The sequence below is a fragment of the Ascaphus truei genome, chromosome 6 (assembly GCF_040206685.1).
Source record: "Ascaphus truei isolate aAscTru1 chromosome 6, aAscTru1.hap1, whole genome shotgun sequence".
NCBI lineage: Eukaryota > Metazoa > Chordata > Amphibia > Anura > Ascaphidae > Ascaphus > Ascaphus truei.
Window position 1 is genome coordinate 121,126,198 of NC_134488.1, and position 64,337 is coordinate 121,190,534.

Genomic DNA, 64,337 nt, shown 5'->3' on the forward strand with positions numbered 1-64,337 from the left:
GAGTAGGAAGGGTGCAGGGAGCGCGTGGCTCCTGCATCAGGTAAGGGTTCTCCCTAGATCCCCAGGCAGGCCCCAATTCCCGGGTAGAGGGCAGGGGGTAACTGAAGAGGGACGCCTTAGACTGAGGAGGGACGCCTTAGCTAGGGAGGTGACCCTTGAGTGTGGGAAGTGCTGGTTTGGTAGTGCCACAGCGGAGAGTGCTGTGGGCACTGTCAAAGAGGCACGGTGTGCTAGCAGTGGGATTGCTGCGGGATCCGGGTGGCTGTGTGTGATTGCAGCTGTCTGGGTGTGTGTCGCTGCATGTGCTGTGCGCAGTGCGTGCAGTGTGTGTGCACGGTGTGAATCCCTGCAGGCTGACAGTGTAAGCTGAATGTTGGCTGCAGGTGGGTTAGGCTGCTAGGATTAGCAGATACAGTTTAGACTGGGTAGCTAGGGGAAGGGGGGGCGGTTATTGTCCACAGGCCCTAGGAGTTTTCCCCAAGCCATCCCAGGTTGCGGTTCCTCAGGGACAGGCCCTAGGTTAGTGATAGGGATGGCGGCGGTTGCTGTTCCCACGCGGTTGGTGTTGCCGTGGTCCAGTTGCAGTTCCCGTTGAGCGGTGGGACCCTCGTTGGGGTCCACCGGCAGAGTACCTGGAATAGGATCAGACGGACGTCTGACCCTTTTAGAAGAAAGTGTGTTGCGGTCCCGAGCATCGGAGTGCTCGGAAGGTATCTTCCATATTCTAAGTGCACCAACTGGGCCCTAGCTTAAATAGTGACTGCGCAGTCACCCACGACCTCCGTAGGAGTTACGAGACATTGGGTGTGGGGTGATCACAGGACACTGGGTGGGGTACACCAGACATTGGGTTGATGTGATGCGGGTAGAGCATCTGGTTATGGTTATGCTATGTAATGTGTTATATGTGTGTTAAGTAAAGAGTTAGTATTGTTTATCTATAAGTGTTATTGTATTTCTTACTCAGGGCTATCTTTCCTAACGGGGGATCCTGGGTAAGTGGAGGCGCTGCACCAGGTAACGTTAAGGGTTTCCCCAGGCTCCCAGCTAGCGGAGGCTCAGATCTCCTGGAGCCACACAGGTTATGCAGTACCAGTAGTCCCTTAGAGCAGGTGTGTTGCAGGGAAAGGGACCGGTTAGACCACGAGGGGCCAATGTGATATTGGGTGGGTCAGCCGGTTCACAAAAACTGTTACATTTGGAGGCGCTGCTGAGATATCAGACCTGGGGTGCCCTGTACATGTTTTTCTAAATTTGTGTCCTATTTTTGTTCCGCCATGGGGAAGCCCTCAAGGAGGAGGAAGCCACGTGCTAAGTTCCCGGCCGCGCGGGAAAATGTTGCCAACAGTTATCCAGGACTGGCGGGAAAACCCGAGCCCCGCCCCCACACTGTGAGTGACTCAGAACAGAGTTTGCAACATTCCCCAAAAGACTGTGCTGCCCCTCCTCTAGAGTCCACCAGGGGGAGGGAGTGTCGTGAGCAGAAATCAGCCAATTCTGTTCCCCCTAAGGAAAGCAAGGGATGCCGAGAAAAGCACCCTTGGCTGTATAGAGTCGTACGGGCCCCCCATTTAGACTTGTCAATGGTGGTGTGCCCGTGTGCATTAAGAGACTGGAAAGCGACTGGTGGCTGGGCGGACGGGTCCCCTGAGTTAGCCGTCGCCCTCACGATGACCGTGGTAGACGGGGAAGAATGCCTGCACGGCCGTCTGAATGATTGTGAGTGTGCCGTTGGTGAGCTGACCCAAGGGCCTAAGTGTCCTGACTGTGCGGCGCAGTTCCTGCAACCCAAACCGCCAGCGGCAGAGGACTTTGTTGCAGAAATGGAGTGTTCCATCCCCGAGGATGAGAGAGACTGCCAGGGGTTACACCCGGATGTGTATGAGCCCTGGAATTTGCCAGGAATGGAGGTCACCATGCTAATGTGCCCCTGCCTGAGTGGAGCCCTTAAAGATGGACTTGAACCATCTCAGTTACAGTTAGGTTTCAGGTCAACTGAGGTGGATGGAGAGACATTTACCCAGTGTTGGAGCCTCAAATGTGGCTGTAATCGGAGGGAGGCACTGGCATGGGAGCCCCAATGTGAGTGTTGCGGGGCCTGGTTCCTAAAGCCTGTCCGGCCCAAGGCGGCGGAACCAGCCGATGAAGAAGAGGAGGAGCCGGACCTCTCTCCTGAAGTAAGTGATGCGTGTCCCCAGTTTGTTCCACTTCCAGAGGCCGCCGAGGACCCGTGTGTCCAGACCACTGTTGCAGACCCTCTCAAAGAGGACGTGCCAATGGAAGAGCCAGAACCTCTGATGGCGGAACCTGCGGAGAAAGCGGCGCCTGATGGTGCTACCGAGGTGGGCGAAGCCGCTACTGGTTTGTCCACTTCAGTGATGGAGGTGGTGGAGGGGCCGTGTGCCCCAATGGACTTTCTAGATGCTGAGCCGGAGCCGCTGAAGGCGGAGCTCCAGATGTCGGAACCCCAGATGTCGGTTCCAGACCCGGTTCCCGAGCAGGAACCACCGAGACCAGAACCACAGATTCCGGAAGGCCAGGGTAAGGTGTTTATACCCCTGCCCTTGTGTGATGAGTCCAGCGACCAACCGAGCGTGGTGATGCGCCTGTCGGCGGACCACTCCAGTGAGGTCACCGAGGCGACCACCTCAACTGATACAGACCAGGATGTGGGCCCGTGTGCCCTGCAACGGCCAGTCCGGCCTACCATCGAGGTACCAGCGGTCCCAGGCTTGGGATCAGTACCTGCCGACAACGACGGGGGTAAGTTGACTGCCCCAGGGGTGTCGGGCGTGGGCTCCCCGGTGATCGTGGAGCCTGGTGACTCCAGAGGTAGGGTCACCCGGGCGATGGGCTCACCCCGTCATCGCGTCCTGGTGGAAGTGTCTCCCCCAGAAGATCTCTGCGGATCGTGGAACGAATCCGACCTCATGAAGGTATCCGGTGTAGCGGACCGGAGCGACACATACTCCTGCGCGAGGAGTCTCCAAACTTGGCCTTCTCAAGACCCGGGCCTACCCGAAGAAGTGGTGCCGTCCGCGGAAGAAGTCACCGTTAAAGGGATTGTTGGAGCGGACAAAGACTCTGTTGAGACCGCTCTGGTAGTTGTGGCCTCTCCCAGGTGCGCAATGGAGCGCTATGTTCGCCATGTGGTGGATCGAGGAAAGAGACTGAGCCTCCCTGTCTCCCGTGAGACGAGACCGGAGGAACCGGAAAGGGTCAATACCCAGGACCCCGTACATTTTTTTCTGCGAGGGGGAGAAGGTGGGTTGGTGCAAGGGACCAGTTTTGAACTCCAAAAGACTCGCAGGAGTCAAGGTGGGATACCCTCACCCAGTCTGTTAGGGGCACTCCACTCTGAAACTCAGCTGGCCTCGGGTATCCATGCGGGGATGATGTTGGGTACAAATGGGAAATTGCTTGTGTATAATGTACTGTTTACAATGCATTTTCCATTATATAACAACATGTATGGCTGCTACCCAAGCGAGGGCGTTGGGATTCTGCGAAGGGGAGAATGTAGCCCCGAGGTAAAATTTGGCTCCCTGACCTCCCTCCGCGCTTACCGGGTGGTCGTGGGTGCCGCCGGAGGCAGTGGTGGACCCGCCGGGAGAACGCGAGGGTGGGGGCCATTGCAGGGAGCGGTGCAGGCTGGTTGCCGGGGACGCGATCGGGCCGTCGCTAGGGCCGCGATCGCGTTGCCACCGGCTCGGCGGCTAGGAGAGAGTGCGCCGCCATTGCGCGTAGGTTCGCGCATGCGCAGGAGGCGGCCAGCGCGCGATAGGACTCCAGGGCTAGGGAGAGGTCGCGCGAGAGTAGGGAAGAGGATAGGAAGGTTGAGGCGGCCATTAGGGGTTCGCGCATGCGCGAGGGAAGCGCGCACGCGGCCCCAATGCATTAGGCAGCCCCTGGGAACTACAATTCCCAGGAGGCTTAGGGAGGCAGAGGTCAGGTGCTCCCTAGTGGCCAATAGGGCTGAAGGAAGCTCAGCCCGGGAAAAGAGATACATTTCCCGGGCTTTGCAACAGTCAGTCAGGCAGAGGAGAAGGAAGGAGTAGGAAGGGTGCAGGGAGCGCGTGGCTCCTGCATCAGGTAAGGGTTCTCCCTAGATCCCCAGGCAGGCCCCAATTCCCGGGTAGAGGGCAGGGGGTAACTGAAGAGGGACGCCTTAGACTGAGGAGGGACGCCTTAGCTAGGGAGGTGACCCTTGAGTGTGGGAAGTGCTGGTTTGGTAGTGCCACAGCGGAGAGTGCTGTGGGCACTGTCAAAGAGGCACGGTGTGCTAGCAGTGGGATTGCTGCGGGATCCGGGTGGCTGTGTGTGATTGCAGCTGTCTGGGTGTGTGTCGCTGCATGTGCTGTGCGCAGTGCGTGCAGTGTGTGTGCACGGTGTGAATCCCTGCAGGCTGACAGTGTAAGCTGAATGTTGGCTGCAGGTGGGTTAGGCTGCTAGGATTAGCAGATACAGTTTAGACTGGGTAGCTAGGGGAAGGGGGGGCGGTTATTGTCCACAGGCCCTAGGAGTTTTCCCCAAGCCATCCCAGGTTGCGGTTCCTCAGGGACAGGCCCTAGGTTAGTGATAGGGATGGCGGCGGTTGCTGTTCCCACGCGGTTGGTGTTGCCGTGGTCCAGTTGCAGTTCCCGTTGAGCGGTGGGACCCTCGTTGGGGTCCACCGGCAGAGTACCTGGAATAGGATCAGACGGACGTCTGACCCTTTTAGAAGAAAGTGTGTTGCGGTCCCGAGCATCGGAGTGCTCGGAAGGTATCTTCCATATTCTAAGTGCACCAACTGGGCCCTAGCTTAAATAGTGACTGCGCAGTCACCCACGACCTCCGTAGGAGTTACGAGACATTGGGTGTGGGGTGATCACAGGACACTGGGTGGGGTACACCAGACATTGGGTTGATGTGATGCGGGTAGAGCATCTGGTTATGGTTATGCTATGTAATGTGTTATATGTGTGTTAAGTAAAGAGTTAGTATTGTTTATCTATAAGTGTTATTGTATTTCTTACTCAGGGCTATCTTTCCTAACGGGGGATCCTGGGTAAGTGGAGGCGCTGCACCAGGTAACGTTAAGGGTTTCCCCAGGCTCCCAGCTAGCGGAGGCTCAGATCTCCTGGAGCCACACAGGTTATGCAGTACCAGTAGTCCCTTAGAGCAGGTGTGTTGCAGGGAAAGGGACCGGTTAGACCACGAGGGGCCAATGTGATATTGGGTGGGTCAGCCGGTTCACAAAAAGGGCTACAATATATGTGTGTAAACATTTTTCTTTCAGTTACTTCTGAAATTAGAAGGTCGCCTTATATTCAGGGGCACCCTATAATCGGGCACACATGATATGTGTAGATGTGGGAGTGTACATGTGTTAATCTGGAAGGATTACACCTGAGGTACCTGGTTGGGAGATATTGTAACAGCTATGCACAGTGTACTTAAATGAGTCATCTCTCACACTTCCTAAAAGAATTTCCATACCAGCTATATAACATTGATAAGCCTACGGCACCTAGTGACTGGACTGGTGTACTGGTGTCAAACCCAACAGAACTAGAACCCACAACCACTGCATTTGTGGGCCACAGCTCAGCAGCGTGAGCTTACCCAGCTGATGGCTGGCAGTGCAGGTGCTCTTCTAACAGCAAACCTCCAAGGGATATCTATCTTGTTGATTGTAACCTTGAAAGGACCCCGAGCACAAAGTAATAATAATATGTACTGAGGGCTGTGAGTTACTGAGGCGAGGTGAGATTCCGACACACGTGTACAAAACAAGGTGACGCGCAGCAGATAAAGCAGAGGCAGAGAGAAAGTGAGCTGGTGTTCAGACATAGGGCACCTTCGCTGCTGGAAGACATTACAGCCTATTCAAATAAATGGACTGTAATGTGTCTTCCCGCGTCAGGAGGTGAGACACGCTTCTCTATGCCAGAGGAGGGTAAAGTGCTTCGTACAGGTGTGAACAATCAGCCGGTACAAGCGTCCCGGACTCTCCCCATTGGCAGGCCTCTTCCTCTCTCTCTGTCCCACATGGGCCTCTCTGACATCGGCGCGCCGGAAGTAAGCCTGGTCTAGCTTCCGGCACGCGACCCCATGAGTGGGAGGCCCGGCACGCGCTGTAGTCAGAGGGTCCGGCGTGGGACAGAGAGAGGGGAAGAGGCCTGCCGGTGGGGAGAGCCGTGGCCTGGCAGCAACTGCTCTGTCTGGCCGCCAGGCCCCCCGGCAGTCACCCCCACTCATGGCAGCCCCCTCCTCGGCAGTCACTCTTGGCAGTCACCCTCCCAGGCCATCACCCTTCCTGGCAGTCACCCTCCCTCCCCCGGCATCCGTCCTTGGCAGTCGCCCTCTTTCCTCCCTGGCAGTCACCCTCCCTGGCAGTCACCTTCCCTGGCAGTCAACCCCCCCCCCCCCAGCAGTCACCCCCCTGTATTGCCCCCCCTCCCCTGACCCCGTATTTTTTAAAATATGTATTGTTTGTTTTTTAATACCGTATTTCCTTGATTGTAAGACGCCATCGATTTGACCCTTACAATCGAGGAAAATTACTTTTTTACTTACCATGTTGCAAGGAGAGGTCCAATGTCAGCGGAGGGTGAAGCGGGCGGTGGCAGGAGAGGTCCTACGTCTGCAGATGGTTGAAGATGGACAGGGGGCAGGATTGCGACGGCAGGACCGGTGTCTGACTTCCGGTTACAGTGTGCACCTCCCCAGCCGTTCCCCCATGCCGCTCTGCTCCTGCTCAGCTCTCCTGCTATTATGATCTCCTGCCGCCGCACCCCACCGCCCTTCCGCTGTCTTCTTATCTTCATACACCTGCAGACTTGGGACCTGTCCTGCCGCTGCCGCCGCACTCCCGCCGCCTGTTCATATTCGACCAACTGCAGACGTGGGACCTGTCCTGCAGCCACCGCCCGCTTCGTGCTCCGCTGACATGGGACCTCTCCTGCAGCCACCGCCCGCTTCGTGCTCCCCTGACATGGGACCTCTCCAGAGACGTGGTAAGTGAAAAGAGCGGGTTAGTACTGTAGACACTATTTGTTTTTATTAATTTTTTTAATACATCGATTCTAAGACGCACCCCAATTTCAGACATGTGAAAATTGGAAAAAGGTGCGTCTTAGAATCGAGGAAATAGGGTATGTACTTTTTTTTTAATATCTCCTGGGCTTTGTTTTTAGATGCATTTGTTTTTTTTTTTTGGAGGGGGGGGTAATGAGTATTGGGGGCCTTTTTTTTTTATATGTATCTGTTTTTTATATATGAATGGGGGGTTATATGTATTGGAGAGGTATTTTTTTGTATATATTTGGGGGGTGGGGATTTTTTTTTTAAATGTGTTTGGAGGTGGGAAGTTTTTTGCATTGGGGGCAGGTTTTTTTTGGTATATTTTGTGGTGGGAATTGTGTGAGGGAGGGGGGAGAGAATGAGTCTGAGGAGGGGGATCGAGTGGGGTAATTGATGGAGGGGGGAGAGTGAGAGAGGGGCGAGTGAGGAAAAGAGGGAGTAAGAGTGAGACGCAGGCGTGAGAAATACATGTGAGCCGGGAGGGGGGGATTGAGTGAGTGGGGTAATTAATGGGGAGAGTTAGAGGTGAGACGGAGGAGAGAGACATTCATGGGAAGAGGGGGGGAAATAGAGGGGGCTGGCGAGGTGTGAAATGGGGCTCGGGGGGGGGGACCCAGTCCGAACTGTAGTCCTGGGCACTGGGAAATCTGTCTGCGGTCCTGGATGTCATCAGTGATGTCATTTGTGAAACAAATATATATAGTGATGTCATTTGTGAATTGTATCCAGCTGTAGACAAAACCCTGCTCCTTGATCTCAGGAACCATCATGCATATCTTAAGAGGTATCCAAATACATATCGAGCAGACAAACAACTTTCCAACGTATATAAGTAGATCATAACTAGATCATTGGTTGCATCCCATACGACTGCAATATGGTATCTTTTTTTTAATATACATATAAAGAATGCTTCAGCCTGGAAGGGAGTGGACCATAGAATAACAATCTAACAGTCTTAATAACTAGCAGTGTAAGGGTCAGTGCTACATTTGAACATGTTCCCATTGCTAAGGCTTCACTTTAGATGAAGCCAAGCTCTGTTTTGATATAATTATCCAGTGCTGTGGGGGAGAGGTTGAGAGTAACTCCCTCTACTCTGCCAAATCTGCGTGTGTATCCATGTGTGTACCATGGTGTCTGTGTGTATCAGTGTAGAGTTGTGTGTTAGCGTGCGAATGAGAATGTGTATGTAGGGGTTTTGTGTAACTATCACAATTACTGACATGGACAAGCAACTAAAGGAAGAATTAAGAGGAAAGCCCAGCCTAAGGTTTCATCATGAAGTGGGGTCTAAGAACTATTATAGGGGGGAAAAGTAGAATTGTACTTGTTTCAGATAAATGAGACGAAGCCTCACCAGTATGGTGACAATTATGAATAATGGGGGATGTGCAGTGAGTTTGGGGGGGTCTGTGTCTTGTGATGAAACTAATACATCAAGCTCACACTTCAGGCTCCTTAATCCTCAGCTCTCTGCTGTTCTTGAGTTGACCCTGTGTGTATATGGTAATATTGTTCTGTGTATGCTGCATACATAGTGCGCATAAAGTAGGTGAAGGCTGGCTGAGTCTGACTCATATAGATTACCAATACTGTGCATTCATCCCCAGCAGGAATACAATATCACAGCCCTCAATGTCTCCTCGAAGTTAGAGCTGTTTATTAATCACTTATTATGCTGACAAAGACTCAAAAGCAGCTCCTGACAGCCTCTATGGTTGGGACGGGAGGGGGGGAGCAACTATTTATTTCGAGTAATTTTATTTCAGAGTATATATATATATATACAGGCATACCCCGCATTATCGTACGCAATGGGACCGGAGCATGTATGTAAAGCGAAAATGTACTTAAAGTGAAGCACTACCTTTTCCCACTTATCGATGCATGTACTGTACTGCAATTGTTATATACGTGCATAACTGATGTAAATAACGCATTTGTAACAGGCTCTATAGTCTCCCCGCTTGCGCACAGCTTCGGTACAAGTAGGGAGCCGGTATTGCTGTTCAGGACGCGATGACAGGCGCATGCGTGAGCTGCCATATGCCTATTGGGCGATATGTACTTACTCGCGAGTGTACTTAAAGTGAGTGTCCTTAAAGCGGGGTATGCCTGTATATATATATATATATATATTTATTTTAGAAAAATGCTTAGCATCCATGTTTAAAATTGTATGTTTTTTTAAACACGTTTATGAGTGAATCAAAATTTCAAATATAACATTTTGGTCAATGACCTTCACATGTCTCTGAATTGTATCATTGTACCTTGACAGCTCATATGAGCAGTGTGTGCGGTTACAGGCCTCTCTGGCAGTGAAGGGGTTACATGGAGCACTCCTTGTATATGGTGCAGAATATTGCTCCTTGAGTTGTGTGTGTGTGTGTGCATATGGAGAAAAAGGTTGTGCTGGGGTGTGTGTGTGTGTGTGTGTGTGTGTGTGTGTGTGTGTGTGTGTGTGTGTGTGTGTGTGTGTGTGTGTGTGTGTGTGTGTGTGTGTGTGTGTGTGTGTTGGAGTGGCATGTACGGAATGGATTGCATGTATATAGGGGGAGCCTGTCACAGGATATTGGTATGAAGATGATGGGTCATTTTAACTAAATGCTGAAGACTGACTCCCCCAGCACAAGGGAAAGGGAGGACGAGGGGCAGTTTAGAAGAGACAGCTCAAAGTGAAAGTGTGAGAGAGAGGAGAGAGGGCAGAGAGAGGAGAGAGGAGAGAGATATAACTAGTGAGAAAGCACGAGAAGGAAGAAAAGGCAGATTGAGAGAGACAGCCAGTGAGTATTAAATCCCCAAAGAGTTGGGTAGACATATAGGGAATAGGGTGTAGGAATAGAGAGAGAGACAGAGAAGGGAAAGAGAGAGAGAGAGTAGGAATAGAGAGAGAGTAGAAATAGAGAGAGAGTAGGAATAGAGAGAGAGTAGGAATGGAGAGCGAGAGTAGGAATGGAGAGCGAGAGTAGGAATAGAGAGCGAGAGTAGGAATAGAGAGCGAGAGTAGGAATAGAGAGCGAGAGTAGGAATAGAGAGCAAGAGTAGGAATAGAGAGCGAGAGTAGGAATAGAGAGAGAGAAAGTAGGAATAGAGAGAGTAGGAATAGAGAGAGAGAAAGTAGGAATAGAGAGAGTAGGAATAGAGAAAGAGAGTAGGAATAGAGAAAGAGAGTAGGAATAGAGAGAGAGAGAGGCAGAGTAGGAATAGAGAGAGAGAAAAGTGCAATTAACAAACAAGAAACAAATTAAATGAAGAGAGTGGCTACAATAAAGATGAAGAGAAACTTTTAGACAGAGCGAGAGAACCATTGGAAGTGACAAAGATATCTATTGGAGTGTAGGAGACCAGGAAGAAAGGAGAAGTTTTCCCCGCACTTCTCTCCTCGCTGGACTCAGGTAAGCAAACCCTATCTCTGCCTGATACCCCATCTCCTCTCTGTCTGTTTAATGATGTGCCCCGTTGTAATGTACAGTTACCACCTTCTGCAAACTGCAGGGATCCTGGGTGGGACAATGTCCAGGTCTGCTGGGTGACAGGGTCACCACGGGGACACGCTGCAGAGAAGGCAAGGGGTTCATTTGTCCAGCAATGAAAGGGTCCCAAACACAGTGTAGAGCAATGCAAAGGCCATAAAGCAGGAGTGGGGCAACTCCAGTCCTCAAGGGCATCCACCAGGTCAGGTTTTCAGAATATCCCTGCTTCAGCACAGGTGGCTCAATCAGTGGCTCAGATTGAGCCACCTGTGCTGAAGCAGGAATATCCTGACCTGTTGGTGGCCCTTGAGGACTGGACTTGCCCGACCCTTGCCCTAAAGGCATCTGTGATGCATTCCCTGCCAGAAGACATGGCATGCGTTGCTGGCCCCTCTGGCAGGGAAGGGGTAGCTTCAAAGGGACCAGGGCAGTTAGTAATGTGTCACTGTGACCCAGCGTCAGAATATCAGCATGATATGATGTCCTCATCCCTCCCGGCCTCCGTGCCTAGGAAAGAAATAAAGGCAGCTCTCCAGCAGGTGAGCGGTTAATTGCGTGGTGGGAGCTACTCTCTAAATATCTTCCTCCCAAGAAATAGGTTCCTAGATTGATAGTCTGCAGGCTGTGGTGTGATGCTCTGCACATAGCTTCACCAGAGGGGTAGTCGGCAAACCCAACACCCTGATCTTGCAAGAAGGTCACAGGTCTGCCGGTAACACAACTCCAGCAGTGAGTGTGTGTGTGTGTGCTAATCCATTGTTTTTCAGGTGCGTCCTACCGTCCTGTTACTGATCGGCGTCTCGCTGCGGGAGATGGAGTTTGTGACAGTCTTGCTTTGCTGCTCTTTCTGGGTCTCCGGGAAGGGTACGTGATGGGGTTAAGGAATATGGGGTCATGTATTTGGTATATACAGGTTGGTATATATCTAGCTGAAGGTATCCGGCGTCGCTCGGGAATTCTAACAAACCAAACATACTGAGATTTATGCATGGATAATTACATGTTTCAGTTTCTTAATAAATAACAATGTATGCATTTTTATTGTAGTGCCACAGGGTAAACTATATTTTGGGTTTTCCATCAGGAACATCCAACATAAAGTTGGGCAATGTGCAAAACATGGGTTTCCTAAATTCGGGCCAGCTACTTACAACCCTGCCGCATTTGGTTCAAATGAGGGCAGTCTTGAAAGGTTCAGTCCGCCATCTTGATTAAAAATGGCGTCCAATTGTATCCAAACACAGACAAGAAACCTGCTCCTTGATCTCAGGAACCATCATGCAAAATGTGCTTACGATATCTTAAGAGGTGTCCAAATGCAGAGCAAACAGACTAACAACATATATAAGTAGATACATGATGGGTTGTGTGTTGGCCGCAGACTGGTGGGGCAAAGACGGGGTGTGTTACACAGAGCACATACAGCATATTATTTGACTCTGTGTTGCTGTCAATGTTGGCAAAACACAAAACAAAATCAAGAAACAATAACATGCTAATGCAAAATAGTGTTGTATATAAGTGTACAATATCTTCTCACATGAGGAGTCCTGGATAGAATGTACGCTGATAAAATCCAACCCAGGACAGAAATAGAACAGAAATAATTAGTTAATGATAACGAGGATCCTCTCGTCGTGCATTTGCTTTCAGTATTTGCCAGTGAAAGCCAGAACCAAACGCAGTGCATCTGCTTAACTGTTTAATTACTTAATAGTGTCTGACATCTGGATTGTATATATCAACTGTCCCAGCTAATTGGAAATTGATTTTGTGCCTCTTTTCCCATCTTTGGGCCGTTGGGCTCATTCTCAGTTCTTTAAAAAAAAAATAATAATACTCATCTACCATTCTTTCTTTTGTGTCTATGAGTTTTATTTAATAATGTAATTGACTGTTCATTCTACGGTTATTTGTATTGCAGCATACAGTAACATGCTCACGTCTATGCATTTGTAAGCCAGATTCAAATGAAATTGGGGGAAATTAAGACCCAAATGATATTAAAAAGGGACATCAGTAAATGAGATTACTGTAATGGGTAAATCTATCACGTCGCAAACACTGGGACAGAGACACGCTATCTTACAATGAGTCTGCCAGGGAAGTATGTCCAGTCTATGTATAATGTTCCTGTGTGTGTATGTATCGTATGCATGTATGCATGTGTGTGTGTGTATGTGTATGTATGTACAATGTTAATAAATAATTTATTAACGTATTTATTTATTTAAAAAGTATTTCTAACACATACACATACACACACATGCACACACATGCACACACATGCACACACATGCACACACGCATATACACACACATGCACACACATACACACACACATATACACACATGCAGTATACACACACACACTACCTTTCCAGCCTGTCACACGGATTCTATATGCACAAAAAGTGTGCGTCACGTGCACACGCGTTCGCACAGGTGCACACACTATAGAACGGCCCTTATACCACCTGGAGTAGGCTGCAGAGGAACTAGTGGCTACAGGGTAATTTAACTCCTCTCTTACAGTTGTAACGGTTTTTCTGGACCCACCCAATCTCACATTGGCCCCTGTGGTCTAACTGGTCCCCATTACATGTCTGTATGTTGTGGTGCACCTGCTGGCGTACAGGACTCCTGAGTCTCCCGCTTGGTTGGTATGGGGATATCAGCATGACAGGCATCTGAGGTAGTATGCTTAGAGTCCTACCTATATCCAGTGCAGCGCCTCCACCTCATCAGGATCTCTGCGTCTGCAGGAAGATGTAACTGATGAGGACCTCCTCTGTGGTGCCTCCTCCTGTGCAAGAACTTCACTCCCACACAGCAAGGGTTTGGTGAACTTGGGCATCTTTATTGTCATCATAGCAGACTGCCCCTCGCAGCGGTCGTACTCAGCCGCTCATTGTAGTACAATGCATCCCTTTAGAAAGTTCTTCCCTCCCAATGGAGTTGGGTCACCTCGCCCCGCAGGGAGATCACCACCAGTGTCAGGTCCCTGATCACAGTGCAGATCCTATAGACTATGTCTGACAGCCTTGCTTGCTGCAGACCTCCAGAACTGAATCATAACTCTTGAACTTGAACCATACAGATTAACACACTATAGAATCTCTGGATTAACACACTAACTTTGGGCAGTGCTGTGTTTTATATAATTTAGGGAATAGCCACACCTCTTGTGTCACTAACAGTGGACACAGAGTATGTTACCACTCCCCTGGTGTACATATGACACCTCACCAGGGTGTGAGGGCAAACCTCCATGATTGATGCTGGCAATCCTGCATACCTACCAGGTTTACTGCCAGCATGAGAGAGAACTGTATACCATTTTTATACATGGCTACACAGTGAAAGTGTTAAACAGCAGCATTGTCTTCAAAATCCTATAGGTGTTAAAAAATAATAATCATATAAGTAGTTTTAGATAATACATACTGCATTTTTTGTATTTATTTTTTCCACTTTTGATGCCCTGTTAAATTACTTTTAGTGGATTACTCTTCCTTGGGGTTGTATAGCAACGATGCAGGAAGCCAGAGCACTTCCTGTTTTGAAATAGGCGGCCATATTGGGTGCCCTGGGAAGCAGGGTGGGTCAAGGGAGAAGGGGCCAACCGGCTGCTTAGATAATGACATTGCCTTGAAGTTAAGCAGCTGCTGCAACCTGTTAAAACAAAACAAAAAATGGCGAGAGCCAGTGCCCCTGGGAAGAGCCCTCCTTTTATACAGCGCTGAATCGTGCTCCTCTCCCTCGTGCACTGAGCAGGTGAATGTCCTAAGGCAGGAGTAGCCAACTCTAGTCCTCAAGAGCCACCAACAGGTCAGTCTTCAGGATATCCCTGCTTCAGCTGTGCTGAAGCAAGGATATCCTGAAAACCGTGACCTGTTGGTGGCCCTTGTGGACTGGAGTTGGCCACCCCTGTATTACAATCTACAATGAATCTGCCTCTTCCATACGGCTACTGGGACTTTGAGCTATTATTCTTACATGCCACTGAGACATACGGCCTGTTACAAATTCTGTGCAGTCAATAAAAGTACCACGTGTGGGCACATTCACACGTCTCAGACAGGTCCACAACCAGCCTTCCCCCATTATCTCCCAGCATACAGTGCTTCCACTGCAGCCAGGGTTTCTGGGTAATGTGAATCAGCAGTCAGCGTGTCACTTTTTGCTTCTAATCCATTTATACACGAAGCCCTATAAGCCATATTATGCAGCGTTTAAAGCACGGCCTGGGTTAGTGCAGAAGTGCGTGGTCAGCCCTACGAAAGTCAATGGAAGATGATCTCCTTGATTTTCCTGCCAAATCCCCCCACTAGGAGCTGTCACACGTTAGTTTGATTTACTATTCTGTTTCCTAGCGTTAGCGTGTTTTTTATATAGAAGATATTGCGTTGCAAGACCCTGGCGATGTTTTATTTCATTCAGTGCTATGTCAGACTTCTAGAATGATAACAATGAAAATAATTAATAAATAATAATAATAATTAATAATAATAATAATATTATAATGGCAGTTTCCTGTTGCACATGCCTAGCGTGTGGACTTCTGTCCTGTATGTTGTAGGTAGCAGTGCTATCATTTTCCCTGCCCTGCCTTTCCCCGGTGTGTTATTGTCATGTTCTGCTCCCCTCAGGTGTCGGAGGTACGCAGCAGGCGTTCCGGGTGCAGCCGGACAATGTCACCACAGTGCAGGGGTCCACATCTGTGCTGCTCTGCGAGGTGGAGCGCGCATCGGGTATGGTGCAGTGGGTAAAGGATGGACTCTTGCTGGGACCCGACAGAAACATACCGGGGTTCCCTCGTTACACTATGACTGGGGACCAGCAGAAAGGTGAGGGCTAGCACTGGAAGAGCTGGATCCCACGTGAAATAAATGAGATTTCCTTCTTTGATACATTTGGTGTTATTGCACCAGTTTGCCAGCTCAGACTTGGATAAATACCTCCTTAAGCTCCATTGACATGCAGTGTCCTGCTGTCTTTGTGCACCCTCTAGTGGGGAGATGGGTGGAACCGCAGCTCATATATTGCTCCCTTTACCCATAAATATCACTGATGCCAAAGTTTTAATAATCAACTCAGCAAATAAAAATGCCACTTGTGAGCACATTCCCATGTCTCAGACAGGTCTGCAACCCTGCTTTCCCCCCATGTTCTCTTAGCATACAGTGCTTCCACTGCAGCCAGGGATTCTGGGAAATGACATGCAAATGAGCACACACTGCCACCTTTTGTTTCTAACCCATTTTAATACGGGCCCTGTAATCGTATCCCTGCCGTATTACACAGCTTTTCAGCAACGCCTGGGTTACAGATGTGCATGGCCAGTAAAACCTACCCACAGACAGCTGCATCGACCTCTTGGGTCTCTCCAGTGGCTATACTGGCTTTACATACATTCTTCTCCTACGCACAGAATGGAGTGATGTTAGGACGCCGGTTTTCAGAAGGAATGGAGGCAGATAGCACCAGTCGCTGGCAACCCTAAAATGACACTCTATATCTTGCACATATGGTTCTCCAAACATATCAACATAATAATGATAATAATAAATAAAACATTGTGGTTCTCCGCACCAATGAGTAATATGAGGTCTGATCTCACAAGGGATGTCAGACAGCGAACGTTGCAGCATTTTTGACCAAGCTGTTGCCTGTCGTTGTGAAGGTTATACAATGTTGTGCTCTGCTGTCCCTGCGCTTCAGCTGGCTGTGTGTGCGCTGCAGGCCCTCGCAGGATGTATACTGATGTATAATTGCTCTACCGGGTTACTGACCCGCAGGAGAGCACAACTTTCGCATTGAGCGCAGTGAGCTGATGGACGACGCAGCGTATCATTGCCAGGTGGGGAGGTCAGAGAACAGCCAGGGGATCGTGTCCCGGACAGCCCTGCTGACCATCCTGAGTGAGTAACTTGCAGACACCTCTCTTTGGACCCGACACAATGTGCTTTTAAGGAATGCTCACCTTGTTAGTAAACCTCTCAGTCCCATTTCAACAACTTGGGGTTAACATTTCGCTAAGATGGCAGTAACAGTTTTAAAGAAGCAATCCAAGCGCTTTTTGTGCGTAACCTTATTTGTTTACACAGCATTGAAGCAGGGGGTCTCCAGAGCTGTATCTCATTAATTTCAGCTCTGGGGACCCCATGCTTCCAGAGATACTTATCTCTGTAGGGGGTGCTGGCAGCCGCTCCACTCGGCTATCACAGATCACATTATGGCGGCATTTCAAAGCTTCTGCACCCTGCAGGCCAATAGGAAGCCGTGACGTCACCGGGTTTGGCTTCCTATTGGCCCACGTGATGCGGGGGCTTTAAACTTTAAATCCCAGCTAGCTCAGCTGAAGCAGCTACCGGCACCCCCTACAGAGGTAAGAATCTCTGGATGCAGGGGATCCCCCGAGCTGAAATTAATGGGGTTCAGCTCCGGACACCCCCTGCTTCAATCCTGTGTAAAATAAAAAAGGTTAATAAGAAATGCGCTTGGGTTGCTCCTTTAAAGCCCAATGAATAGGGCCCTATGTGTCTGAATGACTCTATGCTTTGAATGTCGGCGTGTATCCCTTTACATCTGTATGATTTTATGCACCTGTTTATGTGTGTGTTTATTCTCAGTGTACCCCGCTCTTAAAGGGTTACTAGCCGATTAGTGTATGTTGGGCCCCACCCTGTGTTACCCTAGGGATTCTGACATCACAGGAGAGTATTGAGGATAGGGAGACGGTTCTAGGGAGTAGGTTCCTGGAGGATATGAGGAGAGGATTGTCTCTAACCGCAGAACCGCAGTAATATCCATCTCAGTGTGCCTGGAAGTGGCAGTTCCAGAACAGGCTAAAGGTACCGTTGTCAATTGCAAGGGACAGCCAGGATTCCTGTAATGGGCCTAGTGTAAACCCCGGGGTAATACAGATGATTATTCCAAAGCAGCAATGGGGGGGTCGGTTCCAACAACAGTAGAACAAGTCAATACATCTCCATTTGAGTGTTAAGAGCAGGTACTTATGGAAGCACAGTATTCATGTATAACTACTAGAAAAATGGCATAACGTTGTCACATGGCTGTGGAATGTCCCCTGTGCCTGGGGACATGAATAAAAGACTGATGTTATACTATAAAAGTTTCATTATTTCCATCCTTGTTGCCTCATCGCCCAGCCGTCTGAATCCAGCACCCTGAGTCCAGGTAACCCATGCAGAGTAGCCAAACACTGCACAACGATGTGATCTCCCTACAAGCCGGGCAGCGAGGATTACATCAGTATATATCTTTATCTGCGTATACACCACTGTGTCCACATCCATCCCTTTAGCACTCTACATGTTCCCATGTGCCCATTGCATGTCTGTTCTGTGTCCATGCGTCTGCTCGTCTGTCTATTCTCTATGTGTTTCTGATGCCGGTTTGAGTCCTGCTGTATTTCTGTGCCTATATGCCCGTGCCTCGCTTCTTCCATCTGTATAACCAAGTGTCCTTGTCTTTGGTGATCACATGTGTAGTCTGTTAGTTGTGTATATCCTGTGTTTATTCCTCTCTCACTTTCTCCAAGGTTTCACCCCACCCGCCCCTCTCTCCCCCTCCTCCTCTAGTTCCCCCCCAGGCTCCCACTTTCCAGGAGCACGCTGCAGGCATGGCAGTGACTTGGGTTTTTGAACTGGAATATACAGTGACCTGCAGCGCCAATGATGCCAAGCCAGCCGCTGCCATGACCATTACCAAGAGTAAGTATGGGGCACTGAGAAACAGCCGGGCTAATAGCTCACTGGATGAGGGGGATTTATTTCCTGGAAGTTAGGAAGTAGAATCAGTGGTGTAGTTATAGCCCGGGGGTCCGCACTCTAGGGTGGCCCACTCTCTAAGGTAACCATATTTGTCGGCGAAACGGCGATCGCGCATGCATGGTCGGCAAGTGCAGATTGCGCATGCGCACGAGCAGCCAGTAAGTGCCGATCACGCATGCGCTGCCGGCATGTGCCTATCACGCATGCGCATGAGCAGCCAGCAGAATTTTGCCCGGGGGCCCGCGCATGTCCAGCTATGCCACTGAGTAGAAGGATTGTGACAGGAAGTGTCGGGTTGGGAGTTCTCCCTCATGGTGGGGGTGATAGAAACGTTGCCTTATTGCATGTGATCCAGATGTTATTGTTTCCTGCCCAGGTGGGGTGGAGGTTCCTGGAGGTTCAACAACCAGCAGTGGATCCAGAGACAAGCTGCAGAACACTGAGACCACTGTAAGGTGAGAAAGAGCGTGGCCAGGAGGAGGAAACACTTGTGTTTGAAACCACCACTGTTTCCACTTTCTGAGTGTCATCTCTTCTCATAGGGTCATCCCTCAGAGCTCTGATAATGGCAACCTCCTGACATGTTCTGTCCTAAATCCGGCTCTTCTGACTCCACTTGCCGTGAGCTTCACCATGAATGTGCTGTGTGAGAAACCAGAATACACTACCCATAAGTACACTCGCAATGCACTGTACCTACAATCACAGTATCTGTATATACAATCACAGTGCACTATCTGTATGTATATATATATATATATATATATACATTAGAGGCATACCCCGCATTAACGTACGCAATGGGACCGGAGCATGTATGTAAAGCGAAAATGTACTTAAACTGAAGCACTACCTTTTCCCCACTTATCGATGCATGTACTGTACTGCAATCATCATATACGTGCATAACTGATGTAAATAACACATGTGTAACAGGCTCTATAGTCTCCCCGCTTGCGCACAGCTTCGGTACAGGTAAGGAGCCGGTATTGCAGTTCAGGACGTGCTGACAGGCGCATGCGTGAGCTGCTGTTTGCCTGTTGGGCGACATGTACTTACTCGCGAGTGTACTTAAAGTGAGTGTCCTTAAAGCGGGGTATGTCTGTATATACAATCACAGTGCACTATTTATATATATATATATATATATATATATATATATATATATATATATATACAGTCACAATGCACTATCTGTATATGCAATCACAGTACATTATTTGCACATAGTGCACTGGGAGCCTTTACTAATTCTCCTGGCTGTAAAACGCGGGGGAAATAACAGCACTGCGTTGATGAAAGAACAATGCACACAGCGCTCAATGTTCTGCACAGCTCTCCATCCCTCAACACTACGCAGGACTACCTCTATGTGCCACACAGTCACACTCTATACAGGGTGCACTTCCCAATACGCAATCTTCCTGAGCAGTTTCACAGCATATTGCATAGGGGGCTATAATTATTCCTTATCCCTGCAATTACTTTCACATCCCAGCATGTATAAACGCTGTACTCTGGGATTTATAACTGAGATTTATTGCTGCTGGTTAAATTAAATGCAAGTGAGCTATGTTTTGTGCCTGACACGCCCTGTACATACGATGCTACATTCATATATACTTCTGTATGTCTCACTTTATAAACTCATACCTCTTTATACACTCGCTCTTTTATAAGAGTATACATCTGCTATTCACCTGCGAGATGCTAATTAAAAAGCCAATAATTAAAGTCCTTTTGTGAAACTCTAACTCTGGGTCACTTTGTGTTCTCTCCTTATTCCTATTTCCTCCCCGTCTCTCTCTCTCTTGTCCCATCTGCCCCTTAGTTCCTCCCAACCCCCCTATTATAGGGGGTTATATTGGTCCTACGGTGAAAGCCGGGGAAGTCTTGAAGCTGACCTGCACGTCCCTGAGTGGGAACCCCCTGGCCACCTTGCAGTGGCTGAAGGTGAGTTGCTGGGTGCTACAACTCATATTCTTTTAATGGAACCCACCGCTGCCACCTAGTGGCAACGATTGAGAGTAGACCGAAACTGGGGTGATCCATCAGCACTATTAACCATAAGCCGCCATAGTATCACTTTTTGCTTTTCAGAAGTCAGATCACATTATGCAATGCTCTCGTGCCATCTGCAAGGTGTAGGCAGACAGGCTGAAAGTGTCCAAATACTAGAACTGCAACCAGGTTGTAAAGCAAACCAGTACATTGCTTCACCGCTCAAAGAAAATCACCATACAATAGGATGTGCCTAAAAAGTCCCAATAGGTTTATGTGATTAAAAAATACAAAGTGACAGCAACACAGAAAAAAATACCAGGGTCCCGCAGAGCAAGAAATAGCTGGTGGGGTCCCTTTACCAAGGGCTGGAAAACGGATGCAAATCTGGTAGACTTTGAGTTGATTGGGAATGTGGGCAAGTTACATCCTTCCCTGTGCTCAGGGGATAAAGAGGGGACGGAGCTCTGTGAGTATGAATTCAGTCTGTCTATAACATTCCTCTTAGCAGCTGAGTATTTGGTTTGTGCCCATCCAGATGAACGGGAAGCCGGGACAATTATTCATTGGATTTCCATGCACCCAAGCTGAAAACTGCACTAGTTGGAAAAATGTGGGTCTGTTTTTCCATGTTGTCCCGTAGAATGATGAAGTAGTGTCCACGCGGTGGGAGACAGATGCTGTGATCCGTTCGTCTCGGAGTCACCTGGCTCTGATTATCAAGCCGGCCGATAACATGGCTGTTGTGAGCTGCGAGGCTGTGAATCATGTGACTCCCCAAGCCCTGAAAACCAGCATCACTCTAAGTGTGCTTTGTGAGTATCCCACATTAAGTCCCACTCATAGCCCCCAATTCTGATATTGTACCTCTCCCTCTTCTGCAGTAACTGGTGATCTTACATTGCTCCCTTATATATTTTTTTCAACTTCTCCCACTCATTTATCTCTCTCTCTACCATGTTCCACCGCTTCCTATATTGCTCTGTGCCTCCTGTTTTATGTCATGTTTCCCACTCTTTTCATTCCTCTATCTCACCTCTCCTCTGCTCTAGTTCCTCCCACACAAGTAACGATCCTCGGATCATCCAGTGCTCCGGAGAAATCGTCTCTGTCTTTCTCCTGCTTCACTGCTCCTAGTAACCCTCCTGTGCAGATCCGCTGGTGGTTGGGCTGGAAGGAGCTGTTAGGTGCAGAAGTCACCATAACCGATGTAAGTGTCACTGCCTATAAAGATGGATCAGAATGGACTGGCCATACAATAATACTAGGAAAACTCTGTTTTATAATGCATTGAGGGATGAGCAATTAAATGTAATAGGTAGGACAAAGATTCATAACACAGAATGAAACACCAGCAACACAGCATTTTAAATGCCATTATATTGTGGATGTTGTCATCAAATTGCCCTAGTATTGACAAACTTCAGTTAAAAACGGTAGTCTGGCCAATTAAATTCTCATACTATTGTGAGGTATTCTATGAGACAATAAATAAGCCGCGTTTCCACTGACAGTCGAGTCATCGACAACAAACTTGCCCAGAAAGGTGGCTACTGTCTGCCACAGCGATCACGCGCTGCCTGTTGCAGCGATCACGCGCTGCATGTAGCCGCGATCACGCGCTGCCTGTCGCCGCGATCACGCGCTGCCTGTCACCGCGATCACGCGCTGCCTGTCGCCGCGATCACGCGCTGTCTTGAAGAAAAATATAAATACTGAATATCACTCCAGCTCTCACATTACTGCGACTTGAACATAAATACATTTAATATAATATCACAAACTGCAAAACACTTTCATGTAACAATCTCATTCGCAACAAACTGTCCGAAAGTTGAAAAAACAAAAAAACAAGTAATTATTCTTAAGAAGCCTGTGAGGTATGAACATAGTTACATAGATGATGTTGAATAAATACATTTATCTATTGAGTTCAATCCATGTTAAATTTAGACCACAGATACTTATCCTATATTTGAATTAACAGAATATACAATATATTGAGCCAGAGGAAGGCAAACACAAAACCCCAGTGAAACTTTATCCAATGTTCATAACCAGAAAAAAATTAATTCCTTCCTGACTCCAATAATGACCTTAAGATTTCTCCCTGGATCAATGTCCTTCCCATGTTTACTCGTTTGGTATATCCATGTATACCTTTCCTTTCTAAAAAAATATGTTCCACCTTGGGTTGTGGAGAGAGTATACATGAACTTCAAAAAAATACAAAATAAATTCCAAGGTGGGGGCTGCACCTATTTGGTTGAAACTTCTGGCAGATCTAAATTAGGATAGCAGAAAGTTACCCTAAAAATGTAATCAGAATCGCTCAAGGTGTTTGGCCTGTGGAGAGAGAGAATGGACAAAGAAACAGACAAACACACCCTAGTGGCCACAAAGTCTAGTTGAAGTCTTCACTTCACTCGCTCATCCAAATTTGTTTCTACATACAAACTTTTGAAGCACAAATTCATGGCGATATATTGAATTTCCCATGTTCAGAAGCAGCAGAGACTGGTATTTGAATGTGATTAACTTGCTTTGTGATGATTTGCTTGTAGTAGGTAAGCATACGCCCTTTCTTGTTGTTGAGATATATTGATGATGTTTTTACCCTATTAACTGTATATTAGTGTGTCATTTTATTCATCTGCCAGTTTAGGGAGTTTTCTGTGGTCTGTATTACAATGTTGATTCTCTTCACAGGCAGCTCATGGCGGAAAGGTGACAATGTCCAACATAACTATGGTGGTTCAGAGAGAAGATAATGGAGTATCCTTGAACTGCGAGGCATTCAATGAGGCTATTCTCTTCACGAAAATCTCCAGTGTCACCCTGAACGTGCAGTGTGAGGAGGGGGCGGGGGTATAGATCTTATAAGACATAACATAATAACAATAATAATTATGAATCTGGATTTCTCAGTATGTAAAAAAACAGAAAAATAAGTGCTTCCAGTGACAATGTTATAGTAGTGACAAACCGTGATTCAAAATCATAAGCGAAATTAAATGGAGTACTATCACATAAACACGTGTTGCAGCTCCAACCTTAGCATAGACTATGTGTTCAGTATTTTTAAATGAATGGTAGTCTCTTTGGATTGGTGGAGCGCAGGGAAGTTTACCTAGAAATGAATCTATCGTGAAGTACAGTTATAGCATATGACACATATGGAGAAGACACACTCCGTGCACTCACATGGGGTCAGAAGTAAACCCGCCTTTGTGAATATTTCGGAGTTTGAGGTTGTGTGTTTTCTTTCTATCTTATGGTCCTCCCTTGCGTGGCTGTCTGACAGCTCACTCAAATAAAAGGAAAGCAGGACATAGTGTCGTAGTACGTAAAAAACCCACTATATTAAAAATGGGAGAATGTTGCAACGCCGCTCACATTTCATACGTGCGTAACGAGCATGTAGTGCAAGAGCCCGGCAGGAATCTCAGTGTTAGATCTACCACTTCCTGCGCCCTCCCGACCAAAGAGACTACCTGGAATCTTCAGTGTCTGGTTCTTTCGAGACCTCTGGATGACACAGAGACGCCAGGTTGAGATAAATCTCATGTTCTCTTAGAAATGATAAATGTAAATGTTATCTGACCATGACCGTGTCACCACTTGTTCTTCAGACCCTCCCTCGAAAATCTGGATAGAGGCCCCTCCAGCCGAGAAACGTTTTCGTGCGGGAACCGTGGTGAAACTAGCCTGTTTCTCCAGTGGTGGGAACCCACCACCGCGACTCACTTGGACAAAGGTCAGAGGTCCTCCCTCCCACTCCTTCGCATGCTGAGGTCACAGTGAGATATGTCAGGCCAATAGAAACTTCAGGAGTTATCGTTTAAGCTGTAATGAAGCAGGAAAAGCACTAGGGGCAGCGACTGGGATTCATGTAATGATCACCAGCTTAGAAGGCTTTGACAGTGTGAATGTACTAGAAAAAATACACAACTATAGCGCTATACCCTTTAACTTTTTTAGCTGTGGGAGATAGGCTGAGGGGGGGGGGGGGCAAGCTTCCAGCCCCTGTTTCCCGCGGCAGCTGCCCAAGGAGGCTGGCGTAGGGGGAGCTGGGTTGGCCGGCGCGGGCTCGCCCCGGTGTTTCTCCTCTATCCCACGTTGGGAGCGGGGGGGCTGGCCCACAGAGTAGCAGGCTGTCACCCTGCTTCCCTGCGCATGCGTGCCAAGACCTCTGCTCTGCCCATGGGGATCGCCAGCAAATGGTTTTTTTTTGATACTTTTTTTTTTTAATGAAACGGGCATGTTTGCTTGGAGATTTAGACAAATGCCTTCAGTTCGTATCTTTTCTTTCTTCCAGGGAAAAATTAGAATACTTTTTCAACAATTTAGGGAAAATTGGCCAATATGGGCAACTCGTTGAAAAATCTTAGCGTTGGGGTATTTGAAAGATTTCTAAAAAAAAAAAAAAAAAAAAAGATATATTGGTAATTTGTTTCCAAATATAATTTTTGGGAATATTTCTCCAAAATGAAAAACTATTATTGGATTTTTAAGAACATAATATGTGACTTTTATGGGACAGAAAGATCATTTATAAAAATAAAAAAAAAGACTTAGCGACTGTGACTGCACCATTATGTATAAAAACTCCATATGAATACAAGCGCTCCTTATCTCAGGACACTAGAAGCGTGATGGACAGTCCTCAGATCGTCTCGGGGAAAATTGTGTTCAAAGAGTTGATCCTTATAACAACTCCAAGTGACAACCGCGCCACGTACAAATGCAGCACGAGTAAGGATGTGAAAACAGCGCTGACTGATTCCACGCGGCTACACGTGCAGTGTGAGTAACCAGGGCCAGCCACCGACCATTACACCAAATCAGTGTAACTAGGGCTGCACGTGCAGTGTGAGTAACCAGGCCGGCCACCGACCATTACACCAAATCAGTGTTACTAGGGCTGCACGTGCAGTGTGAGTAACCAGGCCGGCCACCGACCATTACACCAAATCAGTGTCCCCAGGGCTACATGTGCAGTGTGAGTAACCAGGGCCAGCCACCGACCATTACACCAAATCAGTGTAACTAGGGCTGCACGTGCAGTGTGAGTAACCAGGCCGGCCACCGACCATTACACCAAATCAGTGTTACTAGGGCTGCACGTGCAGTGTGAGTAACCAGGCCGGCCACCGACCATTACACCAAATCAGTGTTACCAGGGCTGCACGTGCAGTGTGAGTAACCAGGGCCAGCCACCGACCATTACCAAGGATTACACCAAATCTGTGTCCCCAGGGCTACATGTGCAGTGTGAGTAAGCAGGCCGGCCACCGACCATTACCAAAGATTACACCAAATCGGTGCCACCAGGGCTGCACGCTGGTTCTCTCTGTGTCTGTGCGTTACATAGATGTGCAGGGTAACCAGAAGGCACTGGATGCAAAGGTAGAATACGGTGTCACTGTCTCATGATAACATAGAGCAGAGGTGGCCAACTCCACTCTTCAAGGGCCATAAACAGTCAAAGACTGAGTCACTGATTGAGCCACCTGTGCTGAAGCAGGGATACCCTTAAAACCTGACCTGTTGGTGGCCCTTAAGACATGAGTTGGCCACTCCTGACAGAGTCAGGCTGGCGATATTGCTAATCTGATGGCAAAAAAGGATAGTAGGCCAATGGATTGTCATATTATACACTTCTTCAGTGCAATGCAGCCCCCCGAGAGAACTAAGGGGTTAATCTTTGCATGGCCGCAGGCATAGCAGTGTGCATGGCTGTTTTGATGTACAAGTTTCAGAAATAGATATACGATAACCTTAGGGAGTTCTTGCCTGAAGACTTTATTATTGAAGTATTATTTATCCAAAATCTTTGCTGCATTTGCATATTTTGCCAATTTAATGAGCTAAATTGCTAAAATGAGAGTTGGTTTGTGGTAACCGTATTTCTCTAGTTTGCTTGCTGCCGTTATACTTGGCAGATTCATACCATGCCTTTCCTTCTATAGTTCCTTCCATAGATGTAAAAGTTACCAGCAACGCCAAGGAGTTTAAATTCGGCAACAACATCACACTGAGCTGTGTCACTGGCAGCAGCAACCCCATGGCAACAATATCCTGGCTGAAGGATGGAGAGAAGTAAGTGACCGTGCAGCCAGGCTAAGCACATGTCAGTGTGCACTACCAGTGTCACGTGTGACACGTTCTATCACTGTTCATGTGCTGTTTGCCACACACTAAGGCACCTGTTCTTGTAGCTTCGATAACTTTGCTGACATCTCGGACGGTTTGGCATATTCCCACCGGAGAGTTTCGCATTTGTGTTATCACGGTATTCAGACAGAATCTGAAACCATTTCCACAAGTCACAAAGTCACGTGAGGTAGGAAAATGCCAATACCGCTCAGCACAGCAGCGATGTGATCTCAGCCTCTCTCAAAGTTCTCCCCCGTACGCTCTTGCCGCAGTCTGTAAGCGCTGCACAGCGAGAGCAGCAAAGAGAGAACCACATATCCCTGCACAGCTCTCACAGGCGATCGCTGTGTTTTTATTTAAATTTTTATACTAGTGTACGGGGGCAGGGGGTCTCCGGAGCTGAACCCTCATTCATTTCAAATTCGAGGACTTCCTGCTTCCCGGCCCTGGTATGTCCCGGTCACGGGATGCGGGAGATTTAAGCATTGCAAGGGGATACCGGCACCCCATACTGGGGCCTGTATCTCGGAAAGAAGAGGGTCCAGAGGTTGAAATCAATGCGGTTCAACTCCGGGGCCCCCCTGCTTCCATTTTCTAGTATTAAAATGTAAATAAAAACAGCTTAATTACCTTAGCGGCTAGCCGCTAAAACAATGAAGGGGTTAAACCCGAGTTCCCGGTTTGTTGGTGGGCCAGGGGGTGGATGAAGTGGTAGTTGCCCCAGGGTGGAGTTAGGCTCGCCGGGAAGGTTGCTGGAGGAGTTAATCTCTTCACTACCATAGCGGTGGGAACCACTATAGTAATGAAGGGGCTAACGACTCCAACTACCCACCTGAGAGGCCTAACCACCCACCCTTGGGGAAACTACCCCCTTCACCCAATCCCTCTATCCCCCTGAAACATTAAAATACAACAACTCTACTACCCACCTCCTTTACCCCCAACAACCCCCTTCAACACATACAGTACAATAATGGGCAAAATGACTATTATCCAGCTGTGGATAGTAGCTCATTTGCCCATTCAAAATAAAACATCCAGCCAGCATAAAGTAAATGAAATTTCTACTTACCCCTGACAGGATGAAGGCCGTCCTCTTCACCGTGCTCCGCATCCATGTCCTCCGTGGGCAGCAACAGTACAATCAAAAAACAAACTAATGGCCACAAACCCCTTAAAGCTGCAGTTCAGTCTTTTTTTTTTAACATTTATTTTTTTACTTCAATAGTTTCATGTGAGCAATCTCTAATTACCTAAAGAACTGTATAGCTGCAGGTCAATTCGTTCTCCGTGTATTGATAGGTCGAAATTTGGTGACATATTAAAAGCTGGGATTTGTTTATAATCTGCTTGTCTGTCAGTGGAAGCTCATGAATATTCATGAGCACTCCTGCACTGACATGTGCTAGAGGGAGGGCAGGGCTGACAAAGGGGTGTGCCAGAGCTTGTGACAGGACATGAAGGGGCTGTGCCTCAGCAAATGGCTGTTAAAATAGAATACAAGAAAATTGGTATTTCAAAGTTGTTGTTTTAAAAACAGAAAATGCTAAAATTATTTTTTCTTACTACAGAACTGATTTATTAAAAAAACACACATGCAGGATATTGACTGAACTGCAGCTTTAATCACCATGGTGGTTAGTAACTACTGTAGTAATGAAGTGGTTAATCCCCCTCCTGGAAACATTTTTAGCCTGGTTATTTTTTGCTAGCTATTTTTTACCAGCTATCACCTGTCGGTCCCCGTCACACAGTGTAATTATGTTCCTTTTCATTAATTCTATCACTATAATTACGTCAGTCCAGTCGCAGGTCTCCCATCTTTTTAATGGTTAAATACTATTCAAATTCTTTTGAATTTCTTCACAACTCCTTGGTGTGCGCTACATAGGATCTCCCTATCTGGCGGGCTCTACCCATAGACTCCTCCCCTTTTACATGTAGCATTATGTATACATTTAACTAACCTTGCTGTAGTGCCATTATTTAACCCCTTCAGGGCACATACTTCACAAAGTTTAGTCCCTAGGGCAGTAAGAAATGACATATACTCAGTGTAGGTAGCTGCTAAATGGGGGTTACCGTGACGAGGTTGGCGGCTTGAATCATGTTTTGATTAGAAGATGCCACCACATGACTCCTTTGTTACACCGGCTTAGGCTCTACATGTAAACGTCACTAGTATATTTTAGCCCAATCGGGCGTAGAGCAGGAAGTGTTTTCCGTGTTCCATGAACGTACGGCCAATCCTATTACCAACAGCACACGTCACAGAGGGAGGAGCGCGGTAATATGTATTTGTTTTCCATGTAGTGTCACTGGTAATATAAAATCGCCTTGCACTAGTTACTCACGCCATGTTATAGCTCTTTACTAGTGTTTGTAGTGCACATGTAATATCCTTGCACTAATACTTATGTTGCCATACGATAACTTTGCACTAGTGTCTGTATTGCTATGTTCTAGACTTTATTGCCATATATAAATCTTGTAATTACACCTATAATGCCATATAATTGCCTTGCACTAGTATCACTGGTGCATATCACCATCATCACCAACGACTGTGATGTATGTCCACCTTAGCACACTGTATACAAAGTGTTTCTTCTTCATTGAATGATAACCCAGCCTCTGTCTGCAGGTTGAAGGGTCGGGACCTGGGAAACAAGGCCTCAGAGTTTGGGGGAATATCGAGTTCCAGTAATGTCACTCTGACTGCAGTCTCTGCCGACAACGGAAAGCGCGTCGCTTGCGAGTCTTACAGCAGCGCTCTGAAAGAGGCCGTTAACACCTTCTACAAACTCAACATCCTGTGTGAGTAACTGGCCCCTCTGGCTCTGCAGATAAAGCAATAGTGGGGCAAACCCTAACGCTAGTGCAGGGGTTTCCAACCTTTTTATGGCTACGGTTTCCTATGTGAAATTCTGAGGAACCCCAACCCTCTCTAATAGCGTGTCTGAGATCAGATGCATTGTAAGGAACCCCAACCCTCTCTAATAGCACGTCTGAGATCAGATGCATTGTAAGGAACCCCAACCCTCTCTAATAGCGCGTCTCAGATCAGGTGCATTGTAAGGAACCCCAACCGTCTCTAATAGCGTGTCTGAGATCAGATGCATTGTAAGGATCCCCAACCCTCTGTAATAGCGCGTCCGAGATCAGATGCATTGTAAGGAACCCCAACCCTCTTTAATAGTGCGTCTGAGATCAGATGCATTGTAAGGAACCCCAACCCTCTCTAATAGTGTGTCAGAGATCAGATGCATTGTAAGGGACCCCAACCCTCTCTAATAGCGCGTCTGAGATCATATGCATTGTAAGGAACCCCAACTCTCTCTAATAACACGTCTGATATCTGATGCATTGTAAGGAACCCCAACCCTCTCTAATAGCGTGTCTGAGATCAGATGCATTGTAAATTCTTCTGTATTTGGTCCAATTTTAAAATGACCTTGAAATTACAGGGAGCCCTTTAGGGATGTCCAGGGAACCCTGGTTGAAAAACACTGCGCTAGTGAGTGGCAACGCGTTGTCTGAGAGTCTCATGCAGCCGTTAAAGAGTCAAAGTTGTGGCCTTTATGTAAATTGTACATTATATATTTATTCAAAGGTGTGTTTTTTCCATCTTATTTTTTCTTCCAATAAATGTATATTGCCACACGACACCTGTTCTCCGTTCTCTGCACTGGCAGCCTGTAAAATGTGAATTTATTTCAAGATTTGCCTGTTGACATTCAACGCACTACTGGACATAACCAAGGTCCCAGCTATCTGAGAGAGCTTCTAGTTCCCTACACTCCTATTCACTCACTTCCATCTGCAGGTGAAGTTCCCAGAATCTCCTGCACTTCCTTTGGGGCCCGAGCTGTTAGCCGCGCTGCTCCCACTCACTGGAACAGTCTGCCCCGTACAGTTTGAGAGGCCCCTCTCTGGGAATCTATACAAACAGGCTCCAGACCTGCCTGTTTACCCAGGCATTTAATTTATGACCCACAACCTGTCCGGCTTTGATTAGCTACAGCACCGTCCCATCCTGTATTGTATCTTTCCTTGTGTTTGGACTCGTTTATAACATTAAATGTTTTCTTTTTCCCTTTTTGTAACTGTGAAGCGCTTTGAGTCCCACTGGGAGAAAAGCGCTATATAAATAAAGTTATTAGTATTAGTAGTAGTCAAAGTTAGTTAGCCTTGCTGTCTGTAACTGCCATTATGAGTACAGCCCTAATGCCGCAGTAAGCTTTTGACATAGATAAGCCGGTAATACAGTGAAATAAGGGAAGAATATGTCTATCATTTTGTCCTGGAATACCGATTAGAAAACAGCGGGAATTGTGCTGCAATAAGCAAAAAAAATGTATTTGGCTTATAATAATGATATCCTAACTCCTGCAGTTCAGTGAGACTGTATAACTGATTAGAGTTCTCATATTGGCCGTCATGGACGTACAATTTCAGAACATCAGAGCCTTGTGTTCAATTGCATTCGTGTGATTGAATGTGAGTATCAGCTGTAGGGTCAGTAGCTATAAACACGGTCACAATTTGTGCTATATTTACCCGGTGTGACTCCTTTGGCTGTATCCCTGTCTCAGTTCCTCCCGAGTTCTCACCTGATCAGCCGAAGGTGGTACAAGCTGTGGAGCATGGAGCCGCCCTCATCCCTCTGCTTCTCAGGGCAAACCCGCCCGAGATTACGTACACGTGGACCCTCCGAGGAGAGAATCTGATCCGAGGTGAGCACAGGGAGGGAGGGAGAAGAGAGAAGAGAGGAGAGAGAAGAGAGGAGGGAGGGAGGAAGAGAGTAAGAAGAGAGGGAGGTAGAGAGAAGAGAGGCAGGGAGAGAGGAGGGAGAGATAAGAGAGAGAGAAGAGAGAGAGAGAAGAGAGAGGAGGAAGAGTGGGGGAAAGAGAGGGAGGGAGAGAGAAGAGAGACAGGGAGAGAAGAGGGAGTGAGGAGAGAGAGAGAAGAGGGAGGGAGGGTGGGAGAGAGTAAGGGCATAAAGGTGAAATGGAAAAAAAGAGCTAGACCTTTTTATAGCATTGCTGGGCTCAAGAGCTTACAATCTAGTTTGGGAACCTCAGGCACAAGTGACTTGACCTAGATCAATGGAAAATGGCATTGCATCTCTGACCAAGTTTTTCCACTTCAAGGACAGGGACATTACCACTGGGCTAATTCTTTGTCTGACCCGTTTCTCGGCAAAACAAAGAATATTAGTTAAAGCTTTTGTTTGTAACGACTTTGTGTCCCAAAAGGCCAGAGGTTTTGGAAGACGGCATATTTGTTGGCATCTACTTTATTTAAAAAAAAAAATGTAAATTACAGAGGTGCAAGGAGTTTGTTCCAATGCTTCGGGGTCATTTGCAAGGTCAACAAACTCATACTTTTACTTCATGCGAAACATTGCGGAACGCGTGGACATTATGTCCACCGCTGCAAAGAAATCGGCTGCATGTTCGTGCATCTTGGGATATTCCGGAGGTTTACTCGCTGGGTGAGATATTTGCGTTTGTTGATTTGTTTGGCAAACTTCTCCGCAAGCCACAAATACACCAAGTTCAAGGCGAGCGTGTAAATGTGCAAATCTTTGACGCGTGTAAAATAAATGATAGATGAGATTGTTGGGAACAAAACTAAAATAAAATAAAGGAGGGTTTGTGTGGTTATATGTGCTGTAGGAGCCCGACGCCTTTAAATGAAAGAAATCACACAATTACATGTATATTTCCACGGGTACTAAATGGAGGGTTTTAGTTTTTTATCTCATTTCTTTTGTGATGACATTATGGGCTTTATTCTATAGTATAGTGCCTGAAGCTTCCGGACCTTTTCAGGTGAAAATTCCTGTTGTAGCTAATGGGAATTTGTGGCCGAAAACAGCCCAGGCCGCCACTTTGGGCCATGTAGAATGACACCCAGGAAGCCAATGTATCAAGGCAAAAGTGGGGCAATTCTGGGGCAAAATTATTGCTAGTGCCGGAAAAGAGAGACCACCCACTCAGCCAAGAAGTGTCTAATGTTAGGGGTGCACTAGGGTTAGGGTAGACAATAAACAAACAGAATTGGGGATCACTGCAAAAGACACTGCAACCCCCCAAAACCCCTTGCGGTGCACTCTCCTACATTAATAGTAGTCAGACTGACATGATGACCGTGCGACCAGTGTTTAGGACTAAATGGTCCTTATGGCAGAACCCATGAACGAACCCCTTGTAAACAGTCTTGAGAAGTTAATGAGTTAAAATACTTTATTATATATAATCGTTAAAAATTGGGGTATACTGGCACACAAATGACAAAGACACTGTACATATATTGAACACAAATTCAGAGCTAGATATCCCCCTGATAGTGTATGTGAGAGTCCACTTGAATTATGGGTTGTGATCTAAATTCATACATATAATGCTTGTTTGCACCTTGTACCCAAAAAGATTTTTGTGTCAATACCTATTGTTTATGGATTAAGCTCATGTATAACACCTTCAATGTGATGCAATCGCGTCTCCCGATGTATGTTTCGCCATTATGCTTTTTCAAGGGAGGTGCCAGACACATATGTGGTGAATATTTTGTCCTTTTTTATGCCTTTTTAAAGCATGGTTTGGTATACCTTCTTTCAACAAATCTAGCTGTCATGTCTGACGCTTGTTTATCAAATTCAGCGACCGTAGTACGGCTTCTGCGAAACCGCAGAAACTGACCAACTGGAATATTGAGTACCTGGTGTTGCGGGTGATGTGTATCTGCTCGAAGAAGGTTATTTGTGGAGGTACACCATTCAAATATCTCCCATTTCTTCTTTTTGAAAAAAGCTTTTAATTTTTGGTATTATATACTGTGTACTCATTTAGGCTGCATACCACGTCATTGGTGTGTGGTAGGGGACCCTTTAAAAATCGCCAGACCTGTGGATATAAAAGAGGGCAGTGCAGTTCTCTCTATCACCTACCACCTTGAGAAAGCGCCAGCCCTGTATGCGCGAAACGTACGTCGGACATGACGTCATCGCGTTGACGTCGTGTAGGAGGAGCATGGGTGAGATCGTTCCTGTTCATTTCTGATGGGATAGCTAGAGCAGCGGTACAGCAGTGTTAAAGCGGGGGTGTTTGATGTGTGTCTGCCGAGCAGGTATCTAACCTCTAGCCCATAGCGTATGGTATACACTCTGACACGCTGTGTGTGTACCTGGAGACATTGGGGACACGGTTTAGCACCGAAGAGGGAGGTATGAGGCATACTGTGCTGTACTTCATTGCGGTGCACTTGTAAGCAGTCTTGATGATTGCTTCCTATTGAGAGAGGGCATGCAATGGTTATTCATTCTGTGTTGCATGCACAAGTGCTCCACCTCGAGATAATACTACCTCCTCTGTTAACCCTGTGTTGTATGCATCACATTCACTACGAGAAATATCCATAGGAGATACAACAACTATTTATATATTGCTATATGTGATACGCCGCTCTGCACCTTTAGCCGTCTATAATATTATCTGCTATCTGCCTGGGTTTGACTCAAGACAATTACTGTTATTTCTATGTTCAGGACATTTGGTTAAGGGATTTATTATATTATACTGAAATTATTTACAGATATCCCTGGACCTCACTCACCTGTTAAGTGTTTTAATTGTTTTTATGATAATTAGAGTTAGTGTTACTGCGTCAAATATATGATATTTGAATAAAGTGTTTATTATTTTTTTTATTTTTATTAAAATAGTGGTAACAGTCCTCCCACAGTGTTGGGAGCGGTTACTTAATGGTACCCCATGCAGCCGACCTTACTATATTGCTAGTGGGTATTTGTACCCGGATTTAATATATTGTTTCAGCTCTTGCTGTGCAGTGAATGGGGATCTTCTTGGGAAGCAATTCTTGTTTCCCTTCTGTGTCTTGTTTATCATTACTATCCCCTTGCACCAGCTGAAATTGAATAGTTATTTACCTAATATTTTAGTACTAGCTGATATACCCGGCGTTGCCCAGGCATGGAAGGGCAGGGGGCATGGAGTGGAAGGGCGGGGGGGGGGGGCAAGGGGCGTGGAAGGGCGGGGAGGGCAAAGGGCAGGGGGGCAAAGGGCACGGAGGGGCGAAGGGGCGGGGGGGCCAAAGGGCACGGAGGGGCGGGGGGGCCAAAGGGCAGGGAGGGGCGGGGGGGCCAAAGGGCAGGGAGGGGTGGAGGGGCCAAAGGGCAGGGAGGGGCGGGGGGGTCTATGGGCAGGGAGGGGTGGGGGGGCTAAGGGCAAGAGGGCAGGGGGACAGGGAGGGCAGGGGGGCAAGAGGGCAGGGGGACAGGGAGGGCAGGGGGGCAAGAGGGGAGGGAGGGGGGCAAAGGGCATGGGGGGCAAGAGGGCAGGGAGGGAGGGGGGCAAAGGGCAGGGGGGGCAAGAGGGCAGGGAGGGGGGCAAGAGGGCAGGGAGGGAGGGGGGCAAGAGGCCAAAGAGCAGGGAGGGAGGGGGGCAAGAGGCCAAAGGGCAGGGAGGGGTGGGGAGGCTAAAGGGCAGGGAGGGGCGGGGGGGCCAAAGGGCAGGGAGGGGCGGGGGGGCCAAAGGGCAGGGAGGGGTGGGGGGGGCAAAGGGCAGGGAGGGGCTGGGGGGCTAAGGGCAGGGAGGGGCGGGGAGGGCTAAGGGGAGGGAGGGGCTGGGGGGCTAAGGGCAGGGAGGGGCGGGGGGGGCTAAGGGCAGGGAGGGGCAAGCGTTCAGGGAGGGAGGGGGGCAAGAGGGCAGGGGAGGCAAGAGGGCAGGGAGGGAGGGGGGCAGAGGGGGGCAAAGGGCAGGGGGGGCAAGAGGGCAGGGGGGGTAAGAGAGCAGGGAGGGAGGGGGCAAAAGGCAGGGAGGGGGGCAAGAGGGCAGGGAGGGAGGGGGGCAAGAGGCCAAAGGGCAGGGAGGGAGGGGGGCAAGAGGCCAAAGAGCAGGGAGGGAGGGGGGCAAGAGGCCAAAGGGCAGGGAGGGGTGGGGAGGCTAAAGGGCAGGGAGGGGCGGGGGGGCCAAAGGGCAGGGAGGGGCGGGGGGGCCAAAGGGCAGGGAGGGGTGGGGGGGGCAAAGGGCAGGGAGGGGCTGGGGGGCTAAGGGCAGGGAGGGGCGGGGAGGGCTAAGGGGAGGGAGGGGCTGGGGGGCTAAGGGCAGGGAGGGGCGGGGGGGGCTAAGGGCAGGGAGGGGCAAGCGTTCAGGGAGGGAGGGGGGCAAGAGGGCAGGGGAGGCAAGAGGGCAGGGAGGGAGGGGGGCAGAGGGGGGCAAGAGGGCAGGGGGGGGCAAGAGAGCAGGGAGGGAGGGGGCAAAAGGCAGGGAGGGGGGCAAGAGGGCAGGGAGGGAGGGGGGCAAGAGGCCAAAGGGCAGGGGGGCAGGGGGCAAAGGGGAAAAGGGCAGGGGGAGGGAGGGCAGGGGGCAAAGGGCAGGGGGAGGGAGGGCAGGGGGAAAAGGGCAGTGGGAGGGAGGGCAGGGGGCAAAGGGCAGGGGAGGGAGGGCAGGGGGCAAGGGCAGGGGGAGGGAGGGCAGGGGGCAAAGGGCAGGGGGAGGAAGGGCAGGGGGCAAAGGGCAGGGGGAGGTAGGGCAGGGGGCAAGGGCAGGGGGAGGGAGGGCAGGGGGAAAAGGGCAGGGGGAGGGAGGGCAGGGGGAAAAGGGCAGGGGGAGGGAGGGCAGGGGGCAAAGGTCAGGGGGCAAAGGTCAGGGGGCAAAGGGCATTGTGAGGGAGGGCAGGGGGGCAGAGGGCATTGGGAGGGAGGGAAGGGGGGGCAAAGGGCATTGGGAGGGAGGGCAGGGGGGCAAAGGGCAGGGGGAGGGAGGGCAAAGGGCAGGGAGGGTAGAGGGGGCAAGGGGCAGGGGGGGTAGTCAGGGACGCATCAAATAAGCCATTCCCCTGCGTGTACTCACCTTGCACACGGCCGCGCTCCTCCTCTTCCTCCGGGTACCGGCCGCGCTCCTCCTCCACCTCGGGCTCCTCCGCGGAGAGGCTGAGACGCTCCGGTGAGGAGGTGCTGTGCCTCTCATGGGGAGAGGCGGAGACAGCCGGAGGAGAGGCGGAGAGAGCCGGAGGAGCGGCCAGTGTGAGGGGAGAGCCGCGTGCTCTGTGTGTGTGGGGGGGGGGGGGAGCGCCGGGTGCTCTGTGTGTGTGTGGGGGGGGGGTGAGCAGGGGGGGGTGAGCGGGGGGGGGGGTGAGCGCTGGGTGAGGGAGTGGCCTATGGGTGGGGAGGTGAGAGTCCCCCGCTGTGTCCCGGGCGCTCGCTCCGCTCCCCCGCTGACTGTAGCGGAGCCGGGGGGGGGGGGGGGGGAGGAAAAAGTGCGGGAAAGCGGGGGAGACCCGGGGAGAGGAGGAGGTGCGCGCGATGAGCGCCGCGGTGTGTGTGTGTGTGTGTTGGCCTGTCACTCTGCCTCAGGCCAATGAGAGGTGTGCGGGGGCGGGCAGGCCAAGGGAGCAATCTCATTGGCCTGGCCCAAGGTCCAATGAGATTGCAGCTAGGGACACAGGGAGGGACACAGGGAGACACATACAGACACGGACACATAGGACACTTTCAGAAATATATAGTAGATGTGGTGAGCAGTATCTCAATTGGTTATATATATGCTTTCAAGTGTATTCTGTTTCTGTGTTTTTTTGCCCCAGTTTTGCAGTCGGAGAGTTTAGTACATTTCCACCTTTGTATCTGCTGGTGAATTGTCCTTTTTTTCTTTGTTCCTTTGTGGCATCATTAGACAAGAGAAGGAACTGATGGATATAACACAGGTGCCAGTCTTACACGTTAGTGATATTTTCCGTCTCTCTCGTTGGCAGTGGGCGCATATCGACATCATCTGCGAGAGGCCGGGGCGCTGGAGATCTGGAATGTGAGCCGTGCCGACTCTGGGGAGTATGGTGTGACCTGTGAGAACACAGAGGGGAAGAACAGCACTGTTATAAGGCTGGACGTGCAGTGTAAGACATGCAACCACAACACGCTGTGTGTCCTGTCAGCAGTCATGCAACCATAACACGCTATGTGTCCTGTCAGCAGACATGCAACCACAACACGCAATGTGTCCTATCAGACATGCAACCATAACACGCAATCTGTCCTGTCAGCAGACATGCAACCACAACACGCAATGTGTACTGTCAGCAGACATGCAACAACAACACGCAGTGTACTGTCAGCAGACATGCAACAACACGCAATGTGTCCTGTCAGCAGACATGCAACAACAACACGCAATCTGTACTGTCAGCAGACATGCAACAACAACACGCAATCTGTACTGTCAGCAGACATGCAACCACAACTCGCAATGTGTACTGTCAGCAGACATGCAACAATAACACGCAGTGTACTGTCAGCAGACATGCAACAACACGCAATGTGTCCTGTCAGCAGACATGCAACCACAACACGCAATGTGTCCTGTCAGTAGACATGCAACCATAACTCGCAATGTGTCCTGTCAGCAGACATGCAACAACACACAATGTGTCCTGTCAGCAAACATGCAACCACAACATACACAATGTGTCCTGTCAGCAGACATGCAACCACAACACGCAATGTGTCCTGTCAGCAGACATGCAACCACAACACGAATGTGTCCTGTCAGCAGACATGCAACAACACCCAATGTGTCCTGTCAGCAAACATGCAACCACAAGACGCAGTTTACTGTCAGCAGACATGCAACAACAACATGCAATGTGTCCTGTCAGCAGACATGCAACCACAACACACAATGTGTCCTGTCAGCAGACATGCAACCACAACACGCAATGTGTCCTGTCAGCAGACATGCAACCACAACACGCAATGTGTCCTGTCAGCAGACATGCAACAACACGCAATGTGTCCTGTCAGCAGACATGCAACCATAACACGCAATGTGTCCTGTCAGCAGACATGCAACAACAACACGCAATGTGTCCTGTCAGCAGACATGCAACCACAACACGCAATGTGTCCTGTCAGCAGACATGCAACCACAACACGCAATGTGTCCTGTCAGCAGACATGCAACCACAACACGCAATGTGTCCTGTCAGCAGACATGCAACCACAACACGCAATGTGTCCTGTCAGCAGACATGCAACCACAACACGCAATGTCCTGTCAGCAGACATGCAACCACAACACGCAATGTGTCCTGTCAGCAGACATGCAACAACACGCAATGTGTCCTGTCAGCAAACATGCAACCACAAGACGCAGTGTACTGTCAGCAGACATGCAACCACATCACGCAATGTGTCCTGTCAGCAGACATGCAACACCACGCAATGTGTCCTGTCAGCAGACATGCAACCACAACACGCAATGTGTCCTGTCAGCAGACATGCAACCACAACAGCAGACATGCAACCACAACACACAATGTGTCCTGTCAGCAGACATGCAACAACACGCAATGTGTCCTGTCAGCAAACATGCAACCACAAGACGCAGTGTACTGTCAGCAGACATGCAACCACATCACGCAATGTGTCCTGTCAGCAGACATGCAACCACAACACGCAATGTGTCCTGTCAGCAGACATGCAACCACAACACGCAATGTGTCCTGTCAGCAGACATGCAACCACAACACGCAATGTGTCCTGTCAGCAGACATGCAACCCCGGAGCACTAACCCGGAGTAACCTGCTCTCTCCCTCTCAGACTCTCCTTCCATTCGCAGTCTTGGGGACCCCACAGAGGTGGATCTGGGGGGGACAGCGGAGATGGTGTGCACGGTCGATGCCAATCCTGCGACGGACACTATGTTTCAGTGGAGATGGCTGGTTGGAATCCCCAGAATACTGTTCTTCCTTTGCCTGTTTCCCTCTTATTTTCCCGTGTCCCCCTCTTTCCACGTCCCGCCTCATTGTGTCTGTATTACTGCACAAACTCCCACAGTAACAGACGTTGCCTTTGATGCTTAATACTCCGTTGATGATGGGGAGAAGCCAGATAACTCGAGTTAAAAATAACCAAAGGTCTATTAAGTTGCACAGTGGAAAGACGTCTCTAACTCCCTGAATTCAATGTCCTGACGTATCCAGGGTTATCGCACCCGCGTTACTGTGGGATATTCTGTGATATTCTGCATTATCTCTGCCTTTGAATCCTAAGGAAAATCTGAGACATTCGGCGTTAGAGTGAAATAATCTGCTACGTCGGGAATCCGAAGCGAATGATACACCGATAACAATGCGTCGGCTTCTATTCGCTAGGACGTTAACACCGATAACAATGCGTCGGCTTCTATTCGCTAGGACGTTAACTCAATATGCTGTGAAGCCGCTTCCCAATGTGGGAGAGTGTTTTGCTCCCATTCATTGGAGGTATACTGAGCTCTCTTCCAGCTCTAGGAAGCCACGTGGCTGCAGATTAAATAAGGGCCACGTGAGCAGAAGTTGATGCCTCATTAACTGCGTGACATCCACTTCTTACTGCATTTACCAACATCTCCCAGCGGCAAAACGGGGGCAAAAACTATTGAACCAGATTCATCAAAGACTCCCAACTGCAAACTGGGTCAAAACTGGAGCAAACAAACTGCGCCATATTTATCAACTAATAAGTAGAAATAGGCAAATCTTTTCTGCGAATTTGGATCCGCAGCGGATCGGCCGGTTCCCCTGGTCTGCAAATCAGTGGGAAAAAGGGTGTGTGTGCTGAGCACGCGCATTTTAAGTGAAACGTCTTTGTCTTTTGTCACACAAATTGTATTTGTGATTGTGTTTTGATTTTTAAGTAAAAACATCACAATTTCAGTGACAAAACACGTGCACGGCACTAATATATTTATATTAACTGTGAATTCCACGTGACTGCATATGTGTGTGTGTAACTGCGTGTGTGTTGTGTGACTGCCTGTGTGTGTGACTTTGTGACTGTGTGTCAGCACCGGGATCTCGGGGGACGCGGCTCTCTCCCTGCCCGGTGTTACCGGCTCCTCCTCTCCCCTTCGGTCAGTATCGCACATGCGCAGAGGCCCGGAAGAGTGGAGAGCAACAATGTACTTGGTGGACGAGGGCAGTACTGCGCAAGCTCCTCTTCTGTGCATGCGTAACAGACGCATGTGCGTGACAGACGCATGCGCGCGCCCATTAGCAGCGTGACGTCACTTTTGTTACGTTTTCTCGTTACAAGACAATGCATTTTTTCCCATGAAGGCGATTTACGTTTGGCGGATTTTTAAATTATTATCACCAATACACTCCGCGGATTCTGCCGCCCGCGGACGGATTTGCAGTATCCAATCCGCGGATTCAGCAAACCGTTGGCGGAGATCTTAAGTATTCGCCAATGGATTGCTAAATCCACGGATTGGATTCTACTAATCCATCCACGGGGGGGATCCAACGGCGGATCTTGAGGAATCCGTGAGGATTGAAACCGCCCAAATCCATCTGCGGATTTGACACCGCGAAACAGATTTTTGGGGGTAACATCATCTCTAATAATAAGGTCCCATAGGAAACAATGACATTTTCTGCTTTGATAAATGTGGCACTGTTTTTTTGCTGCAGTCTTAGCCCACTTTTTAACACGTGACCCTACAAGTGCTTTCTATGGGACTTTTTTCTTTAATAATTGTAGTTGCTTTTTTAATAAAATCTGCTTTTGCAATTGGGACACATTAGTAACTAGACCCCTGCGTTCTTTACATTAGGTTTAGAAATAAGTGACCTGAGAATGATTCTTCTCACTAAGCCTTTCCTCCCACAGGGTGATGAGGAGCGGGACCTGTCAGGTCTGGAGCGTCTGTCCACTGGCCTCACCGGACGTCTGGTTATCCGAGAAGCCAAGAGATCGGACGCTGGACGCTACGAGTGCGCAGTGGATAATGGGATCCCTCCACCTGTTAAAGCCGATGCTCGTCTCATTGTGCGATGTACGTAAGAGAAACGGTAGAAGCACCACAAAGATTCCGACAAATCTATACTTGTGCAGACCCAACAGTGTGATGTTGATGCCACTGAGGAAGCGCATTTGAGGGTGTGAAACGCGCTGGTCCTGATCTCTATGGATTAAAATGTCAAGTTTTAAAGGAACGCTTATTGTTTCTTTGGCATGGTGAGACGCTGATTGGGATATTCAGACCCAACAGTGTTACAACCCCCCAGTGATGTGTGGATGAAAAGTCCAGAGTATATAGATAATAGCACATTAATCATCAAATTAGTGACAAATCACAGACACCATTTATGGATATAAATCAAGCACAAGTTTAGGTAGATCTCTACATAGGGGCATTTGGAGGCGGTGGGAATTCTGAAGAGGAAGCAGTTGTTGTAGTTTTGTAATGGTGGGTGGGGGAGGGGGGATTTTGTTGTAGGAGAGTCGAGCAAAGCATTGGATCCTCATTGAGGTGTTTTTGTTTTGGTAGACACATTAACTCCTGTAGTTATTTCTCATAGTGCAGGCCCATGAGGCCCCTCGGTGACTGGTGGGTGTTACTAACAATACCCGCTCATTCTCTTATTGCCAGTTAAACCAGAAATACAGAAGGGGGTGCACCTGAGCAAGGTAGCAGTGCCTGGAGATGGGAAGAGCGCTGCAGGCCTGGTTTGTAAGGCCGAGGGGATCCCAAGCGTGGCGTTTAGCTGGGCTAAGAACGGAGTTTCTCTGGATCCCAAAAACCCCAGGTGACTCCCTATGCAACTCTTATTACGACTCCTATTTCCACTGCAAAATATTCAATTTTCCATCTCTCCCTCAAACCTTGCTGCACTCTCTTGTAGGGTGATCCTACCTTTCTTTCTATCCACTCTGGGACTCTCACCTGCTACTTGACCCTGTGTCTTTCACACTCTCTCAAATTCAGCCCTTTGCCTCACGCTCCCTCTCCCTGGCGGTCTCTTAGGTACTCGGCGAAGACACTGCACGAGGTCTCGGTTCACACCAGCACTTTAATCATCGCTAACGTGAGCGCGGTACAGGATTACGCGCTCTTCACGTGCACTGCGGCCAACGCTCTGGGCGTCGACAGCTTCTCCATTCAGCTCGTCAGCACCAGTAAGGTCTCCGGCGGACTCCCATTCTCTTACTGTGGCTCACATGAGTGAGTGACTGAAGTGTGATGGCACTAGGGCAGGGGCAGGGGCAAAGGGCTGACCAACCTTTGTCTCAGACGTGCCTATAAATGGGCACACATTTTTTGGCAGGCCACTGTCCTACTGCCCTCCTCCTGCTTGCCCACTCAATCCCACTCCCCCGTCTAAGAAGTTAACCTTGGAGGGCTGCAGCTGGGGCCCTGTGGGTAGATGCGGAAATAGGGGTGGCCTGAGAGGGCACCGCGGCTGAGGAGATATGCCTGTGCGCCGAGCCGCTGAAGAAGGTGGCAGGAGATGTAAGTCTCCTGGCTTGCGGTCGGAGGGACCGACAGATGGCAGAAGGAAGAAACCGGTGAAGATCCTGCCCCCCGGAGCAGCCGATACCCCGAGTATCATCACGCGGGTCATTCCAATCGTGTGGGTTGGCCACATCTGCACTAGGGGATTCATAGTAATACTAATCTTTCATTTACAACGTTTTCTCCCTGCACCCCATGTCTGCTCTCCTCCCCTGCCCATGCCTCCCCCCCCTACTCGGCTCTGGCGTCAAATGACGTTGTGGGGTCATATGATATCATCGCTGAAGACCAGGTAGGAGAAGTTACAGAGGTCCCGCACGGTCCCCCAGCATTTCATTTGAATGAATTGGGGGAGAGCGTGGGACCTCTGTAACCGCAACCCCCCCCCCCTCCCTGGAAAATCTCACCCCCCATTTTGCGCACCCCTGGTCTAAACGATGCTAAACCTCAACTCACCTTCACTTCAGTGGGATTTAAAAGGGAAATCACAGGTACCGGGAAATTAAACATCACGCCAGTCTAATCAACTTTCTTGGAAAGGTTTGACTTTTCAATGCTGTTAAAAACATGCTTTCTGTTTGTCTGGCCGACTGAAATCAAGCAGAGAAGCTATTTATTTGTATCTGTTTGACTAATGGATGGCTTCATAATGAATATGTAAACAATGGACAGAACAAAGACAACAAAATACATTAGATACAGATTGTGAGACCCTCACAAGCAGATGTGTAGCAGGAAAGGGTCAGAAGTAAAATAACATGAAAAATATATGTTTTAAAAAAAATTAATTATACATTTGTGTATATTAAAAACATGTAAAACATGTCACCATCGTTCGTTCACTTTCATCTTAGGATGGACTGTCCCTTTTAAATATGTTATCAAATGTAATCAGACTTATGTCTGCAAGAATGAATGCATCGCCCTCAGTGAGTGCAATGCCAGTATGCTGCAGGCAAGCCATTAGTGGTGCAGTGTTTCCTGTGCCCGTGTGGCTCCCCTTCACTCCCTACCTCTCTCTTTATTCTGCTACCTCTCAGGCCGCCCAGACCCCCCATCCGGTGTGAAAGTGCTCAGCTCCACACACAACTCGGTGACCCTGGGATGGAGCGCTGGGTTTGATGGGGGAGAGGAGCAGAAATTCCGGGTCAGGTGAGAGCAGCAGGAACATGACAAGCCCTAGAAATACTAAACGAGTGTTTTCCTGCAGGGTTAAATCAAAAGTAATGTGCTGGAAATCCTCTGGGGGGGCAATGATTCCAGCAAGGAATGGCTTTTGGTCCCACCTACTGTAAAAGGGAACCTCAGGAGCTGAGTACTGTATGTAACAACTTCGAGACATGTCCACATCTCTAGATGCGAGAAAGGCAGAAGGAAGAGAGACAGAACGAGAGGCTGAGGGTGACGGTGACTTTTTTTGCATTGCGCTTTATTGTACTACGTATGTTCTCACATGTAAGCGCTTAGCAGAAAGCATGGTAAAATCTCTCCGGCACAACACCCCAATGAAGTAAGGTTGAAAAGGTTCACCACCACTGGCCTATGGTTTTGCTGGGGTCTCTTACACAGGTAGCTAGAATCAGGGCAGGTTCCTGGTCATTCTTCTTCTAGACACATTCCATGGCAGAGGGTTTAGCGAGGTAGTTCCACAAGAACTGTCAGCATTGCTATTTTCCCCATACATATCCTTGCCCGGTGGGTGGCTGATATTTCCTGCTCAGGAGTAGCTGGGGGTTGATCTTTCATTTTTTAATAGAATATTTTGTTATATATCTTGTACTTGTTTGCAAATCCATCTTGCCAAGTACAAGCAGATTGTAGCATGGTGGTTATACCCACCTTCTGTAGCTGTATTAATGCCGACCTTCTGTAGCACGATGGTAATGCCCACCTTCTGTAGCAGTATTAATGCCCACCTTCTGTAGCACGGTGGTAATGCCCACCTTCTGTAGCAGTATTAATGCCCACCTTCTGTAGCAGTATTAATGCCCACCTTCTGTAGCATTATGGTAATTCCCACTGTGAAAGCTGAAAAATATTTCAACACAGGTTCAGAAATAACGAGTGAGTTTATTCATACTTACAAGTGCGCACAGGGAGAGAAGCTTACAGGAGCTCTCTAGCAAGGTTACATCTGCAGAGAGTATTTATACACCAAGGTAAACAACTACGCCCCTTATATGAGGTGACTTATACGTCATGGACAATATCTAAAAACTAGAGAAAAACAACCAAAAATCCTTAGGCAGGCATTTATCTAGTACAACAACAAAGTATGTCAGGGTACATCAATACGACAACAACAAAGTGAGTCAGGGTACATCTTATCGCTATACTTCTGTGCAACAATAGAATACGTCTTATTCTTATTTGTATCAGTATAGTACTGGGCATTGAGCCATAAGCACAGAATGAAATCTACTGTCTGCGAAACTCATCCTTTCAAACAAACAAACACATTCTTTCCACAGAACTGGTCATGACAGAGAAAATAGATGACAGACAGAGACAAACAAAATGGCTGCTTAGATCCTAGTGCCCCCTCATTGAGACCCCCCATATCACACTTTCAAACCACTTTCTGTAGCATGGTGGTAATGCCCACATTCTGTAGCAGTATTAATGCCCACCTTCTGTAGCAGTATTAATGCCCACATTCTGTAGAATGATGGTAATGCCCACCTTCTGTAGCACAATTGTAATGCCCACCTTCTGCAGCACTGTGGTAATGCCCACCTTCTGCAGCACTTTGATAATGCCCACCTTCTGCAGCATGGTGGTAATGCCCACCTTCTGTAGTATGGTGGTAATGTCCACCTTCTGTAGTACAGCAGTAATGCCCACCTTCTGTATCATTGTATTAATGCCTGCCTTCTGAGCTAATCTTTGCAATGGTGTGTGGACCCCACAACCGGAGAAGTGAACATGACACTTAAAGTCTGGATGTGTTTCAGGTACCGGTGGCATGATGCCGGCAGCTTCATGTACGTGGATGTATTCCCGCCCCAAGCGACAGTGTTCACCATCACAGGGCTGAAAACCGGCACCACCTATAACTTCTCAGTGAATGCCATCAACGCGCTGGGGGACAGTGACTACGCTGACCGGGGAGCTGTGATCAGCGTCACCACTCAAGGTTCCATGCTAGGGGTTAACGTGATACTGTAACGTTCTACCAATGGTCATGATCAGCCACAGTATGTTGGCTCCACATTAGATTGTTAGAACATTCTTCTTCTCTCCTTTGACACCATTGCTGCTTTGGAGGCCCACTGGTGGGGAAAGGGTTATGGCTTCATCTCTCTACACTGTCTTCCATTTCATCTATTGTTGTCTGTGATGTAGGATCCTCCAAGGACCATCTTCTCTATGCCATAATGGTGTCCACAAGGTCTTCTTTAGTCTAGTTCTTCCTCCCCTAGTTCTTATGGCACTGGAGGTTTAATGAGCAATGAGTAAATCTTTCCCCATGAGTGTTCGTCAGGGAATAATTCCCACCCGTCTAATTAAACGCATGGACATAGTGCTTACCTATAATACATGCCAAGAACATGCCAAGCATAAGATATACACACATTAGCACCACTAAGGCACAACCATGTGAGGGGTTCACATCCAAGGTATGTGTGTGATATTCTCTTTCCTCAGAAAGAGAAGAGTCTGAGCTTCCCGACACGAAGGAGACTCCAGGTGTACTCGAGCCAGGTGAGAGAGACAGGAAAGGGGGGGGGGGTGATCAGAGCTGGGGTACAGGGTCAGTGTAAGAGGTGAGTGATATTGGAGGAAATTATAGTCAGAATGAGTGATATTGGGGGATATTATAGTCAGAATGAGTGATATTGGGGGATATATAGTTATGTTATATGAGTGATATTAGAGATTATAGTTATCATAAATTATATTGGGGGTTATAGAGTTATATTATAGGAGTGATATATAAAGTTATAACTATATACCCCATTTATTATAACTATATAACCCATAATATCACTCATACAACATGACTAGATGTATGTGTGTCTTTATTTATATAGGGCCATTAGTGTACATAGCGCTTCACAGTAGTAATACACGTGACAATCATATAAATAACAAATAATACAAATAATAGATCATGGGAAGAAGCGCTTCACACATAAAAGTAACATTTAGGAACATTAGGCCCTGCTCCGAAGAGCTTACAATCTAATTGGTAGTTGGGGAAGAACGTACAGAGACAGTAGGAGGGCGTTCTGGTGTGTCTGCAAGGGGCCAAGCTTTATGTATCATGTGTCTAGTATTATCCACGGTGCTACTCATATGCTTCGATGCTTAGATAACGCCTAATATAATTTATTATATTATATGAGTCATATTATGTGTTATATAGTTATAATAAATACTATTGGGTGTTATATATGTAGCCCTGGTTCCCATCGAACACAGGCCACTACTGTGTGCTGTATAACCTGTAGGCTCACAGGGCCTAAGCCTCTGCCACGGAGAGCCTGGGGTGCTCACAGTACGGATAACTTGGTGCAGCGCCTCCACCTGCGACAGCTTCCGCCCTAGGGGAAAGTGGGTCTTCGCAGGAACTTATGTACATGAACACACACACAGCGATATACCTTAACCAATATGCTTTACTTATAGCAACCATCAGTTTAGTCAACAGGTGTCCCTCCCTAGAGGAGACACTACTACCAGCATCCTGCCGAACGCTCACTCTCCCTCTCCCTTCACCGGGTGATCCCACCCCATGTCCAGCTCCCTCTTGGAATACGTTCCCCCACCCTTTTGTGAGTCAGTGGATGTATAATTGTGTGACTGCGCAGCCACCGTGTCCCGGAGTGAATAATGGTACCGTTGGTGCACTTGACGTTTACCTGCCTGGCACTCCTCAACCCGGTTCTGCAACTATCTTCACAAAGGATCGGCGTGGGCGTAGATGACGTCACCCGTGGGTGTCCGGGGCGATCCCACCCAGACACGCTGCGACTTAGTAGCGGGGCCTGATCCCAGGCCTCCCGTGGATATAGAACTGTCCCGGTAGTGATCGTGTCACAGTAAGGGGGTCCGGAACCTGACTATGGTCAGTCCCTAGCTCAGCTACACACAACTGGGGCTCAGGGCCTAACTGGGCCTGGGGCATGCGGCCTAGGTAGGGGCGGACTGCCTCCCTACACCGGAGCTCCTTCTTCCGACAGCTAGCTCTGACTCATCGTGCGCCCACCACTTCATTTTCCTCCCTCTACGCGTACCTGATTGGTTCTGGCGCATCACGGGAGACCGCGGGGGCTGCTGGGACCCGTAGTCCCCTAACTCCCCTCCTCTCCGAGCTCTCCTCCTTTGCGGGCTTTGTTACCCTGCTCTGCGCATACGCAACCTCCTGCCGGACCAAGTCTGCGCCGGCGCCAACCTAAACATAGCGGCTCCCTCTACGCGGAACCTCCGTTATCGGAGCGTTCCCTAGGTGCAACATCTCCCACCCCACAACAACAATTGGGGGAGAAAACGGGGTCCCGGCTACATATAGTTATATTATATGAGTTGTATTAGGGATTATATAGTTATAATGAGTGCTCAGTAAATATGGGCCTTTCTGCGCTGAGTGTACAAATTTTGTATAAAACTCTTCAAAAACCTGATCTACAGTATAAAGCTTACAGGTTTATTTTTTTACATTTTTATCCAACACAGTGCCACAACATTTTTTAAGGCCCTTTGACCATTGGTTATATAGTCAGAGTGGAATTGTTTAATGATGTAACATGCCTCTGGCTTGTGTTTCCTTACCCAGACTCCTTTGCATGGCCACCATACATCTTGGCTGCTGTGGGTGCAGGAGGAGCCATCCTTCTCATATCCAATGCAGCTTTTATTGGCTGCCTGGTGAAGCGACACAGAGTCAGGACCCAAGGGGGTAAATACTAAATGCTGACCAAATACCGTATTCACATGGTATTTTCTGTGGTTATAGCTCACACCTCTATACCACCTCTGTGTGGCCCTAAGCACCAATAGTAGATTGTGAGCTGGGTTTAATTGTGCATGTATGTACTATACTATGTAAAGCACCATGGATATAATTATTAAAGTCACCTTGCTGCAAAACGGGGTCAAAAGCAGGACAACATACAGCCCCAGAATTATCTAAGAATTCCCATTCAAAGTAATTGGAGTTATTCCTTTGATAATACTTTGCACTGATTTTACACCTGGGAGACTTTAGCACACAGCACCATCAGGTCGGTCAGAGCTATATGAAACTATAGTGCTATTAATGTGGGGAGCTGATACTTTCATGGGGCGATGCTGGTCTGGGGGGTGGGGGGGGGGGTTTGTACTATTTATCTCACATCTTAGTTGTTTCCCTAATTAATGTCTGCACGTGACACTAATGTATGTATGTATGTCCTTATTTATATAGCGCCATTAATGTACATAGCGCGTCACAGCAGTAATATACGGGACAATCATATAAATAACAAATAATACAAATAACACATAATGGGAATAAGCGCTTCAGACATAAAAATAACATTTAGGAAAACAAGCCCCTACCCCGAAGAGCTTACAATCTGTCCCTCTCCTGTCTCCAATCTCTGTCTCTCTCACAGGAGATGCTGTAAAGAAGGAGGAAAGGTGAGGTTAGGAGGGGTGTCAGAACCCCTCATTTCCCTTCTGTTTTTCTCTCTTCCGGTCCTTGTTCCTTCATTTTCTCCACGTTGCTCCTCATCTCTGTCTATATTTTCATGGCTGTCTCTCATTTTATATACTCCTTCATTTGTGGCCAGTTCTCCCTCTGTTGCTTCTTGTCTGTGTCTTCTGGTTTGTTTGACTGCCGCAGGTGGCTCAGTCAGTCCCTGCTTCAGCACAGGTGGCCCAATCAGAGGCTCTACTAAGCCTCTGAGTCACCTGTGCTGAAGCTGGAATATCATGAAAACCTGATTTGTTGGGGGGTCTTGAGGACTGGAGTTGAGCCCCCCTGCTGTACCCAACTGTCTCTCTCTTGACGCTCTCTTGACGCTCTCTTTCCTATCTGCCTCTTTCTCCTGTGTCTTGGGTATCTCTCCGTGACTGCCTCTCCCACCCTGGCACTGTCGCTTTATTACTGCCTCTATCTCTCTCCTCTGCCTGGCTGTCTCAGCACACCACACGGCGGCGCTCTCAATGAGTATGGGGACGGAGAGCTAATCAACACACGGGCAATAAAGACACTACTCATAGACAGTGGCTCTGAAGCCAGCTCCAGCGTTTACCAGGTGAGATGTGCAGAGATAGAGGGGAGAAGAGGAGGCTACAGCTGGATTCCAGCTCCTCCTGTCCTGAGCAGCAATAAGCAAGAGACACCTCTGGGGTTTCCTTCCTTAGAACCACTAACCCTGGCCACTAAAATCTATTCTGCCTTCTTCACTTGAGCATATGTTGCAGAAAAAACAGAGTTTATTGTGGAATCTCAATGCACTGCAACCTCATTCTTATCAAGGTATCAAAATACTGTGGGTTGTTTTGCCCCATTGGGTCTGTGAGCTATGCCGGGAGTAATTATATTGTGCGATGCAAAGAAGTAGTGGATGAATCAGATGACACTCAGGTTACAATAGGTGTGATCCTTTTTTGCATCATGTTAATTAATTTATTTACTTATAAAACGTTTTACCAGGAAGTAATGCATTCAGAATTACCTCTCGTTTTCAAGTATGTCCTGGGCACAGAGTTATGATGACAATTACATGGTTACAAATACATAGTTACATTAGGTGAACAGGGTTATGCATTATGTATAAAGACATTGCATGAACAGGTTAACATATTTTAGGCGTATTACACAGTTACAGACCAGATTCAAATTTGAGATAAAAACATTTGATAAATAAATAAAGTAATGCAGCTGTTTATTTAATTTTAATAACATATTATTGAAGAAGGGGTCTCCGGACATGACCCGCATTTATTTCAGGTCCGGAGACCCCCTTATCTCGAGATACAGGCCCGGTATGGGGTGCCGGGTTCTCCTGCATTGCTTAATTCTCCTGCGTCACATGACCGGGACATTTAAAATTGCAGGAGATACTGCCACACCCTATGGAGGCCTGTGCCTCGCGAAGCAGGAGGTCCCCAGACCTGAAATTAATGTGGTTCAGCTCCGGAGACCCCCTGCTTCAATACCATGTCATTAAAATCAAAATAAAAACAGGGCGATCGCCTGTAAGAGCTGCGCAGGGAGATACAGCTCTCTCTGTGCAGGGAGATACAGCTCTCTCTGTGCAGGGAGAGCGCCTGTAAGAACTGTGCAGGGATATCGCCTGTAAGAGCTGTGCAGGGAGATGCAGCTCTCTCTGTGCAGGGATATCGCCTGTAAGAGCTGTGCAGGGAGATGCAGCTCTCTCTGTGCAGGGAGATCGCCTGTAAGAGCTGTGCAGGGAGATGCAGCTCTCTCTGTGCAGGGAGATCGCCTGTAAGAGCTGTGCAGGGAGATGCAGCTCTCTTACAGACTGCAGTTAGAAACTCGATCGATATGGCATTTTTGTGCCAAACGGTATCTGGCTTGCGATAAATCTTTCTGAATACCGTTTTTACACCAATGTCATGCCGATCGGTAGGAATATGCCAACCCAATCAATATGGGCAGTGCCAGTTACTTTGTGTCTTTTCCACACGGCATCCCTGAAATGGTAGAGCGCAATAAGGTTGGTTGTAACCCATGGAAGGTGGGACCCCGCACGCTTATTCTGCGTAGTGGAGAATGGGTATCCCAGGGCTTTAAGAACTCTGTTTGGAAATAATCAAGTGCAGAATCGGGGTCAGGTACCAAGTCGATTCTGTACTAAGGGCAGTTAGTAAGATCAGCCAGAAATGTCTGTGGCTTAAAGTTTCTAAATGTTCTAGTGAGGAGAACTTTAGGGCTTGATTGGGGTGGTCTGATTTTCCTTACACAGTACACTATTGCAGGGTCACTGAAAATGTCAGGTAGGATGCCAGAGGATTTGATTCTGTTGGGTCTAGAGGATAGAATCCAGTCTAGCAAGGAATGGTTGTGAGATTGTAGGTTTGTCCGTGTGGGTTATGAAATTATTTGGGTTAGGTTTAGTGACTTGAGTTGAGTCTGGATTTTTGTTGTTTTTAGGGTCAAGCCAATTGAGGTTGACATCCCCAAGAACTAACAGCTTACACTTCCCATTCAGAGAGGAAATTGAGCCAAGAAACTAAGTGATATCAGTCAGGGACCATAGTGGGGCTGTAGGGGGGGGGGGGGAGGAGGGCAGTAGATGCCAGCAATAAGAATGGGCTTAGAGAAGGGAAGGCAAATTAAACCAACTAGGATTTAAAAAAAGGGTGAGCCTGGGGGCAATTTAGCAGAGCAAATTTAGAGGCGTTTTCAATATAAAATAACACCCCTCCTCCTCTCTTTGACCTATCTCTCCTATAAATGGAGTATCCCTGAATGGCGATAGTTTAATCGAGCGTTTTAGGAGTTAGCCATGCTTCGATGAGTACGATGGCTTTGGGTTTATGCATAAGGCACCATGCCCTTAGTTCATCCAGCTTGGGCAGCAGGCTACGGATATTTATATGGGTGACAGATAGTTATTTTTGGAATTCGAAAGGGCTATTCTCAGAGGTATAGGAGTTGAAAGGGGAGGGCCTGGGGTTACGTTCAATATCTAATGCTACAGAGAGTAACGGTATAAATAAAAACGTGAGTACTTTGGGTAATCTACCTACCTTGATACTTCGCTAACTTTGCGCCTCTCTCTCCCTCAGGACAGTGCCTCAGAGTCGGGGCTGTATTATTACCCTGCCAGAGATTACAGACCCTCTCTTTCCCCTCACTATGAGACTGTAGAGAGAGCGGACACAGGCACCCAGAGCTGGGGAGGTAAGTCTTGGTGGCTGTTTGATTCAGGACCCGACTTTGTGAGATCTTGGAGCCAGTGATTGCTTTCTTCTGAAACCACGGGGTGATTGAGTATATTGTGAGCTCTCCGTGTGGACACTGGCAAGCTCACAGTGCACTTTACATAGTAGAGGCGACACTCCTACAGATAACGTGCTCTGTGGACTGGGGGTGATGACCCTGAGAGATGCATCTGACTGTCACTTTGTGAAGGTATTTTGCTCCTTGCTCCATGCTTAGCGAGAACAAAAGGCTGTTCCTCAATGAGGACAGCCATAGAGCGGGCGACCGCGTGACCGATGGAGCGCAAAGGCGCGGCCGTTTTTTCGAGGGACAAAATGATTTGATTTTGTCACACGACAGCCGGGTCACGTGAGCGGTTCAGCCAATGAGGGCGAACCACTCACGTGACGCCACAGGCACGCCTCTGGCCTGCCTCACTGTCGCGTCTCCTCCCCTGTGGCCTCAGATCGCCTATGAAGCAGGCGTGCATGATGCCATGCGCTCTGTTCCGTGCCTGCTGTATTCAAGGCCTAAGTTGTGATTTTGGGGAGTTTTTTAAATATCCGTTTTTTACATGCATATTACAATGGTGTGCGCGTGCGTGTGTGTATATATATGTATGTATGTATGTATGTATGTACAATATATATATATATATATATATACACACACACACACACACACACACACACACACACACACACACACACACACACACACACACACACACACACACACACACACACACACACACACACACACACACACACACACACTGAAGCTGGGTGCACACAAGAAAGGAACTATACTCATACACAGTGTTCGACAAACCTATACATTTGCACGCCCCGGGCGAGTGGATTTAACATCGTGGCGAGCTCCTATTGGCCCAAGCAACACACGTGTGGTACTAGGTGGCGAGATTTTTTTGTTCGGCGAGTAGATTTTTGGGTGATTTGTCGACCACTGCTCATACAAATAGTAATAGATACTTATCCGAAATCCAGGTACTGGCAGATAGACAGGGAACACCGACCAGTCTGTAAGATACTATAAATAAAAGGATAGAGTCCGCAGCACTCTCAAAATGAAAAGTTGTTTAATCCACGATATACATCAGGCAGTCACAGAAACTGTACGTTTCTGACCACAAGGTCTCTTCTCTTGTATGTATTTATGTGTATATATATATACACACATATATACATACATACATACATACATACATACATACATACATACATACATACATACATACATACATACATGTTATTGGATTCAAGATTTCCAACGAATCTGCATCGAATGTCAGACATTGAGCAGTTTTTTTTTAATTTGAGGCAGTTACAAGGGGGGGGGGGGGGAAAGTATTTTGCTGTGTGATTTATTAAAGATATTTTATCAGGAAAGATACATTGGACCAGGAGCACTCAACGCCTGTTCTCTCCCCCCCCCGCCCCCTCCCAACAGGTCAGGTTTTCAGGATATCCCAGCTTCAGCACAGCTGGCTCAATCAGAGGCGCAGTCTTCAACTAAGCTACTGATTGAGCCACCTGTGCTGAAGCAGGAATATCCTGAAAACCTGACTTCCTGGGGAGGGCATGAGGACTGGAGTCGAGCCTCACTGCATTAGGCTATACTTGTTTTTCAAGGTAGATCACTGAGGCTGGAATCAAACACATAAGCTTGTGCATTAAAGGCCAAGCGCGTTATCTATTGGTACCAAGCGCGTTACCTATTGGTACCAAGCGCGTTACCTATTGGTACCAAGTGCTTTACTTTTTGGTACCAAGCGCGTTACCTATTGGTACCAAGCGCGTTACCTATTGGTACCAAGCGCGTTATCTATTGGTACCAAGCGCGTTACCTATTGGTACCAAGCGCGTTATCTATTGGTACCAAGCACGTTACCTATTGGTACCAAGCGCGTTACCTATTGGTACCAAGCGCGTTACCTATTGGTGCCAAGCGCGTTACCTTTTGGTACCAAGCGCGTTACCTATTGGTACCAAGCGCGTTACCTATTGGTACCAAGCGCGTTACCTATTGGTACCAAGCGCGTTACCTATTGGTACCAAGTGCTTTACTTTTTGGTACCAAGCGCGTTACCTATTGGTACCAAGCGCGTTACCTATTGGTACCAAGCGCGTTACCTATTGGTACCAAGCGCGTTACCTATTGGTACCAAGCGCGTTACCTATTGGTACCAAGCGCGTTACCTATTGGTACCAAGCGCGTTACCTATTGGTACCAAGCGCGTTACCTATTGGTACCAAGCGCGTTACCTATTGGTACCAAGCGCGTTACCTATTGGTACCAAGCGCGTTACCTATTGGTACCAAGCGCGTTACCTATTGGTACCAAGCGCGTTACCTATTGGTACCAAGCGCGTTATCTATTGGTACCAAGCGCGTTACCTATTGGTACCAAGCGCGTTATCTATTGGTACCAAGCGCGTTACCTATTGGTACCAAGCGCGTTACCTATTGGTACCAAGCGCGTTACCTATTGGTGCCAAGCGCGTTACCTTTTGGTACCAAGCGCGTTACCTATTGGTACCAAGCGCGTTACCTATTGGTACCAAGCGCGTTACCTATTGCTACCAAGCGCGTTACCTATTGGTACCAAGCGCGTTACCTATTGGTACAAAGCGCGTTACCTATTGGTACCAAGCGCGTTACCTATTGGTACCAAGCGCGTTACCTATTGGTACCAAGCGCGTTACCTATTGGTACCAAGCGCGTTACCTATTGGTACCAAGCGCGTTACCTATTGCTACCAAGCGCGTTACCTATTGGTACCAAGCGCGTTACCTATTGGTACCAAGCGCGTTACCTATTGGTACCAAGCGCGTTACCTATTGGTACCAAGCGCGTTACCTATTGGTACCAAGCGCGTTACCTATTGGTACCAAGCGCGTTACCTATTGGTACTAAGCGCGTTACCTATTGGTACCAAGCGCGTTACCTATTGGTACCAAGCGCGTTATCTATTGGTACCAAGCGCGTTACCTATTGGTACCAAGCGCGTTACCTATTGGTACCAAGCGCGTTACCTATTGGTGCCAAGCGGGTTACCTTTTGGTACCAAGCGCGTTACCAATTGGTACCAAGCGCGTTACCTATTGCTACCAAGCGCGTTACCTATTGCTACCAAGCGCGTTACCTATTGGTACCAAGCGCGTTACCTATTGGTACTAAGCGCGTTACCTATTGGTACCAAGCGCGTTACCTATTGGTACTAAGCGCGTTACCTATTGGTACCAAGCGCGTTACCTATTGGTACCAAGCGCGTTACCTATTGGTACCAAGCGCGTTACCTATTGGTACCAAGCGCGTTACCTATTGGTACCAAGCGCGTTACCTATTGGTACCAAGCGCGTTACCTATTGGTACTAAGCGCGTTACCTATTGGTACCAAGCGCGTTACCTATTGGTACCAAGCGCGTTACCTATTGGTACCAAGCGCGTTACCTATTGGTACCAAGCGCGTTACCTATTGGTGCCAAGCGCGTTACCTTTTGGTACCAAGCGCGTTACCTATTGGTACCAAGCGCGTTACCTATTGGTACCAAGCGCGTTACCTATTGCTACCAAGCGCGTTACCTATTGGTACCAAGCGCGTTACCTATTGGTACCAAGCGCGTTACCTATTGCTACCAAGCGCGTTACCTATTGGTACCAAGCGCGTTACCTATTGGTACCAAGCGCGTTACCTATTGGTACCAAGCGCGTTACCTATTGGTACCAAGCGCGTTACCTATTGGTACCAAGCGCGTTACCTATTGGTACCAAGCGCGTTACCTATTGGTACCAAGCGCGTTACCTATTGGTACTAAGCGCGTTACCTATTGGTACCAAGCGCGTTACCTATTGGTACCAAGCGCGTTACCTATTGGTACCAAGCGCGTTACCTATTGGTACCAAGCGCGTTACCTATTGGTACCAAGCGCGTTACCTATTGGTACCAAGCGCGTTACCTATTGGTACCAAGCGCGTTACCTATTGGTACCAAGCGCGTTACCTATTGGTACCAAGCGCGTTACCTATTGGTACCAAGCGCGTTACCTATTGGTACCAAGCGCGTTACCTATTGGTACCAAGCGCATTATCTATTGGTACCAAGCGTGTTACCTATTGGTACCAAGCGCATTATCTATTGGTACCAAGCGTGTTACCTATTGGTACCAAGCGCATTATCTATTGGTACTGTACCAAGCTTCAAAGCTCTTTGAGGACCTTTGATGCCTGTGTTATTGTGACCTCATGACCTACACGTCTTATCTCGTCTCTCCTGTCCCAGAAGGTGGATTTGAAGAATGGTATGCAACCTCTGATGCGCATGAGTATGAGGAGGTAGGAGGGGATTACCCACAATCCTTTAGAGCCAACTGGCCGCGTGGAGCAATGGTGAGTCACATGACCTCGGCTCTTTCTCCCATTGGCAGAACACTATTCTTTAAAGCAGCAATCCCGCCTAAAATTACTAGTGATGTTTGTGCAGCATTCGAACCTGGAGGAAGGGGCACCCTCCTGAGCTGAAGCGGATCCTCTAGTTTTAGCTCCGGAGACCGCCCCGTTCTCAAGATACAGGTGTAGTTGCCAGGGTTTAAACATTTAAACAGTCCTCCAATTCAAAGCCACCATGTCACCCCCCAGAGAGACCCGCAAGATTTGGCAGCCATTTTGTCCTCGCTAAAGAGGAGGGAACTAGCTTGGTTCAGCTCCAGAGTAAAAAAAAGAGTTGGGCAGATGGGATTGCTGCTTTAACTAGCCAGGGGACTCACAGCCAATCACAACCTTTCCTCCTTGTACCTGCACAGGCCAATCAGGGCAGAGAGATGCAGTGGGGAGAACACCAGGATCCAGTCCGGATCTACAATGAGGCACATATGGGCCAGGCCCTGCCTACAACATATGAGACCCCGTACGAGGCACAGGGGCACCTGGTGTGAAGGGTGAAGATTCCTGCTCATTTTACAAGGCCGGACAATGTGCCCAACGCATTTCAATGGGACAAAAAGAGAGTGCTCAAAAAGTGACAGAAAGATGTATTAAATAAAAATGTTTTTAAAGTCTCTATAAAGATTGACACAATCTGCATTTCTGTGTTTGTATAACGGCAATATATATTATTATATATATATATATATATCTTAATATATAAAATCGAAAGGTTGGTACTAGCTGCGGTGAATCTGATTGGTCCTCATCCTCTGGCCAATCAGATTGGTGGCTCTATGACGTCACCCTGCTCTATGACGTCACCCAACTCTCTCTCTCTCTCCCTCTCCCCCCCCCCCCCCACTGGCTCCCGGACGGAGGGGAAGCGCGGCGCGGCCCTCCTGCCCCAGCCGCCAACGCTCACTTCCCTCCCCCCCCCAGTGGAGGGGACAGGCAGTGGGCAGGCAGCCTCCGGAAGGACCCCCTTCCTCCTACAAATGCCCCTGGTAAGATGGCGGCGCACAGCGGACAGGCAGGGGGTGGTATTCAGTCAGGAGAGGGGGGGGGGAGTTAGTCAGGAGAGAGGGGGGGAGTTAGTCAGAAGAGAGGGGGGGAGGGAGTCAGGAGAGAGGGGGGAGAGAGGGAGTCAGGAGAGGGGGGGAGAGAGGGATTCAGGAGAGAGGGGGGGGAGAGGGAGTCAGGAGAGAGGGGGGGGGGGGAGGGAAAGAGTCAGGAGAGAGAGGGGGGGGAGGGAGTCAGGAGAGAAGGGGGAAGCCTGAACAGCTTTGAAGAGGGGGGGAAGGGAGTTGAGAGGGAGGATGGGGGAGGCAGAACATTACATCACGGGCAACGCCGGGTATATCAGCTAGTATATATATAAGGGCCGAAATGCTCCAAGGAAAAAAAATTTGGGCCGCACGGGTAAAATCATCATCATCATCATCATCATCTCTCCTCCATCACCTCTCATCATCATCCTCATATCTCCCCCAGAACCCCTCACTATCAACCTTTGCGATACTCCCCATCTATCTCTCATACCCCCATCTCTCCCCCTCACCCACACACATAATACCCCCCTGCACACCACACACATAATACCCCCCTGCACACCACACACATCCCACCCCTCCTGCACCTCACATCCTTTTACCCCCATGCACCTCACACCACTCTTCCCCCCTGCACCTCAGACCACTCCCCCCCCCATGCACCTCACACCACTCTCCCCCCTGCACCTCACACCACTCTCCCCCCCTGCACCTCACATCACTCTCCCCCCCTGCACCTCACACCACTCTCCCCCCCTGCACCTCACACCACTCTCCCCGCCTGCACCTCACACCACTCTCCCCCCCTGCACCTCACACCACTCTCCCCCCCTGCACCTCACATCACTCTCCCCCCCTGCACCTCACATCACTCTCCCCCCCTGCACCTCACACCACTCTCCCCCCCTGCACCTCACACCACTCTCCCCGCCTGCACCTCACACCACTCTCCCCCCCTGCACCTCATACCACTCTCCCCGCCTGCACCTCACACCTCTCCCCCCCTGCACCTCACACCACTCTCCCCCCTGCACCTCACACCACTTTCCCCCCCTGCACCTCACACCACTCTCCCCCCTGCACTTCCCACCTCTTCCCCCCTGCACCTCACACCTCTCCCCCCCCTGCACCCCACACCACTCTCCCCCCCTGCACCTCACATCACTCTCCCCCCTGCACCTCACACCACTCTCCCCCCCCATGCACCTCACACCACTCTCCCCCCCTACACCTCACACCACTCTCCCCCCTTGCACCTCACATCTCTCCCCCTTGCACCTCCAATCACCCCCCCTGCACCTCCAATAACCCCCCCTGCACCTCCAATCACCCCCCCTGCACCTGCAATCACCCCCCCTGCACCTCACCCCCTGCACCTCACCCCCTGCACCTCACATCACCCTTCCTGCACCTCACCTCACTGCACCTCACCTCCCCTGCACCTCACCTCAATGCACCTCACCTCCCCTGCACCTCACCTCAATGCACATCACCTCCTCTGCACCTCACCTCACTGCACCTCACCCCCCTGCACCTCACCTCAATGCACCTCACCCCCCTGCACCTCACCTCACTGCACCTCACCCCCCTGCACCTCACCTCAATGCACCTCATCCCCCTGCACCTCACCTCAATGCACTTCACCTCCCCTGCACCTCACCTCCCCTGCACCTCACCTCAATGCACCTCACCCCCCTGCACCTCACCTCAATGCACCTCATCCCCCTGCACCTCACCTCAATGCACTTCACCTCCCTGCACCTCACCTCACCCCCCTGCAACTCACCTCAATGCAGCTCACATCACCCCCAGGACCGCAGGGACCGCCGTAATTTTTTTTTTTTTAAATCTCATCGCAGGCCGCACAGAGAGGCCGGGCGGGCCGCATGCGGCCCGCGGGCCGTATGTTGTGCAGCCCTGCCCTAAAGTTTAAACCCATAGTGCCACCGATATCTCCAGAGCCACAAGCTCGGCACACCATGGAACCTAAGAGGGGAAACATGTCTCGGACATTTGTAAATTTGGGTCCCCGGGAGAGACTCCTTTTGTGGCAAAGATGCCGACCCATGAGGCATCATCATAAAGACCGGTGAGGCCAAGCTGTGACACCGGTAATCGCTCTGCGATCCGGCGGTAACTGCACTTCACGTCAGTGGTGGTATTGTGGGATAGCCGTACAATAAACCTTAAATCCTAGTGTTATTGTCACAGAGTCTGGTTTGTGTACATGAGCAGGGCCAATGAGAGAGCAGGGGGGAAGCTGGTACAAATTACCGGGGGCCGGGACGAACTATGTTTTTGTCTTTCTCGGTTGTATCATTATTTGTCACTCCTTGCTGCCACCCGCCTTCTTCAGAACCGCAATGTCAAATGACATCACAGCGCCGCGTTACCAAGGCAACGTGACGCAGCGTGACATCACGTCAGTGACGTCCGCAGCGTAATTCGATTCTGCGGTTCAGGAGGAGGGCGGCAGCAAGGAGGTGGCCGCCACAGCCGAGTGTGGGAGAAAAAACAGCTGCTGGGGGGGGCCTGAATTGTATTTATTTTTTTACCGGGGCCCGAACCTGCTCTGGGCGGCCTTGTACGTGAGAAGGTGAGACACTGACTGCAAGATGTGTGAGGTGGTAATGGAAAGATAAGACGTGTCCTGGAACCTGTAAGGTTCTTTCCCTATTCTGAGGCTGCTAGCACTCCTCAGTGTAAGATTGCAACATTGTTACTCCCTTGTTGGCTTCTCAGCCAGTTGCCTTGGCAACACCCATTTTTTCTTTGTGAGTTGGACTGCACCTCCTCCCCCTTGCTAGTTGGCATAGTCCTTACCTTATTTTCTGCGTGTCCAGGCAAGCATGCTCTCTTTCAGCCAGCAGCCATCTTGAGCAGTCACCTCACTCATCTCCTCTGGTAAAGTCATTGTGATTTACCTATGCCTGATACTAAGCTATTCACCTTTTTAATTTCTTGTTGTTGACAAAATAGACATTTCAGCAAATAAGAAGCTTCCCCTTGCTTGGTATATGGGATTGAGTTAAACGGCCTGTCCCTACTCACTTGCCACAGTGAGCTTGGGACAGAACAAGAAGTGTTAATAATAAAATAAAACACATTTTACGGTGGGCGAAACTTTCTATATTGGTTTTAATGGGTCACTGCTGTTCTAAAGCAGGAAAGGGTATATGTAGTGATGCACTGCAGCAGGTCTCAATCACAGACATGGCAAGACTCACTGATTATCTGCGAGATATGGAGTCTGTCTCACTGAGCACAAGTCTAATAATTAAGACTTCAATGGGGTCCCACTGATAGTCAGTACTTTTTCATTAAAATACAGGGGAATGTGTAGTTGGTCTTTTGTGGAAGAAGATTTTAAGGCGTTATTAGATAAATGCAATGGAGGAGAATGTAATGCTGTGATAGCTAATTAGTTACAGTGCTAGATAATAGCCCTGAAGTCTTTCTAATAGCCACTAGATGGTAGCATTGTCACACAAACAGAAAATGTTGCCTTATTACTGTATACAGTAACTATAAACCATACCTGGATGATACATTCTAACAGATAGGCATGGAGGGGAGACCTGTGGGGGTTTCAAAGCTCAGTGCACACTGTTTCCATGTCTAAAGAACACTTTAGTTACTATATTAAAAGTCTATAGTTTCTAATTGTAAATGTTGCACACACACACACACACACACACACACACACACACACACACACACACACACACACACACACACACACACACACACACACACACACCACACACACACCACACACACACCACACACACACACACACACACCACACACCACACACCACACACACACACCACACACACACACCACACACACACACACACACCACACACACACACACACACACACACCAGTATTTTTCTACAATGTATGTGACGATTATTAAAAAAAAAAAAAACAAGTAAAGGGATGTTTGTAAGAGCAACTTTATTTTCTGGAAGTGTGGGAAGTTCATAGAACTCTGTGGAAATAGGTTATTTGTGCGAAATAGCAACACACGAGATACCAGGATGGTAAATATCCTCGATACCAATTCAATCGCCAAATGTATAAATAACAAAACGTACTGAAATAAATATCCTGGGAAACAAGTTTTCAATTTAAATATTGTTTTAAATTAAGACGTTGGTAACTAGTCACCTTTATAAAACTGATCCAGTTAAATTGTCCACGTCCACCACTCTATAATTATCAGAACATCATTATTCTGCAAGCTGCTTAACAGCCACTAAGCAACATACACATGGCATCTTTGGGGCTCATTTATCCAAGTCCTCCGGCTGCAAGACTGAGGTGAAGAAACGGCATGGGATTTATTAGGAACATTCCCTTTGAAACTAATGGGTTTTTGTTCCTTGGTAAATCCTGTGCAGTGGTTTCCCCCCAGTATCCTTTGATAAAGCTGGTGGGAGTTCTTGAATGGTCCCCCTAGTTTGCAGTCAGAAGACTTTAGCAAGTCATCTGTGTAGCCAAACCCACTGCAGCCGGGAGACTTTGATACATCAGCGGCTCTGATGTGGGGTATTGCATCTGATCCAGCGTTATCTGCCGTTGCAGCCCGCAGCAGATCGTGCCCAATCGTGGGCGATAACCCACATCAGAGCTTCATGAATCCCAAGGCTAAAGTGGCGACATTCTGGGGCAATATATATATCAGATAACAAAATCCCAGTGAAAGCAATAGGATATTTATCTTGCCTTTTTTTTTTTGGCCCCAGATTTGTTCCACTTTTGCCTTGAAACATACACCCCACGGGGCCCCAAAGACGGTTATTTATCAAGCTTGGGAACGGCCATTAAGTTGATGCGAATAAATCTAGTATTCTTGGGATGATTGTGACCGACTCGCCCTGGGGAGCAGGGTTAGGGTGAGTGAAGGTGCCAGATAAACATATTAGTGCATTATTTCCAGTTATTTCATCATAGGTTTTTCTTTCTTCTTTCTGAGCATCAACATCAGTTAAGTTTGGGCCAGAATTAAACTCGTCTGACTAATGACCTGTGTCTGGTGTCTGATGCCAGTTTCGTCCATTCCGTACATCGTTAACATGATAAATAGCCCCCGTGGAATCCCATGAAGGGGGGAATGGTGTAGATAAGTGTGTGCCAACGGAGACGCAGTGAGAGTCCATCGGGTGCAGCAGGGACAAGATCAAGTGCGCACTCTGCTTTCCGTTCAATATGTTCGATGGGACAGACAAGAGGAACCGCCCCACTTCAGTACTCAAGAACCCCACAAGTCAGGTTGTCAGGATATCCCTGCTTCAGCACAGGTGGCTCAATCAGTGGCTCAGTCGAAGACTGAGCCACTGATTGAGCCACCTGTGCTGAAGCAGGGATATCCTTAAAGTCTGACCTGTTGGGCGGGTTGTTGAGTAATGGAGTTGGGAACGCCTGGGATAGACCAATATGGCCCGTAGTGAGATCATTCATTTCACGGAAATGATAAAGATTGGGGTAAAGGGGTTCCCCAAAAACTGGACCCTACTCCATTTATATGTGTCACAGACACAAGGGAACAACCGGCCTGCTCGGAGGGGGAAGAGAGGGCTGAGGATGAGAGCGAGAGAGAGAAAGGGATAAGCTCCACGGGTGGAAAGTAGCTGAAAGACAAGAGGACACGCAGGTACATATATTGTGGCAGAGAGATATATAGGGGTAATATTGACAGCAGGAGAAGTAACTATATAGATTGAATGATACAGAACAGAACAGGCCTGCCCGTGAGGAAGGAAAGAGGAGGAATGAGAGAGAGAGAAGGGGGGAAGGCAAGAGACGGAGAGGTGAAAGAGATACATGTAACCCCCGTCTCTGCCAGGGAGGTTGATTTGCTTTGTGGTTTAACCCTTTTGCGGCTAGAAGTGTCACATCACTGAGCAATGTGCTTCTGGGCCCTGTGTCGGCAAAGTAGTTATTTGCCAAGAAAATGAATGGGGTGCTCGGGGTAAATGTGGTGCAACAAGAAACCCCATATTAACTTCACTGGGAAATTGGGAGCGGATCGGCCGCTTTGGTGGAGTTAGAAGAATGAAGCCCCCCTGAGGTTCAAAGGCTTCTGGGAAATTTGAAATATAGTCAACATTGGAATTGGTTATTCATTCATCTCAGGGGGTTAC

The 64,337-nt window shown here is 48.5% G+C and overlaps 1 protein-coding gene and 1 long non-coding RNA gene across 2 annotated transcripts; one reads left to right on the top strand and one right to left on the bottom strand.

Annotated features, from left to right (window-relative positions):
- The first annotated feature begins 10,286 nt into the window (after nucleotides 1-10,286).
- NPHS1 (NPHS1 adhesion molecule, nephrin) lies at nucleotides 10,287-57,736 on the top strand. The gene is made up of 30 exons (XM_075606141.1): nucleotides 10,287-10,466; nucleotides 11,312-11,408; nucleotides 15,197-15,394; nucleotides 16,346-16,468; nucleotides 18,152-18,283; nucleotides 18,720-18,798; nucleotides 18,886-18,989; nucleotides 20,175-20,296; nucleotides 20,988-21,159; nucleotides 21,397-21,554; nucleotides 23,054-23,195; nucleotides 23,977-24,101; nucleotides 24,985-25,150; nucleotides 26,317-26,446; nucleotides 29,148-29,320; nucleotides 31,099-31,239; nucleotides 37,283-37,423; nucleotides 39,127-39,248; nucleotides 41,182-41,347; nucleotides 41,945-42,101; nucleotides 42,320-42,471; nucleotides 43,849-43,960; nucleotides 45,763-45,944; nucleotides 46,457-46,513; nucleotides 48,588-48,710; nucleotides 49,408-49,432; nucleotides 49,938-50,052; nucleotides 52,556-52,670; nucleotides 56,994-57,100; nucleotides 57,514-57,736. Exons 2-30 carry the CDS (start codon nucleotides 11,357-11,359, stop codon nucleotides 57,643-57,645), a joined length of 3,723 nt encoding a protein of 1,240 aa, XP_075462256.1. The 5' UTR covers nucleotides 10,287-10,466; nucleotides 11,312-11,356; the 3' UTR covers nucleotides 57,646-57,736.
- On the bottom strand, nucleotides 37,235-43,439 carry LOC142497801 (uncharacterized). The gene is made up of 3 exons (XR_012802323.1): nucleotides 43,265-43,439; nucleotides 39,099-39,213; nucleotides 37,235-37,370 (listed from the first exon to the last, which is right to left on the bottom strand). It is a non-coding gene; the product is annotated as an uncharacterized LOC142497801 (long non-coding RNA).
- Nucleotides 57,737-64,337: the final 6,601 nt, after the last annotated feature.

Bases quoted from the DNA above. Each gene is read 5' to 3' on its own strand.
- NPHS1 (XM_075606141.1), top strand. From the start codon at position 11,357: ATGGAGTTTGTGACAGTCTTGCTTTGCTGCTCTTTCTGGGTCTCCGGG. The intron at 42,472-43,848 runs GTAAGGTCTCCG...GCTACCTCTCAG, and splicing joins CATTCAGCTCGTCAGCACCA to GCCGCCCAGACCCCCCATCC. The intron at 46,514-48,587 runs GTGAGAGAGACA...TTCCTTACCCAG, and splicing joins TCCAGGTGTACTCGAGCCAG to ACTCCTTTGCATGGCCACCA.